General features: G+C 61.6%; 1 protein-coding gene across 1 annotated transcript; it reads left to right on the top strand.

Moving 5' to 3' along the window:
- Positions 1-24,399: 24,399 nt before the first annotated feature.
- Positions 24,400-68,090, top strand: NOTCH1 (notch receptor 1). The gene is made up of 34 exons (XM_041724634.1): positions 24,400-24,686; positions 26,290-26,371; positions 43,271-43,533; positions 43,980-44,318; positions 45,957-46,079; positions 46,501-46,734; positions 46,995-47,150; positions 47,344-47,529; positions 47,722-47,835; positions 48,587-48,700; positions 48,880-49,113; positions 49,201-49,311; positions 49,726-49,918; positions 50,938-51,083; positions 51,261-51,374; positions 52,838-52,957; positions 53,209-53,361; positions 53,914-54,142; positions 54,771-54,972; positions 55,858-56,011; positions 56,115-56,299; positions 56,811-56,943; positions 57,248-57,505; positions 57,581-57,693; positions 58,231-58,802; positions 59,135-59,560; positions 60,032-60,180; positions 60,890-61,106; positions 61,275-61,362; positions 61,453-61,618; positions 62,128-62,423; positions 63,589-63,736; positions 63,824-63,921; positions 64,839-68,090. The coding sequence occupies exons 1-34, from the start codon at positions 24,626-24,628 to the stop codon at positions 66,384-66,386; spliced, it is 7,725 nt and encodes a 2,574-aa protein (XP_041580568.1). The 5' UTR covers positions 24,400-24,625; the 3' UTR covers positions 66,387-68,090.
- Positions 68,091-68,406: the final 316 nt, after the last annotated feature.

Below are 68,406 nucleotides of genomic sequence, written 5' to 3'. Positions count from 1 at the left end.
GGGAGCATCTCGGGTAGGTTTGTGCCTTTGGGTCTGCAGGACGTGGGGCCCCCTTCCCTGCATCCCTGTCCCTCTTACACAGAGTGATTCAGGGGAACGAGTGAGCTGCAGGGGGGCTGCCAGCCAAGGCACAGGGTGCTCCCCGCTGGAAGCCCTCTCCTGGGGCCCAGAGACTGCCAGCCCTCTGGAAGGTGAGAGGAGTGCCCGGAGGAACAGGGAGGGTAGGGGGTGAGGGTGCCTGGGGGAAGCAGGGCCCCGCATGCTGAGCTCCACGCTGTGATGGGCTTCCGTTGCAGCACCGTCCTGAGAAGGACCAGACTTTGTGCCACAGGGAGCAGCCTCAGTAGAGCTCTGGCCACCAGCCTGTCCATTGTCTGCACCCCCCATGTGGAGCAGATGGAGGATGAGGATTGAGGATGGAGGATTGAGGAGGGGTCCGGCCTCTGAGCAAATGGCCCCTTGCGCCTGTGACCCTGGCCCTTCTGTTTTCCTTCCAACCTCCTCCCCGCCTCCCCCTGACTTTCCCACAAGCATTTTCAGGCATAAAAATACCTTCTCTGGGAATGACATCGGGCTCCTCGTGCCCTGGGCGCCCCCAGCCACGCGGGCCCAGCACAGGGGCTCCTGGCAGTGGTCCCTGGAGACTGTCTCTCTACCCAAAATACCCAGCCTGTCTTTATTTGTAGGCAGCCCATGTCTGGGGGTGTGAACGTGGGGCGACCCCGGGTGCAGCCAGTGGCATTGTAAGCCTTGGCGACGGTTGTCTTCCACCAGAGGACGTTACTCCATCATTTAGAACATTCACCAGATCATTTAGGATCTTCGTTTTATTTATCATGAAAACCGTCTCTGCACAGAACTCAGCGCCTAAGTCCTGGGAATCGACAACTGTCGCATGGGGCCAAGGTGGTTCAGCCTCCGAGGGGGTGGCTCCGGGGTCATTGTGCTGTTTCGTGGCCTTTCAGGGACGGTCCTTGCTGCACCTGAGGACAGAATCAGCCGGCCCTGGGGCAGGAGGGCCGAGAGTCCCGCGGCCCATGTGAGCAGCTCCTGCCATGGGAGGGTGACATGTGGGTGCGTGGGAGGCTGCCATGGTGCTGGTATGGCTGTTCACGGAGGTGAAGACATCTTGCCCCCCAGCCAGCTTCTGCCGGCCTTCCCAAAACCCCTCACACGGACTCTGCTTGCACGCAGGGGTCCCCTTGGCAGTGTTCAGGATCCTTTCTTAAGGGCATGGTGAACAGTGCAGCAGTGTTCTGGAAGACTGGGGGGCATCAAGGGCCTGGAAGCCCCTCGAGCCCTTTGCGGATGATCCCCTGTCCTCCAGCCTCACTGGCTTGATTGTTGGCCTCCAGCCCAGGGGTTGCCCTGTTTTAGTCTCAGCCCTTTGTGGGTCCCCCACTGAGCAAATACCTAGAAGGAAAGAGCCTATGGGTTGTCAGGCACCATCTTGGACACTGGGGAGATCACACAGGCAGATCAGCCCTTCCAGTGGGGCGAGTGCCCTCAGTGCAGCCAGGGCATGAGGGGACCAGGGGCTGAGCTGCAGAGAGAGGTGCTGAGGGGCCCAACCAACCAGGAAGGAGTATAGGGAAGAGTGTCCTAGTCAGAGGGAACAGCCAGTGCAAAGTGCAAAGTGCAGAGGTAGGTTTGGAGTGAGGGAGGGAGGGGACAGTGGGGTCCAGCAGGCCATGGAGTCAGGGAGGGCAGGGAGGGGGCTCAGTGGGAGGGGCTGAAAGGGGTATGTCCTGAAGTCAGCATTGGGGGGGTCAGCCAGCACTTCTGGGGGTTGGAGGAGGGTGTCAACAATGCCACAGGTTATAGGGCGGAGGCCAGGGTCCTGGTGGCTCAGGGGAAACCCACATACGTGCAGGGTCTGGGGGCTGGGGCTCAGAAGCTCAGGGAGCCGCAGGAACGCCTACTCTGCACTCAGCACCGGGTCAGGGAATTACGTGGGGAGACATCCCGACTGAGATGTGCTTGCAGAGTCGAGCCCTGATATGGGCTCAGAGCCTGAGGCCCCTGGAGACAAGGGGTAGCCCCAGGCAGAGGCCCGGAGAAGAGAAGGCCCTGCTGCAGAGGCGGAGAGGAGTGGCGAGGCTTGGCACCGGGGAGGACAGGGGCCCAGGACAGACGGCTGCCCGAGCCTCAGACAACAGAGGTGCAGTCCCCCCAAGACCAGAAGTGAGAAGCTGAGGTGGGGCAGGGCCTCCCTCTGTCCTGAGGCTCCAGGTTGTGGCCACAGCCCCCAGTCTCCCTGTGTCTGTGTCTCTGTCCTTGCTGTGAAGACAGCAGTCATTGGATTTAGGGCCCCCTAACCCAGGAGGAGCCTCACCTTGATCACATCACAAAGCTCCTTTTCCACATAAGGTCACACTTGTGAGGCTGGGGGCGGTTGTGTCTTCCCAGTTCCTTGGGAGGGGAGTGAGCCCCCCCGGAGCTTTGTCACAAGAGGGCAGGAAGGTGGGAAGGTGGGATCGCCATGTCCCCCAGAGTGGACTACAGACTACCAAGGAACAGACAAGGACGTCGGCCTGACTTGAGGACCTGAGTGCAGGCTCCAGTTGCCCAGTCCCACAGCGTCAGGCCAACGTGGTCTTGCCTTGAGGCTCCTTGGCCCCAGGCTTGCCTCACACTGCCTAGAGCTGATGTCCCCCATCCGGAGCACTGAGTGGGGCCTTGGGTCCAGGTGTGCAGGCCCGAGGTTGGAGAGCTGCTAGGGCGGAGGCCCGAGGCCCGAAGAGGCCCCGTCCTGTGGGGAATAGACCCTGTCCTCAGACTCTGTGCACCCACCAACCCATCCACTGCACTCACAGAATAACCCAAAAAAAGAAACCCAGGAGGAGAGGGAGCAGGGACTGTTCCCTGGGCCACCAGCTAGTGCTCTGGGCCAATGGGAATTTGTCTCTGGTGGGGCCCCTCCCGGGAATGGCCCCAGTGGCCCTGGCAGGCAGAGGGGCATCAGCTTGTGCAGCCCTCCCACCATGAAGCTGGCTAGTCAGGCTAGGGGGGTGCTGCAGACACCTGATGGGTGACCCTGCCCTACAGGGACAGTGGCAGAAGGATGCCGGGGATGAGGAGGGCTGCCAGGGGGGTCCCCCTTGTGGCTCACACGCTGCACCCGATGGCCAGACCTTGTGTGCTCTGGGGCTGCATCACCCTTGACCTCCTGCAGCCCCCAGCTCCAGCCCTGGGACCCCCATGTCACCCCACATTGCTCTGTGCTTAGCTGTTTGGGGCCTCGCTTACCCCCCTAGAATCCACAGCCTCTTCTCTGAGGGCCCAGGCCACCCGTGACCTCCCTCCGCCCCATCTGGGGAGCGATCCCCAGGGCTTAGCAGGCGGAGACCATTCCTGAGCTGAGAGACCCACGTCAACCACCATGTCCTCAAAACCCAGAGGAGCCAGGGCCTTGGCTCTGCCGCCGTCCCTCCTGTGGGCAGCCCCTCCCGTGACCCAGAGCCCCCTCAGCCCCTGGGGGAGCCTGGCTGGGGGGGCGGCCTTTCTGCAGGTTCCCATGCTCACTTGTCCTGCCCTCAGGCCTGGGGCCCTGGGGCTGCCCTGTCCCTGCTATGTCCCTAATCCCTGCCCACACCCCTGTAAAGAGTGCTTTCACTACATCTCCTCAAATTACCTCATTTGAGCACCCCATCTGTTTACCCCTTGCACTCTTTGTAGGACACCTCAGCTTTGAAAGACTCAAATATACCTCTCCATCCGATGCCCAGAAGGCATTCGACAAAATGCAAAGAATTTTTTTATTTTAAGATTTTATTTATTTATTCATGAGAGACACAGAGAGAGGCAGAGACACAGGCAGAGGGAGAAGCAAGCTCCTGTGGGGAGCCCCATGCGGGACTTGAGACTCCATCCTGGATCCCAGGGTCACGCCCTGAGCTGAAACTAATACTCAGCCGTTTAACCAACTTCGCCTCCCTGGACATCCCACCCCAGATTCGTATTAAGAGAGCTTTCAAATGCACCCGAGGGTTGTACAGGAAGATCCCAGCACATGGGAAGGCCCAACATCTTTTTTTTTTTTTTTTTTTTTTAATTTTTAAGATTTTATTTTTTCATGAGAGACAGAGAGAGAGAGAGGCAGAGACACAGGCAGAGGGAGAAGCAGGCTCCATGCAGGGAGCCTGACGTGGGACTCGATTCTGGGTCTCCAGGATCATGCCCTGGGCTGAAGGCAGGCGCTAAACCACTGAGCCACCCAAGGATCCCCGAAGGCCCAACATCTTAATAACACTTAATAACACACATCAGTTCTCCTTAATCAATCCTTGATCATGATGACATTTTGCTTTTTTTTTAAGATTTTATTTATTTATTGACATTTTGCTTATAAAAGCTAACAAGGGGCATCTGGGTGACTCAGCGGTTGAGTGTCTGCTTTTGGCTCAGGGCATGATCCCAGAGTCGTGGGATCAAGTCCCACATCGGGCCCCCTGCATGGAGCCTGCTTCTCCCTCTGCCTGTGTCTCTGCCTCTCTCTCTCCGTGTCTCTCGTGAATAAATAAGTAAAATCTTAAAAAAAAAAAAAAAAAAGAAAAAAACTAATATGACTTATTTTTAAGTTAAACAGACTGATTCTAAGGCTCGTGTGGAAAAACCACACAAAAGCCAACACAACTGAGGAAACTGCAGAGAAAAAAGAAGTATCAGGTGTAGTTGCACAACACAGAACCCACCAGGTGAGTGCCTCTGACTCTGTCTTGTGAAGGAAGCTCTGAGCCAGGCCACAGCCAGGGCCAGGCAGGGGGTGCTCTGTGGATTATCCCAGACTCCTCACACTTCACACCAAAATAAATTCCAAACGGATCAGGTTTCAAGGTAAAAAACAGAACCACAAAGGCTAGAGAAAAAAAAAGGGGGGGAAGAAGTTTCTTTATAAACTTCAGGTAAGACCTTTGTTCACATGACAAAAAATACAGAAAGCACAGACACACACACAGAAATTCTTTTTTGAGTTCAAATACAGAAAATAAAATTTCTGCACAAGAACAACCACCTGAAACTATCGGGGTCTGCCGCTTAGCAATCCGGGGAAGTGGTTCGCAAACTATCTCAGAGAAAAAGGGCTCATTTCTCTCATATATAAAAAGCTCTGAAAAAAAGAAAAAGTTTAACAATCCAGGAGGGGAAAAGTGAAAGAGCAGAACATGTGAGCAGAGAGTCTGCATGGATGGACAAGCAGAGGGCCTCAAGATCGCCAGGATCCCGGGTTTGCGGCGTCCCCCCCCCCCCACCCAGTGGCAACACCTTTGTTACCCGTGGCCAGTGGCGCTGTGAGGACCCAGGCTGGCATGCTGTGTGAGTGGGTACGCCCTGGCAGTGGCAGTTAGGCCTAGGCCCTCAGAGTTATAGCCGTTGGTCCTGCTCCCCGAGAGCCACCTGCCCGCCCCCCCCTTGGCCAGAAAAAAAACCAAAATGCCCACCAGGGGATTGGACAGACCACATGTGGAACATTCCGCAGGGAAAGGGAGGCGCAAGGAAGGAGCCTTCATGTTTCAGGATGGGGCGGTCGCTACCGCCTGGCCAGTGGTCAGAGCAGAGAGGGGTGTGCACTGGGTGGGCACACAGGACACAGGCGCTGTGAGCTCTGTATAGGCCTTGGGGGAGCTGCCCTCAGTGCAGCATCAGGGGCATGTCCACTGAGGCAGAGGGGCCAGGTGATGGCATGGGAGCATGAGTGGGGGGGTGGGGTATCCCAAGGCCGGCCACCTACTGCAGGTCTGGGTCCAGCTCCATGGGGCAGGGGGTCAGAGTCGGGCCCTGAGTATGTGGGCCCCACCCCCTCCGACCTTGACCCCGTAGGGCCCCCATGTAGGGATATGAGGAGGCAGTCACCCCTCCCTGGACCCCTTCAGGGGAGTCCTGGCCGGTTCTTGGGGTCTTGTTTGGATGGCCATTCATCCTCTCCCACCTCTTCTAGCCACCCCCAGATGGTGGCCTGGTCCTCCTGAGGGTCCCTGTCCCTGCCACTGCATCTCCCCAGAGGGGGGGACAATGGCAGCAAGGAGGAGTGGTGAAGGGTCTGGCGGGCTGGCGGGAACCATTGTGTGTGAGGCCCCCAGTGTTTGCATTGCCAGTGCCTTGGCTGCTGAACAGGGCACAAGCATCCCAGGAATGCTGTGGGCGCCTGCACAGGGCCACGCTGGGAGTGCTCTCCAGCCAGCCCAGCACATCCCGCCAAGCTTCTGTGTCTTTCTGCTGCTCACACCTGTCAGGGCAGGAGGTGGAGAGGGACGAGACGAGCTAGGTTGCTAAGTTTAGGTGCCCAATAGGAGTGACCAAGGGCTGTGAAGCCTGGTGGTATGGATTGTGCACTGCACAACACCAGGGTGGGCCACTCACCTGGGCAGCCACAGCTACCAGTGACCCTGCAGCCTCCCAGTTGACTTCGGTGGTCTCCGGAGTAAAACGGGACAAGAGATCCCTGCCCTGGAAGGGTATCTCTGAGCCCAAAGCAGAAGGGTCTTAGAGGAAGTGGCAGGGGAGATGAGGCAGAGGGAGAAGGGGGAAGAAGGAAAGCCGGTAAGGCTGTGAGAGGGACTGGCCTGCAGGATGTAAGGACCCAGACCAAGGGGTGCCTGCTGCCTCCCAGATGGGGAGGTGAAGGTGGTACCCATGCCACAGGTCGGGAGCTGGGAAATTTGGGAGGGAGCCCCCCAGAAGCTGCAGCCAGTCTGACTGGTCTTGCTCCTGGGCTGCACTATTCAGAGCCAGGAGGGGCCAGGGAGGGCGCACCTGGCAGAGGGAAGCTCAGGGCAAAGGTCAGGGGGCATGCAGGGGGGTGGGGCACAATGACCAAGGCGGGGGGCTGCCTGAGGTTAGGATCAGGCAGGGACCCCAGAAAGGCCTGAGAGTGGGAACGTGGCCCCCCTTCCTTCCTGTGGAGCCAGTGGCTGGGCCCAGGTGGCTCTCCTAAGGGCCAGCGCAGAAGGACGGACATCCTGCCGACCCCAGCTCCGAGGGAACACGCTCGCCCTGTTTCAGGGTCAGTGGCCCCTGCCTCAGTGCCCACCTATGACACAGTGGGGGGGCCACCATCCTGGCAGGGCTGGGGCTGGACTCCCTGTGGCGTCACCATCAGGCTCCCTGGTGGGAACATGGCCAAAGGGAAGTGGGTCAGGGGAACCGGGGCAAGGGGCGCAGCGGGGCTGCTGAGGACATAGACCAAGGGGGGCACAGTGGGCAGAGGGCAACAGGCGATGGTGGAACCAGGAAGGGCATGCAGGGGCTGACCCGGGAGCCATTAAGGCAATAGTCTGGGCAGGCTGGGGGCCTGGGGGTCTGAGGGTCTGAGGGTCTGGGGGTCTAGGGGTCTCGGGGGTCTGAGGCGAGGCAGTCTGGGGGGTCTTGGGGGCTGGGGGTCTCAGGCACACAGCCTGGGCAGCAGCCGGGGCTAGGGGACCCTGGCCCACATAGTGTTTTTAGCAAGAGCCTCCCCCTGACCACTGACCCAGTGTGACCCTGGCCGAGGGCCAGCTCAGCCCACAGCTGCATGTCCAACAGGGCCTGCGCCTACCGACGCCCAGGAAGCCACACATCACCTGGGGAGGAAGCCTTGCTCTCCTCTCACCAAAGCCAGAGCTGCCCCAGCAGCCCCTGCGGGTGGGCACCTGGTGGGCACCAGGGCTCCCCCTCATTCCAGGCCCCCCTGCCTCCTATCTGTGAAGTGAGGTCAAGGAGCCGAGGGGTCAGAGGAGTGAGCCCTGACCATCTAGGGGGAGGCCCCCCAAAGAGGACACTGAGGCCAACATCACAGACATGGCGAGATAGCAGGGCTGTGGGGACTGGATCCAAGACCACGGGTACCCGGCAAGGTCTCCAGTGGTGCAGGGTCAGGCACAGGCCCCGGATTTCCCCAGCCTCCAGCCAGTGATCAAGACCCATGGAGGCATGGACATCGCACCCTCCGGGGGATGAGGCCATGGTCCCAGGCCAGGCCCCGGGGCCAGGTGGGCCAACAGGAAGCAAGTCTCAGCCCAGCTCCGGCTGCTGGTGTGGGGCCCTGGCTCAGTTCATGGGCTCCAGATGACCCTGGGCCAACAGGATAAAGGGAGGCCTGGCCTGGGGTCAGGGGCCAGAGGGGCCAGAGGGGCCGGAGGGGCTGGAGGGCCAGAGGGGTGGGGTCAGCCACCCCAGATGTGGGCACGGCCTCGCCCCAGGGCCTGCACCCTCTGTGTCCCCCCAAGCCTGGCCTAACCTTTGCCTGACCCCCAGATGCTCTGGGGGAACAAAGGTCAGTGGCTTTTCCAACTGGACCTCACCACCCTCCACCCCCCCGGGCCTGCATCTCGGAAAAGGGAGCCTAATCAGGGGTCTCTGCACGTTCAAACCAGGTCACCTCCTTCCTGGGGTCGAGCTTGCTAGCCTGGGGAGGGGGCAGTGCCAGGCTCACCTCCGGGGTTGCCAGGGCAGCACCAGGGGGGACAGCTACCTGGGGAGGGCGCCCCGACCCCTTCTTTTTGTTTCCAACATCGAGGCGAAACTCATGTAACATAAAAGCAGCCACTTGAGGTGTGTGTGTGTTTATTTATTTTTAAAAGTAATTTAATAAATAAATAAATAAATAAATAAATAAATAAATAAATAAATTTTAAAAAGTAATTTCCTCCCCCGACATGGGGCTCGAACTCACGACCTGAGATCCAGAGTCACACGCTCCACCTGCGGAGCCAGCCAGGCGCTCCACTGGTGGCCACTCAGAAGTGAATACGTCGGAGGCGCCTGGCGCACTGTGTCCACGTGCCACCGGCATCTGGTTCTGGTCCTTGGCAGCAGAGCCCGTGCCCTGCATGCAGGGCGGCCCACCCTTAGGCCCTGGCTGCCACCTGCCTCGTCCCCACCATCTCTGCGGATTCCCTCCCAGGCACACGTCATATCCAAGGAGTCCTACCGCTGACTGTCCCTTACCACGGGCCTCGGTTTCCCCATCTTTAAATGGATCTACCTCACAGGCTGGTTATGACAACAAATTAAAAGACACTGGAATGGGGGCGCTGGGCGGGCTCAGTTGGTGGAGCGCGTGACTCCTGATAGCAGGGTCGTGAGTTTGAGCCCCACTTTGGGTGTAGACTGTACTTGAAAAAGAAAATGTTTTTTTTTTTTTTTTTTTTTTTTTAATTTTTATTTATTTATGATAGAGAGAGAGAGAGAGAGAGGCAGAGACACAGGCAGAGGGAGAAGCAGGCTCCATGCACCGGGAGCCCGACGTGGGATTCGATCCCGGGTCTCCAGGATCGCGCCCTGGGCCAAAGGCAGGTGCCAAACCGCTGCGCCACCCAGGGATCCCAAAGAAAATTTTTTTAAACGACAAATCCGGGTGGTGTCGATGGGGATGAGTGCAGGGTGGGGACTCGCCATCGCCTCCCGCCTGCCCTGGGCTCACACCTCAGGGCTGGAGCGCCCCCACCTGAGCCCATCCCACCTCAGAGGGAAGGCCCATCCATGGCCACTGTGGGAACGGGTCAGGAGGATGGCAGTGGGCTCACCATGTGAAGCCAGGGTCGCAGAGGCCACAGAGGCGCTGCTCACATGGGACGGGCGCCCCCCACCCCACCCCAAGGCCCTGTGCTCCCTGGTGTTTGTAGACCCACCCAGGATGAGGCCGGCGGCCGAGTGCACAATGGGCATGAAGTGTTGAGGGGTGTTCAACTGCCCCTGTAGGACCGACAACCCCCTGCCTCCCCAACACGGGGCGTGGAAGGCTGGAGCTCCCTGCCTGCCAGAGCTCAATGGCAATACCAGAGGGCTCCAACCCCCTGGCCTGGAATCTGAGCTTCTCCCAGGAGTCCAGCTGCACCCCCGCCCATCCCCTCCGCTCAGTGCAGCCGTCCTGGTGGGGGGCTCTCTGGCTCCCCAGGCATAGAAGCCAGTCCTCCTCCCTGGATATTGTGCTTCAGCTCCAGGCCTTTCTTGGGGGCAGAGACACTAAATCTACATCCCCATTAGGGCCCCACAGGCTCCAGGGGCGAGGGAAGGGGTAGCTGGTGGCAGGGGGGCCACAGTGGAGACCCCACGGTGGGCCAGCATCCCACAGGAAGAGGTGGGGGGGCCAAGCCCCAGGAAGGGTTCTTCCAGCCTGGCTCTCCTCCTGAGCCCCTTGGGCAGCTGACTACTCAGGGACAGACCCCAGGGCCTGGGCACAGGGCCTCCGCTTGTGGGGTGAAGGTCTAGCCCATAAACCATATGATTCTGTAAGGTGTCCCCACTATGCACCATGGATGGAGCAGAATGTGGTGGGATCCACTGCACCTGGGATCCCTTCCTTCCCACTTGTGCATCGTGCGTGCGAGGCTCGCCACGCTGTCCTGAGGGAGCACCGGGCCCAGGCCTCACCTTGCTCCCCCCTCTCCACCCACCGCTCAATGCAGGACGAGCATCTCTGATGCTGTTGGAACCTTCCACAGACCTGACTTAACAGCTGCCCTTCCTCAGCCAGGTGGACGAGTGACAGTCTCCTCACTGGCTCCCTGGCTGGGCGGCTTCCAGTGTCTCCCAGTTATAAATGCTGTGGCCCCGGAGGCTGAGGGGCAGGTCCCCGGGGCTGCATCAAGGCTCTGCGGGACAAACCCCAGACGTAGAATCACTGGCTCCAGACTACAGATGTTTTTATACTTGTTGCTGCCCCTGGTGGTGGTGGGGAGGTGTCAGGATGAGCCCAGCTACCATCGGGGACAGGGCAGGCCCTCTGCCTAGCCACTACCTTCTACTCATGGCCCCCAGATGCAGGAGAGGCTTCCTTGGCCACATTACAGGGCTGACACCACGTGGCTCACCCAACGTCAACTGATTGTCATGCCACAGATGCCCGGGTCACATTTCATCTGCGCAGCAGAGACTCAGGTCCCCGGAACCCCCCAGGGCCTGGCGTGTGCTGCTGAGAAGGCACTGGGGCTGCTTCGTGGGGCCTCCACAGATGGAGACACTCTTGGTGGAGGCGTGGGGTCCAGTCGGGCCACCAGACTTGGAAGCAGAGACCTGCCCCTGTCCCCCGAGGTGACTCCAGGCCAGCCCCTTCCCCGCTGGGCCCGTATCCCACTCATGGCTCCAGGTGGTGAGCGGGAGTGGGCCTGGCCAAGTCACGATGCTTGAGGAGGGGCCAGGCTGTGGCAGGCAGGCAGCAGACGGGTCCACCGCCCGGGGCCAGGCCACAGAGAGGCCCCAACGGCTGGTGGGAGCTTGGGCTTTACAGGCGTCAAGGAGGCATATCCAGCCTGTGCCGCTGGCCCCTCAGCTGGAGAGCTGGCTCAGCAGTGCAGGGGGGGGGGGGGGGGCTCGGGGCAGAGACATGAATAAGTCCTCGTTTCCTGCTCATTTTAAACATTTTGTGAGACCCTTTGACCCAGCCCTTTCCTCTCCCTGGGCGTCCAGCCCCCCGTCGATTTTCCTGTTTACTGCACCCCAGACACTGGCCTTGACCTGGCTCTGCTGGGGCTGGTTTCGGAAAGGGCTGTGGGATGCCATTTTCAGGTCCCCGAGTGAGCAAGCGGCTGAGCCAGCTGGGGCAGGGTCCACACCCCACAGTCAGCTGTGACTCCAGGCCACACTGTCCCCTTCTTGGGGGTCCCTCCTGGCTTCTCTAAGCCCCACAGTCAAGCCTCCTGCAAGAAGCTGTTCCGTGGACCCCAGCAGAGGAGGAGCCCCGCTGGACTGGGGGCTCAACACCCATCCCTCCTCCCCTTACTCTTCCCCCAACAGCTGAGCTACAACAGGCTACTACCTGCCCACAGCCTTCAAGACCCTGGCTCCTGAAAGCTAAAACCCAGCTCCCAGAGCAAGGGCCAGGTTTGTCCAGGGGTGTGTTCAGTGAATGTTCTCCAAGTCTGCCCCACCCCCATCCTAATAAACACATGTTCAAGGGTCAGTTTGGTTGGGGAGCGAGGTGGTGGTGACCCCCACCTTCCAAACTCCCAGAACCCCTTCTGGGGGTCAGTGTTGAAGGGGCCACTCCGTGTCTCAAGGATTGGTGTTTGGGGGGAAGGGCTCTGTGCCATCATACACAGAAACTGTAAAGTGTCTGCCTTATTCTGTGAATTACCATATGTCCAATGTGGCCTCAGGGCGAAGCTTCCCAGGCTGGCCTGCAGTCAGGCAGTGTGGACACTTGGGCCACAAAAGTCTAAAGTCTTCATAACATCCAGCATTTTCAGCACAGGATGCCCCTTTCTTTCTTTCTTTCTTTCTTTCTTTCTTTCTTTCTTTCTTTCTTTCTTTCCTTTCTTTCTTTCTTTCTTTCTTTCTTTCTTTCTTCTTTCTTTCTTTCTTTTCTTCCTTTCTTCCTTTCTTTCTTTCTTTTTCTTTCTTTTTTAAAGATTTTATTTATTTATTCATGAGAGACAGAGAGAGAGGCAGAGACATAGACAGAGGGAGAAGCAGACTCCCTGTGGGGAGCCCGATGTGGGACTCCATCCCGGGACCCTGGGATCACACTCTGAGCCAGACAGACGCTCAACCGCTGAGCCACCCAGGTACCTTTTTCAATCTTCAACCAAACCTGTAGGATGAGTGGGGTAGAAGAAACATTCCCATTTTCCAGAGGAGAAAAGAAAGGCTCTGAAAGGTGAGGTGACTTCTCTGTCGTCACAAAGCTGGTGAGTGACAGAATGAAGCCTGGAACTTGGGCCTTCTCCTGTCAGGGCTGGAGAGGACAGTCCCAGAGGGTCATTTCCTGTCCTGGGAGGTCTAGCAGGAAGTGGGGGACAGGGGGCCGGAAGAGCCCCCTGCGGCTGGCTGGCTGATGAGCCCCAAGCCAGGTGAGGCTGTCACCTACGAGTGGGGGACCCCTTCCAGGCGAGGCCCCCTTACTACAGCCCAGCCCCTCTGCCTAGTGTGGGCAGCAGAGCCTCTGCGGCAACTGGTCTGCTCCCTTTAGGGACAACATCTAAACCTGCCAGGGGTCCCACCCGAGGGCAGGATTTGGGCCACCACCTGCCATTGCCTGCCCCCACTCTCTTGGGGGTGTTGCCTGCCCGACAGAGGAACAGTGAGGGTGCATGGAGTCAGGGAGCAGCTCTGCAGTCTCGAGGCCCAGGCCGGTGTGTCTGGCTCCCAGCCAGCTCTGGGGCTGGGTGCAGGGCTGGGCAGCGTCCAGGGGGCCCCAGGAGGACGCGCCGCAGCCTGGCTGCCAAGGTGGGAACTTTCTTCTAGGCATAAACAGAACCTGGCGAAGGGCCTCGGGGAGCCTCTGATTCCTGCTGTGGGCTCTGAGGTCTCCAAGCCCCTGCATGAGGAAACACCTGCTCAGCCCCAGACTGCAGTGGCGGCATGGCTCAGCGTGTGGGAGTGCTGGGGACCGGCCGCTTCCCAAGTGAAGCCCACACCCTCCCCTTGCCCGGCTGCCTGGCCAGATGCCACCGCCCCCCCACCAAGTCCCTGCTGGAGGAAGTGAGCCCAGGGCGGGTGGGGCAAGGGTGTCCAGTGCTGGGCCTGTGCGGGGAGGACCCGTGGTGCCGACACTGGCTACCTAGGAACACAGTGGATGGTATTGGTGCCTGCGTGACAGTCTCTGGCCAGGGGTCTGTCCTGAGGCTGCAAGCTGCAGGGGCTAATTCGGGCTGGCCTGGCTGTGCACAGAAACCAGTGGGGGCAGTGCTGGGCCTCCTGGAGGAGTCGCTAGCATCAGTTTGACAGGTTAGCCAGGTCAGCTCAGGAAGCCCTCAGGACTGTGTCCTGGCCAGCCTGGGCTACCTGCCACTCCCTGGACCCAGAAGTGCAAACACATGGGCCCACAAGTGGGGCAGTGGTCTGCAAACTGCAACTATCCCCCGAAAGTGCTGACCACGAGCTAGACCCAGACACACTGAGCATCCGTAGGGCCCTTGCTCTCCCCTCCTGGGTCCCTGCAGTGAGTCTGTTCTACAGAGGAGAGCCTGAGGTTCAGAGCAGGAAAGTCACCTCCCCCCCTCCCCGCCCCCTTGCCCGACAGGAGACAAGGATCAGGGGCTCTGATCCCAGAGCCTGACAGACAACCTGCATCTTCAAAGGGCATTAGGAGTGATTCTGGAAACTGCCAGACAGGATGCCCTTCTCATGCTGTTCCAAGGGCCTGCCTGCCCGCGGCCCCTCCTGTTTGGGGTCAACATTTGAGGTGAAGCTTCTCGACCTGGAGTGCTTGTGGGGTCATAAGAGGGAATGAAACCCGTGGGACAGAATAGAGCCTGTTTGTTCTGGGGGTGGGTCTTACCTGGGGGCAAATGTCAACTCTGTTTAAAATATGAACATGCACACTCAACATGGTAGGAGCAATTAAGCAGATGTGTGGTTGGATATAGCTTCTAGGCGCTCCCTGGCAGGGCCCCCAGGGCCCCACAGCCAAGGCTCCTGGTAGGCGTCTCTGTCCACACTGGGGTGCCAGGCTGGGAGACCACGGAGCGGAGGACCTGAGGCCAAGGGAAGGGCACAAGGAGCGCAGGCCCTGGGCCCCCTTCGCTCACTCTAGCCCTGCCCAGGAGGCCCCGCGCCTGCCCCGACGGCTCAGAAGCTAGCAGTGCCCCCCACCACATGCCCTCCCTTGCCCTGGCCACAGTGATGGATCATGGCCGCTGCCAGGCCACAGCAGTTTCTTCTGTTGGGAAGTTGAGGCTGCCCCACCCCCCCTCCCAGCTAGCTGTGACCAGGAGGCGGATGCCCCTCTCTGCCCATCGGGTCCCTGGCCTTGGCCTGCATGGCTCAAGGGTCACACGGCCCTCCTGCACAGGCCCAAGCATAGTATGTCCCATGGGGCGGGAGTCCACAGTCCCATGTTCTAGTCCACAGCACTAGAACCATGTGCTAGGTTCTGGGCTCCAAGGAGATGGGGCCTCCTGCTGCAGGGGGCAGCCAGACTGCCCCCCCTGGAGGCAACGCTGGCCCAGACTGGATGCCCCACACGTCATGGCACCTCCCCTCCTCAGGGCCTCTTGGGATGTAGGCCAGGGCCACTGTCCCCACAGGGCCCAGCTCAGGCTGGCCACGTGGGCAGGGGGGTGGGGGGGGGGAAGCAGTCAGCAGAGGGGAGGATAAGTGCCTCTGGGAGGTGAGCGCCAGCTCCAACCCTTGGATCCAGAGGGAAGCTGGCTGCAGCCTCGGCCATCCATCAGGCTCCTGGGTCCCCGCTACGTGTCCATGGGAGCTAGTGGCCTCTTGGCTGTGCAAGGCAGGGAAGGGGGTTGGGGGGAGCACCCACAGCACAGCCCACGCCCCCAAGTCCCACCTGCTCTGTTCCAGAGCCACCCCAGACTTGGTCCCACTGCTGCTGCCCCGAGGGCTGGCCAGTTCAGATCCTTTGGAGAAAACGGTGACCACTGGAGCCAGGCTAGTGGCTGTGAGCAGGATTTAGACGTCACCCTGGGGCCAGGCCTCTCCACCAGGAGCCCATTCCCCCTGCCATCCACTGTCCCCTTGGGATCCGCCCTCCATGCCTTTGCAGGAAGAGGAGGAGGAGGAGGAGGAGGAGGAGGAGGAGGAGGAGGAAGCAAGCCCAGGAAGAGGAGGCCAGGCCCAGGTTTTAGACTAGGGGACTGGGTGGCAGCAGAGCCAGGTGAACCCTGCTCCCTGGCTCCCCACCGCTCCTTAAATCAGAGTCAGGAGCCAGTGTGGACACCGGCCTCCAGAGACACTGGGCATGGACACCGGGCATGGCCCAGGCGCAGGTTCCCAGAAGCCAGTTCACACACATTTGGGAGAACCAACGCTTTCCTCTTCCTGGGGAAGTGGAAAGCATGGCTCCTTTGCCGGCTGCCTCCTTGAGAAGATGAGTCCTTTCCTGGGGAGGGTCGCCTGGCTTGGACTGAGCAGGTGGAAAGCCTGGGAAGCCTGGCATGCCGCCTCCGGTGTGGGGTTAGCCCTGCCAGAGTCTGAGGTCAGGACAGCTGGTTCAAGTCCAACAGAATGTTCACCCTGGCGGCGGTGGGTGGGTGGGTGGGGCACCAGGCCATCATCTGTCGGCCCTCCCTGTGGCCTGAAGCTGGGTGATGGGGCACCGTGAGCTGGGCCGTGGGCACAGAACAGAGGGGTCAGGACCAGACTGCATTCGCTCTTCTTGCTCTCGGTGGCCCTGAGCAAAGCCCTATATACCATCATTTCTCCAACACCAGGCATCTGGGCACCTGTTTCACCTAAAGAGGGCCTGGCTGTGTCCAGGTGCCCACGGTGGGCAGGCAGGCAGCACACCAAGGACCTCGCCTTCTCCATCCTCCTGGGACACCCGCACCCCCACAGCCCTGGACCAAGGACCGAGGACAGCATGCAAACACTGTCTCCCCCCAGTTGTGTTGCCATCAGCCCTCGTGTTTGTCTCCTGGGGCCACAGTAACAAGTGACCATGAACTTAGAGTCTTCCAGACAGCAGAATTTTATTCTCTCCCAGTTCTGGGGTTGAAAGTCTGAAATGGAGGCGTCACAGAGTGTACTCCCTCCTGAGGCCCTGGGGTGCCTCCAGCCACAGCTGGCAGTCCTCCGAGGTTCTCTGCTTCTCTGGTCATGCGGTCCTTCTCTGGCCTTGGGTCCAAGTGTCTGTCCCCTCAGGACTTTCCCTGCTCCAGTCCTACCTTATCTCAACTACATGACATCTACAGGGACCTCAGGGGCAGAACCAAGCCCAGAGGGGATCCCTGGGTGGCTCAGTGGTTTAACGCCTGCCTTTGGCCCAGGGCACGATCCTGGAGTCCCTGGATCGAGTCCTGCTTCGGGCTCCCGGTGTGGAGCCTGCTTCTCCCTCTGCCTGTGTCTCTGACTCTCCTCTCTCTGTGACTATCATGAATAAATAAATAAAAAATCTTAAAAAAAAAAAAAAAAAAGAACCAAGCCCAGCGAGGGAATCGTGGCCGCAGACAGTGGTGGATTGCCCCAGGATTATCCAAGGACCCACCTCGGGCCTGTGGCTCTCCAGGGAGCATGGGTGGTCACCAATTCCTTGTGGCATCCATGGTGGGCCCCAAGGAAGCAGGGAGGTGGGTGAGGACAGTAAAGTATGGAGGGGAGGGAGCTGCTCTGCCAGAATGTTTCCCCCCAGGAACCTGCACCACCTGCCCCTTGCTTCCCTGGGTCTCTGCTCCTGGGTCACCTTCTGGGTCACCTCTGGTACTGACCCCCCTACCCGAATGGCTCCCCCAGCACTCTGCCTCCCTGCTGTCCTCTCTCCCTGCCCCCTGGAGCATGTCCTGCTGCACAAACGGCCGGACCTCAGCACCAATGTTCCTGGTTCCAATCTGTCTGATAGCTTCCCCCAGCCCCACATGCCGAGTGTGTACCTCTGCCCAGGCTGGGGTCAGCTCAGGTGGCCATTCAGCACGGGACTGACCAGCTGTGGGGCTGCCGGCCTGGGTGAGGCGCCCAGCTCCACAGACATTGCATCAGGTTCCCTGGGACCAGCAGGCCCTCCGAAGGGGTGTGGGACAGACAGACGGAGGGGAGCTCATGGAGCCCCTACCAGCCCAGGCTGTGGGCTGGAGGGTGGAGGGGTGGAGGGGCAGGGACAGCCTGCCTGTTCTCTCACATTGACTCCAAGGCTCACCATTCTAAGTGGGAAGTTGACATTAGGACAGCCATGCTAGGGACCCTGCTCTGGGGAAGGAAGCCATATAGCCTCATAAGCAAGGGCCTCCAGGGACGGGGAGCGGGGGGGGGGGGGGGCTCTGTCACCTGCATGGCAGCAGTCTGCTTCTCCTGGCGCCCAAATGTCCCCTGGTGCAGAGGGACTTCCCAGCTTGCTGCCAGGTGGGCAGCACAAAGGCAGCCACCGCCCCATGCACCCTCTCACCCTACACCAGCAGAGCCTAGGTCACGCTCCCCAGCCCTGCCCTCGGGGCACCAGCTCTCCCTTTCTGTAAGGGAACCAGTAAGCGACAAAACCAGCTCGTCCCTCCCTGCCCAGCCTCACAGGGCAGCCACAGTGCAGTGTGCCCACAGGGTGAGTGCTCTGCCCACACACCGCCCCCACCCCAGCAGGGTGCTGGCCTGAAAGCAGGTCCCCAGTGTCCTGGACCAGGCAGGACAGTGGGCCCCCAGGGGACACACAATCTAACCCCATTTCAGCCTGCTGGCTGGCACATCCTCCCTCTGCCCCGGTGATGGCCGCACTGATTTAAGCTGTGCAAAGACCCCCAGGTGGCTGAAGCAACCAGAGAGACAGCTCGGGGCTGGGGAGGGCTCGGAGCCCTCTCCTCCAGCTGGGCCAACGCACTCCAGACCACATGAAAGACTTGACTTTCCTTGCTGATTTTTTAAAATTATTGCACCAAATGTTTGCCAGTGAAACGCTGATTGTGATGATAAAGAGGCTGGAGAAGCAAGAGAAAGAGCCCAGGGTAGGAGGGAGGGAGGTCACAAAACCCCCTTTCTGGGTGCAGAGCTCCAGTCCCAGGCACGTCCCCCTGGAATTTGCCACCAAAGTGCCTGTTTTTATTTAAATGGCCCAGAGCAAGTCTGACTAAACTAACATTCCCACGCCAACACTCAGCAGCGCCTCTGGTTTTTGGCAAATTTTTTCCTTAGCTGTCAAGGCAAAAATATAGAAGAATTCTGGTCTCACTTAAGGACGGTCAGGGTTTTTTCCCCTTTCCCCTTGGAGACATGGAAATAACTCACAGATGTGCCGTACCTGCTAATGTTTGTGCTCCGTGTTACTTCAGAAACACAAGTCCCTGGGCGCCCTGTAACCCAAATCACCATTTCCAGCCCCACTTGCCTCTAATGGGGTGGGGGGTGGGGGAGGACGGAAGTTCTCAACATGTTTAAATGTGTCCGGAGCAAACGGGAGGGAGCCAGGCAGCCCTGAGAAACAGGCCAAGCCAAGGATGGCGGAGCCCCACCTGGGCCAGGAGGCGGGGGCAGTGGGGGGAGGCATGGGGCGGAGCTGGGGGTGTGGGCGGCGCAGGGCCAGTTGGTTGTCAGTGGTCTGGTCTGCAGGGGCTCTTGGCCCCTCTCGAGCATTTCTTCTCTTGAAAAATTAAAGTGCACTTACTTTTAAAGGGAAATTTGCAGCTATTTTTAACCCCAGAAAGGAAGAAAGGGAGGGAGGAGGAGGCAAGGACAGAGGGAGGGAGGAGGGAGGTGGGGGAGAGGGAGGAGGGACTCCAGTGGTTGGCTTTTCCTTGAGTGACTCAGGCCCGTGCAAGCTCCGTTTCTACCCAGAGCCTGAGGGGTGGGGCCAAGCAGTTTCGTCCCCTGGGGCCCTTTCTTTTTGGAGAAAGTTCTGGGCTGCAGCCAACAGGGCTGGGCAGGGGGAAGGTCCTCAGAGCTGTCCTCCTTGGAGCCCCCGCTTATCTCCTGCAGGTTCTGTGGGGCCCTGGGTCCCACGGGATGAGGCCTCATGTGGGCAGACCCCAGGGCCAGGCTGGACTCTGCAAGCACACTCAGAACATTGGTGCCCTGTTCATCAGATGGGCATGGTGACAGTTTCCCCATTGGGGGGCCTACGCCCCTCCGCCCCTCCCGTCAGCCCCTGCCTGCAGGGCTCACCTCTGAGCGCTGGAGCCTTCTCGGAGCCTGCCCCCACCATGTCCCTCCTCTGCCAAGCTCCTCTGATTCTCTCAGCCCCCAAACAAGGCCCCGGAGTCCCTGCAGGGCCTCCTCCTTGGAGTCTTGGCCTCTGAGGAGCACCAGATGTGAGCCACCAAACCCTGAGTGACCCCAACCCGAGGCCCGGCTGGGCTCAGTCCCAGGTCTGTGAACCGCTGAGGGGATCTGGGGGCCTGATCCTTCTGGGGCTGGGGCTCCTCCTTCTCAGGGCTTGGGATACTATGCCCAGGGCCACCTGCAGTTGGGGTTTCCTCTCGGAGCAGTCTGGGGGCTGCTGAGAGTGGCAGGTGGTCTCTGTTGGGTCAGTACTGCTTTGGCCGCCCTGCAGCCTATTTCTCAAATGACAAGTCCTGTGGCCCTCAGAGGCCACACCAGCCTGTTCTCACGAGCACACCTGCTCAGGGAGGCAAGCTACCTGTTGGGGGACTTGCCCGGGCATAACATGCTCCCCAGGCTCTGGGGCCTGCCTCCAAGATGCCAGCTCTCCTCCCTGGACCTCACAGGCAGGAGGGAGCTGACACCCGGCCTGTGCTGACAAAAGGCAGTGGGGCTCCCAAGCCATGGCCCCAGGGGAGCTAGGCATACTAGCCCCCCACCAACAGGCAGGGCCCCCAGCATTGCCCCCACAGTCCTGGGAGTCATGGCTGCATCTGTGGTGGACCGGGAGCTATAGGGATGGGTCCAGGACTGCACACTCCCTAGATGATCTAGTGCAGGGATCATCCCAAGTGCCCCTGGATGGCTTCCTGGAGGAGGCTAAGGAGGGAGGAGTCATTTCTGCAGAGGACAAGATGTGCAGAGAGCAGGGTGGGGAACTGACCCATGCAGACTGGCCCTGGGCAGATGCCCAGCACCTGTAGGTAAGCCTGGCTGGTCCGTTCCTCCTGCAGATGGCTGGGTGCACACCTGGGCCTGGGGACCCCTGCATGAAGTGCCAGGGGCAAGCTCTAGGCCCTCACCTATGCCCTACCTCCTCAGAACAAGGGGGGCCCTCCAAGGTCCGCCCGAAGGAAAGCACTGCAAGAAGCCAGTAGAGCCCCCCACGCATACCCCCCACGTGGCGATGTGCTGCCGGAGCCCAGCGTCCTGCTCAGGACCGGGTAGCTAGCCCTGGCCTGTCCACCTGAAGCCACATCATGGAGCCGCTACATCCACACTTTGGGAAAACACTCAAACTTCTGGGAAATGCTCCTGGTTGGTCTTCAGTAGAAAAAAGTAGATAGGACTTTATTATTTATTAAAGATTTCATTTATTTATTCATGAGAGACACACAGAGAGAGAAAGGCACAGACACAGGCAGAAGGAGAAGCAGGCTCCATCCATGCAGGGAGCCTGACGTGGGACTCAATCCTGGGTCTCCAGGATCACACCCTGGGCTGAGTAGATAGAGAACTTTATCTTTTTATTATTCATTTTTTTAAAGATTTTATTTGTTTATTCATAGAGACAGAGAGAGAGAGACAGAGGCACAGGCAGAGGGAGAAGCAGGCTCCATGCAGGGAACCTGACGTAGGCCTCGATCCAGGGTCCCCAGGATCACAACCCAGGTTGCAGGCGGCACTAAACCACTGCACCACCAGGGCTGCCCTAGATAGGACTTTAGAAAAGACTTGGCAAAGGAGGGACTGAGGCCCAGGGGGGCACGGGGGGAGCATCTGTCAGGGCCCAGGGCTTGTAATGGGTGGGGAACAGGCTGGACGCTCCTCAGGCCCCTGGGCTCTCATCACAAGCAGGTCAGGTATGTTTTACAATGAACTTCAAAGGTGGTGAGTGAGGACCTTCTCCTGTGTTCTGGAATCTTCCCACAGTCACTCTGGAGGGCACCCTTGTGCCAGGTCAGGCCAATGGCTCAACTTGTGAGCTCTTGCTCCTCCCCCCAGCACCCTCCCCTCTGCTTTAGGATGCCTGCAACCCATACCCTCCCTGGTGGGCTGCCCCCCACCCGCAAACCATACAGGACAGCAGGGAGTGTGCACACACTGCCCTCCGCAGCCGTCAGGCGCTCAGACCTGGGCGGACCGGGAGGGAGCCAGTCCTGGCCCAGCTTTTCTGAAATATCAGGAGCATATGCTTACCTTCCCCCAACCCCCTTGGGCTGCGAGGGGTCCAAAGACACCAGAAGCACCACACCAATCGCTGCCAGAAGGAACAAGCGCAGCCCTCCATGACCAGGACACTCAGCCCTTGCTATAGCTTACAGTCCTTGGGAGCTTGAAGCACACCCCCCAAGCAGACCCAGCCACTGCGCACTACCCCCTCAAAGTGCGGCTGGGGGCAGGAATAGGCCAAATGTCAGCATGGCCTCCTCAGCCCACCCCGACCAAGGCACCCCAGTATTCATGGAGGCAGCAGGCAGAACGCGTCAGTCAGTCTGCCTAAGGTGAGAGCGTGGGGGCCTTAGCTCCAACAGGGCCTGGCAAGCTGACCCGGGAGACACCAAGAACTGAGGTCCCCTGGACACTCCCAGTAACCCCTCTGGAAGCCAGCCCTGCAGCCTCACTCCTACTGGCTCCCAGATTCCCCATCCCCACCACGGCCCTGTCTCAGCCCCCATCCTGAGCCAGGTAGGTGCCCCATCCAGCTCCACGCCGCCCCTGCCCTCCATCCGGTTCTGGGGTGGCCTGCACCTTTCATCTACCTCTATTTCCTTGTTTCTCCCAGTGGCAGGCACCAAACATCCACAGGTCCTAGGTCCGAAACCCCTCCCTTCCCTTCCCCTCCCCTTCCTCGAATCCCCTGGCCTGGGAAGCTTGAATCAGGACAGACAAGAAGGCAAGGCCAGAAAAAGCTGAAGCCTAACGTGTGAATGAAAAAGTTTCGCATCCACATGCCAGGGCCCTGCCCACCCACTTCCCATCCATCTCAGGCCAACCCCCTGCCTAGGCCACGCACGAGCCCTTCCCTGCTCCAGCCACTCTGGTTTGCCTGGGGTTTCCCTGGCCCCTGTTGCCTCTGGGGTGCCCAAGGCAGCAGATGGCCCAGGGGTCAGAAGCCTGGGAAGCCTGACAAGCCCGGCTGTCCTGTCCACCATGGGCTAATGAGAGCACCCAGCTCCCGGGTGAGGCCCAGAGCAGAGCTGGCACAGCTGGGCAGACCCAGGTAAGGCTCCCCTCCCCCAGGGCTCCCCCTCCCCTCCTCCCTCCAGCACTCCCTCCTCCCCTCTCTCCAGAGCTGTTCCAATGCAGGAAGGTGAAAACCTGCTCCCAAGCCAGGGCTGAACCTTTGGCCTGGAGCCTGTTGGCAGAATGCAGGGCCCCAGTGGAGGGCACTTGAGCAGCCTGGAGGAGCACCCCCCAGCCTGAGGCCTTCAGTCCTTCCCCAAGAGTAGACAGGGATGTAGTGGGTAGAGCCCTGAGTCTATGAGCTGGGACGGGAAGATAGGGATGGACTGCAGCCATCCTCTTCCTTGTAGGGATAATGTGCTCCTCCAGGCTGCCAGGCTGCTGTTACATAAACATCTCTGCAGCCTCCAGGCGCCTCAGGTCATGGGCACTGGTCGAGAGAGAAGTCACCCCAGGCTCTGCACTGTGCAGCCAGCTTCTGGAAGGAGGCAGGCAGCTGTCTTGGCCTGGCCTGGCTGGCCCTCTGGCACTCACAGCATCCCAGCCACCACCAGTGCTCCAGGACAGGTGTGCCAAGAAGAGTGGGCAGGAGTCAGGTGTGAAATCTGCCCACCACTGGGCATCCCACTGTACCTACATTGCAAGTCTCCCTGCAAGGCGACTGTGCTACCAGCCTCTAGGCTCCGCAGTCCTGCAGGTGCTCTGGCCTGCCGCCCTTCACACAGCCAGGTCCCTCTCAGCCTGGCATCACCCACTCCAGAGGGCCGTGGGCATGAGCGGCTGGGTGGTTGGTACCTCCTCCCACGGTGCTGACCAACCTTTGTTGGGATGGGGGTGTCTGTCCCTAGGGCCAGGCCATGAACTTTGGTTTCAGCAGGGGCCGTGGCAGGCATCTGGAATGTCCAGAGCTTAACCCCACTTGGCACAGGATGCCCAAATCTGGCATCGTGGCGGAGAAATAAATCATCCGGAAGGAGCACGTGGGAGGGGCCCAGGGCTGCCCTGGGGCTCGCAGAGGGTCTGCTGGACTCGTGTGCGTGCCGGGCATCTGAAAGGGAGGCGCCCGGAGAAGGGGCTGGTCGGCGAGCAAGAGCGTCTGGAGGCGGGTCCCTCCTGGGGGAGTAGTAGCGCAGTCCGTTGGGCAGCCGTTGGCCCCAGGTGGTTTCACTGGGGCACCCAGACCACTCTTTCCAGAAACAGAGGCCCCGGCGCCGCCATCCCTGGGGGTCAAGTGCCCGGCCTGTCTCCTGGAGGCTCGCCACGGGGACCTCAGAGCCCCTGGGTCGGGGGCTTCCCTACGGCCGCGGGCGGCACGAGTGCTCCCCGAGCTCCAGTCCCGGCCCCGGGTCCCCCACAGGCCTTGGCCGCTCCTCCCAGCTCCTCAGCCGCGCACGGTACCCCTAGGCCCCGCTCGCCCCACTCCGCTCGCACCTCCTCCGCTATTGAGATGCAAATCTTTGTCAATTGTCGCCGAGCGCGGCCAAAGTCAGAGGCGGATCCTTCCGCAGTCCTGAACCAAACTTTTTGCCGCTGAAAACTTTCGAACAAGAAGTAGTCCCTAGGTCCGACCTCCGGCGCCCCTTCGCCCCGCCGCGGCCCGCAGCCCCCGAGGGCCCGGGCGTCCGAGGCGCGCCCAGCTGCGGGGAGACGCGGGGAGGTCGCGGTGCACGCAGGGGCGCAGCCGGCGAGGGCGCGGGCGCGGGCGCGGGGTGCGGAGGGATCGGCAGGGCGGGCCCGAGGGGCGGGGCCGGAGGGGGGGCGGAGCGCACCGCGGCCTGCGCCTCACTAGTGCCTCGGCCGCGGGAGGGAGCGCAGGGGCGCGGGGCGCGGGCTCGGGCGCGAGCGCAGCGGAGGAACGAGCCGGGGCGCGAGCCGGGCCCGAGGCCGTGAGGGCCCCGCGTCGCCCGCCCGCCGGGAAGCCGGGAGCCGCCGCCGCCGCCGCCGCCGCCGCCGCCCGTGGGACCGTCCGGCGCGCCCCGTGCGCGGCAGCCCCTGTCCCGGCTCGGGAGGCCGCCGCGGGCAGCGGGCAGCGGGCAGCGGGCGGGCAGGCATGCCGCCGCTCCTGCCTCCCCTGCTCTGCCTGGCGCTGCTGCCCGCGCTCGCCGCACGAGGTAGGCGCCCGCCCGCGAGCCCGCAACTTTCTGCGCCCTTCGGAAACTTTGGCGGCGCCCTGCGCGCGCGCCCCGGCCGGCCCGGAGCCGGCGGCAGGGGTGGGAGAGGGGCGCGGGGCGACCCCGGGCGCAGGAGAAGGACCGGCGGGAAGGGCTCGCGCCGCCCGCGCGCGGAGCCGGTGTGAAGGGAGCCGGGCGCGGGCGCTCGGAGCGCCTGGGACCCCGGCGGGCCCAGCCCTGGGCTCGCCCTCCGTCAGCCACGCGTGGGGCTTGCCGCCGGGGCAGGCGGGCTGGCTGCCTACTCCTTTTCGATTTGAATCGAGTCGGTTTTGGTTTCCTGTTGCTTTGGGGACCATTTATCTTTTTCGTCGCCTCTGGCCCGCGCCGGGGGCGGATGCCGGGCGCGGAGCGTGGGGTCCAGGCGCCGCGCTGCCCTTACGGAGCAGTGCGGGGCGGGTGCGGCCGGGCGGCCTCAGCGCTCAGGAGGGCTGGCGAGGGGGGCGGACGCAGCACCCCCTTCCCGCGCCCGACCGCCACCCCCGTCCCCGCTCCCACGCAGCTTGCCGGTGGGGGGGCGGTGCGGGGTGCGGAACACCCAGCCCCTACCGGCCTGACTTTCACTTTGCGGAGTTCAAGTTTAGAAATGTAGCGAGGGCTGAGAGGCCGTGGAGAAGGAACGCTTCTCTCTCCACTTCACATCAGGGACCCAGTGGTGACCGAGTCCTCTCTTCCCCTGAAAGTTCGTGGGGAGAATTAGCTCCCTGCTTCCGGAAGGTGGGGTTCCAAGTCACATCCCTACCTGCACCCCCCCCCCAGGGGCTTAATTCACAGGTCGCTGGTACCACGGGGAGGTAACAACTGGATTAATCCCTTCTTGGGAATGGGGTCAAATTCTTTCCAAATAGGGCATCTCCATCCTCCTCCCCTGGGTGTATCTGGGGGTGCCCGACGCAGAGCAGGTATTGGGTGTCCTGGAGGCGGCTCCGGGTCCCCGAGGTGCAGCCCCACTGCCCCAGGAGGCGGCCCTGTTGACAATGGGCTGCTCTGATTCCGAGGCTGGCGCTTTTTCCGCGGGCGGGGCGTTGAGCTTTGCAGCTGTCGCCTTTTCCCACGAGCTGGGGTGGGGGGCAGTGTGGCCACCCCACCCCTCAGCACCGCCCTCTCCCAGAACATGTTTGAACTGCAAGACAATCTTGGTGGCTGGATGGGGCCCCAGCCCAGTTGGGCTCCCCGTTGAAGATGGGTTGGGGGTGCAGAGTTTGGAAGAGTGGCCCAGGGACATCTCAGATTCCCTTCATTGTTGTCCAGATGGCATTTCAGGCCTCCTTGGCCCATATGGAGCATGACCTGTCCACCTGCCACCCTGCCAACCTGTTGCCCTCCCCACCCCCTGCCCCGTTTCTGACTACAGAACTCTGGGCAGAGTGTGGAAGCCCTTTGGGGTCCCCATTTGGGAGGGTTCCTGAGGTCCCCTGCCCCCAGCAACCCCGTGATGAGGCAGAGCTGTCTAGGTGAGGGGCTGCTGTACCCCTTGGGGTGGGCCTTTCCCTGGGCTGAGGGCCCTTGTGCCACCCAGGCTGATCTCTTGCCTCGCCCCTCCCAGGTCTGCGATGTTCCCAGCCCAGTGAGAGCTGCTTGAATGGCGGGAAGTGTGAAGTGTTCCTCAACGGCACAGAAGCCTGTGTGTGAGTACGCACCCCTGCGCCCCTGTGGGGACCTGTTGCTTTTGTCGGGAGCAGAGCCCCTGCCTTCTGAAGCAGGGGCCAGCAGGGACAGAACACTAGGCCATTGTCTTCTGGAGATGGCCCAGAAGGCTGGGCGCGGTCACGTGCTACTTTTATTGGACAAAGTCTGGCAATTACTTAATCACCAGCAATTATGCTGCGTGTGGAGCTGGTCTGGCCGCTGGAGGTTCGAGCACGCCTTGTGCACCACCTTGGACTCCTGGGGTGCTAGGTGGGGATTCCCGGTACCCCGTTTCTTCCTAAAGTCTCTGAGAAACGACTGCCCTGCTAGGGGAGGCTGTGGACCTTTAGAGAAGCCGGGTCCCCACCGCCCTGCCCATGGGGGTGCCTCCCGAAGATCAGCCAGTGCTGACCCTCACAGAAATGGGCTGTTTCAGCCCCACTCCTCTGGGCCCTCTGCGGCCTCTAGCACCCCCTCTCCAACCTCAGGTGAGGTTGGGGAACTCTTCGGGAGCCCATGTCATAGGTTAGGGGTGGGTGGGAGTGTACCTGCCAGAGCTTGGTCTTTGTCTTGGCATCTGTAGCTTCAGCCCTGCTGCCATCCGGCCCATCACCCGCTGGGCTGGTCCGCAGCTGGAGTGGGAATGTGTGTGTCCTGCAGGGGCGCCCCTGCCTCGGTCGGAGAGTCCTGTTAGAGTCCGCACCCTGCCTGCCCATGCACCCTCGCCTGTGTGCCCTGCCTGCCCCTGCGCAGCGGCCTCACCAAAGTTTTTCTGTTGCGGCTGGTGCCCTTCAGCTTGACTTCTTCCTTGATGGGAATACAAGGAGGTGTTTGGTGGCTGGAAAAAGGTCCCCTCCTCCCGCCGGGGTGCAGGGCGGGGGGGCGGGGGGGTTGCACAAAGGAAGCAAGGGCTCCCCAGCCGGTCCTGGGTCCTCCTCAGCGTGCTGCATTCCCACTGCCGAGGGCCCCTTCCCCTGACAACCCTTGGCCCGTGGGCAGGCAGCCCCTCCTTCGCTGCCCCCACCCTCCCCAAACTGAAGCCAATTAAACAGGTCTGTGAGCAGTTTAATAGACAAAGAGGATTGTGTCTTTGTCAGACGCTAATGAATGCACACTACTTTTTTTTTTTTTTTTTTTTTTTTGCTTTTTTGGGGCCTTTTTCTTTTCCTCCAGAAGCCTCACCGACGCTTGATGCCCTAAATCTTGTTTCCTTTCATTCAGAGACCGACAGCTGGGATTCAGGGGAAGCGCAGTGGCTATTGTTGGGAGGCGGATTAATGCCGTGTGATTAATTATGCGTGGCTTCCCAGAATGCACGACTCCCTTCCCGCCGGCCCTGTGCCTGCTCTGACTGCCCGCTCACCCATGGGGCGTGGGGGGGGGGTGTCTCTGTACTTCTGCCGAGCGCTTTGGGAAGGCAGGAGGGGTGCTGTGCTGGGGAGGGTGGGAGTGGTCTCCTATCTCTGCCACCGAGGAGCAGGGACAGCCCAGCCCCAGGGGACACTGGGGTGTCTGGGGGCTGAGCCTGGGCCACAAGGGGATGCCTTGGGGTGCAGGATATTGCAGCCCCCTCCTTGGCATTGGAGTGAGACACTTCAAGGGGACAGGGCAATAGTGCAGCATGTTCTCCTGCCCCTCAATCCTAGAGCCTGCCTGCCCAAGCCTGGCCACTGCTCAGGGCTTGGGTGCTGGCCTTGTCTCTTCCCCGGGGCCTGGTGCTCCCCCCCTCTCCTTGGCGGGAAGCCTGCCTCAGTCCCGCCTGGCACTCAGCCAGACTCGGCCCACAGAGACCCCATTGTGCATACCCCACAGATCCACTTAGAAGGCGGAACGGAAGCACCATCCTCAGAGGCCCTACCTCTGGGTGGCACTGTGTTGGAGGCCAGGGACCAGAGCCGGGACAGGGTTCCAGCCAGGCCCCGCCATGGAGAGGCCACTTGTGGCCACTGCTGTGAGGGGCCGTGGTTCCCTCTACCCCGTGGCCTGTGCCCTCTGCTGGGACCTTCTGTTCCCTTGAGACCCCAGAACATCTGCCAGTGTGGGAGGCCCCACTCTCCTGGCTGAGCAGCAAAGCACCTTCTTTTCTCAAAGGTGTTAGGGTGCCAACCTGAGAGTATGAGTTGCAATTCTGTAGTGCTCATCCTGGACTCTCAGGAAGCTCTTTGACTTTCTGTGTTGGTTTGCTGGCTCCCTGTGGATCAGATATGGGAAACGGTGGTGTCACAGGGCCAAGCATGTTAGTACCTGGTGAATCATGTTTCCACCCCAAAAAGAAGGAACCTTCTCCCAGAAGCCACCAGTTAGGTGGCTGCAGGGCTCAGGATTAGTGTGAACACCTTCCCAGGATGTCACCAGGTGGCTGAGGCATGGCGGACCAAGGGCTGCCTGTCCCTATGGGCAGAATGCTGTTTCTGGACAGCTGCCATATGCGGTGGCCCTGCAGGTGGGCCCCAGGTGATCATCACAGCCCTTGCCAGGCCTGTCAGTGCACAGGGCGGATGCTCAAGTGGGCCCCCCTCTTTTGTTTGAGGGAGGGAGAGGCCTGAAGGGACTGTTGTCCGGGTGAGCATGCATTCTCGGTGTGAAAGGCTCAGAGGAGCTGCCCGGACCTGCGTTGGGGCCCCAGAGTGGCTAAGAGAGTCCCCCTACCTGCAGGGAAGTCTTCTCCCCTGGGGCATCTTCCAGGCAATCGCAGAAGCAGGGTGAGCACCTGGGAGGGATGACCAGCTGGGTGGCCGGTGGTGACCATTAGCTTGGGACCATCCCATCCTTGAGGTCTGGCCCCACCACCCACTAGGTCTGTGACCCCGGGTCATCAGGTCACCTGAACTCTGACTCCCCATCTGTAATGTGCGGCTGACCCACGTTTGATCTCTGCCATGGTGCGGGGATTGCATAAGAGCGGCGAGCTTCAGGCCCCCGCCACCAGGGTCCGCGCCCCTCTGGCCTCCCTGCCTTCTCCTTTTGAGCTGACGCGGCTGGTTTCAGGATCCTCATTCTCGAATGTTTAGTTGGTAGATGAGTTAATTCAGAGAACCCAGGAGGTGCTGCCTGGGGAGGGCTCCTTGACTCTGAGGCGTTCATCACCATGGCCTTGGCTCTGCCCCGTGCTTCTCTTTGCTTTTTTCCAAAGAGGCTGTTGAGTGCCACCACGTGCTGGGCTGTGCCCTGGGCGTCGGCTCAGGGGCTCAGGTCAGACAGCCCCGGCCCTCGTGGAGGTGACTTTGTGGGGCAGCAGACGACAGCACGTGGGTGTGACGAGTCAGGCAGAGGTAAGCGCCGTGGGCGGGGCAGCCCGACCCAGGCCTGACATGGCCCCTAGCAAGCCTGTGGCACCACATGGGTGTCCTACCAAGGTTGTGGAGTGCAGAGTGGTACCTGGCGCTGCCTCTCCCTGTCCCCGACACCTGCGATCCTAACCGCGGCCCCAAGCTGTCCCTGGCCACTGTTCAAGGAAGCTAATGGACGACTTCCCTTTCCAAGAGGAGGTTCAGAGGCTGGGGGGGCGGGGTGGGGGAAGTGACTTGGCCATCGGCCCTGGGCTCCTGTCACCTGGGTCCTGGGTCGGCAGTTTCCACTGAGTCACCTGGGAGTCTTGGGGGAGGAACAGGCCAACGCTCACAGTTGCTGTGGGGTTTCCTTTGCGTCTGCTGTGCTGGGGCCTCCGGGCCCCGGGTAGAAACACATGTGCTAGACACCTAACCCAGTGTGAGCCAGACCCGCTCCTCTACCCACCCCAGATGTCAAGGACATACCTCCTTGGAAGGAGGACGCCTCCTGGGGCCAGGCCCAGCCTCTGAACAGCAGCTAACAGTTTTCCCACTGAAAATAAGTATCTGTTTTGTAAAAGAGAAAGGAAACTATGCCCTTAGCAGGAAGAGGGTGGAGCCAGGCCAGCAGTTGACAGAGGAGCAGTCCTTCAGTGGTATGCGGGAGGCACGGTCTGGGTGTGGGGACCCCCAGCAGCTGGCGGCAGGAGAGGGGCCCGCGGAATGACCCTGCTCCACCTCCCCAGCACCAGGGCATAGAGCCAGGACCCCCCGGGAGCCAGCACTGGCCCCTCTTAACTGTGCCATTGGCGGGTAGGGGAGCCTGGCTGGCCGGTGGGGCCCCCCAGGCAGTGCTGGGCCCAGGGCTTGCACCCTTCTGGGGTGGGGAGGGCACCTTTCCTGTTTCATGTCTTGTCTATAAATAGTGAAAGGATGTGGCTTTGCAGAGCTGATTGAGCATCTAGATTGCTTTCCTCAACAACGTAACAGTAATAACTCCACACACAGACAGCTGCTTTTATCCGGCCTCATAAAACCCCTGGCAGACATTACTCAACTGGCCCACACCCCCTCCAGGGGGTGGCCAGCTCTGCTTGTCTCTTCCTTTAAAGCCAGTTTACAGGTGGGAAAAACTGAGGCCGACAAGGGGAGAGGCCGGGGTGGGGGTGGGGATCTGAAGCCAGCTTACATCAGCCCTCACCTTTGTGTTCAGGCACATCCATAACTTCCCAGAGGCTTCAGGGGGCGGCCAGCTTTAGGGTATCATGACTGTAGGTCCGGATGTGTCTGCTGGTCCTGAAGTGCCCTGAGACAGCCGAAGCTTGACAGGGCTGATGGGAGACGTGGGCCCAGCCTGGCTCTGCTCGGCTGTGCCCCCTCAGACACATATCTCCTCCGTGGGCCTCAGTTTCTCCCTCTGTGTGTGAGGGAGCTGGGTTTGGCGGCCCCTGGAGATCGCCCCCCAGCAGTGTCCCAGCAGGACCTGGGGATGGGCCTGTAAAGCCCAGGATGCAGAGGGCACCCCTTGGGGAGTCAGGCCTGGCCAAGCGGCAGGGCAGTTTCCAGGGCAGGTTCTACCAGTCTGGGGCCAAGCTCTGGGTTCCCTGCAGGGAAAGGAGTGCCTTTTGGGGAGGGGCTAGAGATCCCCAGGTGTCCTGGAGGAGTGCAGGCAGGCCCAGGAAGGCCCTCCCTGAACAGGCTTCTGGGTCTCCTCAGGACCTTGCCCCCCTGCCCTGCTCCGAGGACATGGGGGTTGACAGGTAGATTTGGGGGTGCCAGGATCAGTCACATGCATCATAAATGTTGCTGTTTCAGCCACTGCAAGTGTGCAATTCAGGGGCATTTAATACGTTTACAAGGCTGTGCCACCACCAGCGTGGTCTGCTTCCAGAGCTTTGCCCCCTGCCCTCCACCCTCCACCCCGGCCCCTGCTCTCCCCTCAGGGCTGCTCTCTGGCTCTGAAACATGGAGTCTGCATTGGCCTTGCCTGCCCCCAGCACCTACTAAGTGCTCCAAAATGGCCCTCCTCCTGCCACACCCCTGCAGTGCCAGCTCTGCAGCCTTGCGTGCTCCTCCCCTGGGCTGGCCCCGCAAAGTGCATCCCGTCCTTGCGGCTCAGCCCTAGCAGGGCCTGCTCTGCTCCCTGTCTCTGGAGGTACCCGTCCTGGATGTTTCCTGTCCCGCCCTGGCGGCTGCTATGTGTCTGTGTGAGCTCACCTGGCCTGGACGTCACGTCAGGGCTTCTGCCCTCTTAGCAAGGGCACAGCCTGCCCGGGACTGTCACGGGTGGCTTGGCACAGGGCACCAGCACCCAGGTCCTTTACGGTCTGGGGTTGACATTCACAGGAGGTGGGGGCAGTGGGTGTTGGATGGCTTCCTGAAGAACTGGCATTCTTTTCTGGACCTGTGTGACCAGCCAGCAGTGCTAGTGCCCCTGGCGTGTCCCCGAGGGAGTCGCCCAGGAAAGCTGGACACGCCCGCGGTCCCAGCCGGCTCAGGGTCCACGTTTACTTGCAGCCTCTGCTCCCACGGGCCACCAGGCACATGGGGTTGCGGAGCTGGCATTGCAGGGACGTGGTGGAGGAAGGCTTTGACAGAACATTTAGTAGGTGCTGGGAGGGTCAAGGCCGCTGCAGGCCCCACCATGTGGGAGCGGAGACACAGTGTTTCAAAGCCAGACTCCCGGGCAGACAGCAGGCCTGCGAAGAGTGTGTGTGTTCATCACCCACTGCCTGAAAGACTTGGTGCTATGGGGAGGGCTCCCTGCCTGCATGTGCCAGGCCTGCTGCAGCCCTGGGCTGCATCCATGGGGGGGTGGGGTGGGGAGGGGGTGGGTGTCGAGCACAGGGGCGGGATAGGTCAGCAGGCAGCACAGCCCCAAGCAGAGGGTGGAGGGCAGGAGTGCAGTTGGGGCCCTTGGTCCCCAGCCGCACCCCCTGCCTGCTTCCCAGTCTCTTCCTGGATTCTCAGGGTCAGCTCAGAGGTACCAGATGTGGCTCTACTGAGGGCACTGAGCCCCACACAAGGTGAGAGGGGCTAGGTGCCTGGTCCCTTGCTCGGCGACACAGGTGGGGACCCTCCAGTTGCCTTCTGGGCTGAGGGAGGCCCCATGTCTCCTGTAGGGCAGCAGAGTGGGCTGGGGGCCCTTGGCTGAGAGGTTCCTGGTTGGGCCTACTTGCAAGTGTTAGCATCCTGACTCATCCCCTTGGGGGGGGGTCCTTTCTGTGCATTTCCGAGACCCGTGGAATTCTGGGGCAGAAACTTGCCCCTGTTGTTTCCCCACTGAGTGGTTCTTCTGATCCTGCACCCACTGCTCCTAGGAGGGCAGCGTTCTGGCAAAGGTGGCCCCCAAACTTTCCCCCCAAGCCCAGGCAGGGCTCAGCAGGGATCAGGATGGCAAGTGATTAGCACTTTAGAGTGAATTAGGATAAGCAAAGTCCTCTCCCTGCTTCCTCCCTGATGCAGAGGGGAAGGTGGAGCCTCCCTCAGCAGGCAGCCTGCCCCCTCCAGCCCCCACAGCCATTTGTTGTACTATGGGTCCTGAGCTCTCCTGGGCTGCGGGCTGGGGGCTTTCTATGGAGGTCAGACCCAGGTCCTCCTTCCCCCAGCAATGGAGGCAGCTCTCTGTGGGACTCACAGCTTCCAGGAAGAAGCACCTGGGGTCCTGGTTTCCAGTGGGCCTTGCTGGGGGGGCAGCCCAGCTTGCACACTTGCAGTCCCCAAACCCCAGCGTCCCTCAGACACAGCTGCCAGCCCCCAGCCCGGCCTCCATGTGGGAGGCCCCATACAGCACTGGCCCAAATGCTGCTTTGGACCCTTCACCCAGAGAGCTCACCTTGCCAAGATGGGGTCCCTCGACCATCCACGGGATACCTGCCAGCTCGCCTGGCAATGCATACACAGGTGGCTCAGAGATGGCTGGGCGCCGGGTGGGTGCCACTATGATCGGCTGGAGGTCACAGAGATGCTCACCAGGGAAGTGGCCGTGTTATAGCCTGTGCCATGTGGGCCTGGGGCTGGACACGTCCTGGCCACATTCTCACGAGTGGGTGAGAGACCTTGTGCCCAGTGGTCCCTGCTTACCTGGGGAGGGGGTGTGTGGCCATCAGCGGTGGGTCCCCAGTGCTGCACTTAGTTGGGGTTTTAAGCCGCTAAACGGTCCTCTTGTTGCTCTGTTGACACTGCTGATTTCCTGAGCAAACTACTCCCCCACGGGCAGAGCCAAGCAGAGGTCATGTCCGTCTCCCTGTGACAGCAGCAGGCCTGGAAGGGCTGGGGTTTGAGTGGCCACAGAACCTGTGAGACACCCACACCCACCCACCCACTCACCCTGAGAATTCTGGGAGCCACATGGGGGTCATGCGGCAGGATGGCAGGAAGTGACGGCGGGGGCCCTCCGGCCCTCGGCTGCTCCATCCCCTGGAGACCTGTCCTGGCCTGGGCAGTAACTCAGCTGCTGGCTTCCTGCTGCCTTCACCCCTCGGTTGGTCATGGCCCGGTCTGTGTCACAGCTGAGCCATAGGCGTCTGCCCAGGAGCCAGAACCCAGTGCCTGGCTAGACCCGCTGTGAGCTGTGAACCGTCTGGCTTCCAGAGCCTGCTGGGGGGTGGGGTGGGGCAGGGTCCTGTTTGCCCCCAATTGTGCCAAGCTGGGGACCCAGGACAGAAAGTTGCTGGGAGGGAGCAGCACAGGCCCCCCACCAGTCGGGCCAGGCTGCAGAGGAGCAGCAGGGCAGGGGCAAGGGGGGTGGGGGCAAGGGGGTTAGGAGGAGTCCCCGAAGGACAGGGGCAGGGGGAGCAGCAGCTGGTGGCCTCTGGAAAGGTCTGTCCAGGCCTGCACAGCAGGCCCGTCCTGGGGCTGGGGACCTGCCTCCCACCATTTCCTCTGCGTCGTTTGCTGGTGAGCGGAAACTGCAGTTACTGGAAATGAGAGGTTTGGGGAAGAAGCCAGCGTTTTGAGTATGTGTTTTTCCCTGATGGCTTTTCAGTAAGAGAGCAGAGCTCAGGCCCTGTGGTGGGGATGGTCCTGCCGCCCATCACCCCTCCCCTGGGGCCTCGTGTTCCCTCCCTCTGGGTGAGCTGACTACCTCTGCACCTTCTGCCTTCCGGGTCAGCTGGAGGGCGCCTCCACCTGTCTGACAGGGCCTTGGCTCTCACAGGGCGGGGCTTCCCCCCCTTACTTCCCCTCCCTTTGTCTGGTGGTCAGAATGAGGGCAGGGAGGGCAAGGCGGGCCTCAGCCCCTCTGCTGGGAGCCAGGTGGGGAGGCCAGGCTGGGCCACACGTCAAGACATTTGCCTGTGGCCTGGGGCTCAGCGAGGCAGTGTCCTCCCTGGAGGCCCAGGGCCCGGGCTTGGCTCTGGCTCCACACGGGTGTTCGACAAGGACTGAGAGGTGCACACCTGAGCCTGGGCTGGCAGTGGGGGTGGGCACAGAGCCGGACGTGGGGGCGGTGGAGGCTGGAGGCAGGTGCGTGCTGTGGAGTGGGTGACCCCCTCACCTCCCCGAGCTCCTCTTCATCAGGGAGGGTGGGGACCTGGCACCTTGAGCCCTCTGAAGTGCCCCACAGAGCCCTGGCAGGTGAAGGTGTGACCCTCACCACCTGTCTGGGGTTCTCCTAAGTCAGCATCTGTGTGGGTTCACACGTGGCTCTAATGTGGATTGGTCCCACGTGCCCCCCACCCCATTCCCCCGATGGAACCCATCGGTTCCTCACACTCCAAGGCCTTATCCCAGAGACTGACTCTGCCCCAGCATTTGGGCAAGGTCATTCTAGGGCAGGTCAGGCCCTGCCCCTCCCACTTTGCCTCCAGAGGGCCCTCGACCTGTGCCAGCTGTCCCAGGACACCTGGGTGTCCCCAGATGGTGATTGTGAAGGTCCCACCCTCGCCTCCTCAAGGCCAGCCCGGGTCCTGTCTTCTGGCATTTGCTGTGTCCTAGGGCACCACAGCCAGTGCGCAAACCTGGGGGGTGTGGGGCCTGGTCTGTGGGGGCCTGGTCTGTGGGGGCCTGAGTGGGGAGAGGAGGCCAGTGGGAAAGGGGCTGGTGAACAGTGCAGGGTGGGAGTGACCCCTGGAGCCATACTGAGCATGTTCCTGTGGTCCGGCTTAGCCAGAGGCAGCCACCGCTGGCCCTGCCAGGATCCCTGTGGTGTCCTGGGAGCCTCAGCAGCGTGCAGTGGGGGGCAGGCTGGGTGTGAGCTTGCCTTGGTGCACGCATACAGGTGGGACATGAACACGTGGGGGCGGGAGCCCCGGGGGTCCAGTGCCCGCATGACCAACCTTCCTGCTGACAGGGCTTGCAGAGGAGCCAGGGCCCAGCAGCGTCCCACCTGCCGGCTGGCTGGGAGGCTTCCTGATTCCCAGACCTCTCACCCAGAACCCCAGCCCCCACCCCGGGGTTTTGTGTTTCGAGCTGAGCTTGTGGGATATAAGAATGCATTGTCTGCTCCAGTCCTCTGGGCCCTAGATCAGATGGTCAGGTGAGAAGCCCAGGCTCCTGGGCAGGGCATCTGGGGTGCAAAGGACACACTCCTTCCTCCTCTACCCATGGAGCTCCTGCTGGACCCTTGGCTGCCCCTAGGGGGGTGGCCCTGCTCTGGCAGCCTCGAGGTGACCAGCTCCTGGCCACCATTGGCGGCAGGAGAGGTTAAGAGCCACATTCTAATCCAGGTCATCCGTGGGAAAATGTGCCTGAACCCTGGTTTTCTTGTCTGTGAATCGGACCCTGTGTGTACCTGCAGGGCCATCCTGGGAATCCAGCAGGGTGAGGCTACTGGGGCCATCATCCTGGAACCTATGTGAGGGGTCCTTGGTGTCCTCCCCAGACGATGGGCAGGAGCTAAGGTACCCCTGAGTGTCTGCCCTGCCCAGCCAGGGGGTCAGGCCATCACCATGCGGCCTTCTCTCCCCACATCCCCTGAAATGGCATCTGCTCCCGGGAGCAGAGGTGGGAAGTTGCCAGAATTGGTTCTGGCTTTGGTGGGGAGCTCAGTCTGCAATCACTGACTTAATTAATCGAGTTTTGGATTAAGCCCTCCCGGTAGCCCCGTGAGTCTGTCGATTCCTTCGTTGCATCTGAGCGATTGGGGGTGTGGGTCTGAGCTCTGCCCCGCTTGACAGCAGAGGGGCTGGGGTAGCGGCAGGCCTTGGGGAGAGCCCAGGAGAGGACACATGTTTCAGCCCTGCCTCTAGTTTGGGGCTGAATTTTGAGGGGACCATGGGTGCGATCTCTGAGTGGGGGGTGGACAGCAGACATTTCTCACATGCCTCACTACCACAGAGCTTTCTTATGACCCTGGAGGACCCTGTTCTTCCTGGCTGTGCCAACCAGGGTTACCCCGTGCCCTGCTGCTGGGCCATCGCAGGCAGCTGCTGACCTCCACGCTGGCCCCTCCCTCCCTTCAGACAGCTAGCTGCTTGCTTCCCACGTCCAGGGTGGGGTGGCTCTGAGTGACATGGGGACAATGAGCCATCGGGGGCATTGTGTTCTCTGTGGTGGGAAAGGTGGCTTCCCAGGAGGGCAGATTCATCCCCCACACAAAGGGCTTCCCCCAGGGCCAGGGAAGGAAGCCGGTGCTTTTCCTGCACTTCCTCTTCCCAGCATATTTTAGACCTTCCAAAGATGCAGCTCAGGGAAAAGATTCCAGACAAAGTGCCGGCAGGACCGTCAGCAGCTGTTGGGGCCGGAAAGCCTGGGCCCTGGGTCGCGGTGGGCAGGCTGCACACCCTCAGCTGCCCTGCACTGCTTGCCTGGGAGGGGGGTGTTGCCCCCTGGCCTCTCCTGAGGCCCTAGAAGCCAGGGGCCCTGCTTCACCCACCTCCACCTGTGCTGTCGAGGTGGGGGTGGGGAGGGGATTGCAGAGGGCTATCTTTGGGGCCTGGAGCAGGCAGAGGTGCTGGCCAGGCCCTACAGGAGGAGCTGAGGACTTTTCATGCTCTGGCTCTTGGTCTGGGGACTTTGGGGTGAGGGCAGGGGACCAGGGCTCCCTTGTCCTGGTTCTCACATCTCTCCCCAGAGCTGAGCTGTCCCACTTGTTCCCACTTGGAAAGGACCCCAGGTCCCCAGGCCAGGCACAGCTGGGAGAAGCCCACAGAGGTCACCCAGCTCCCCACCTGCAATGAGCACATGATCACTTAGCCAATGCCTCCTGAAGACGGATGGCCCCCCTGGGGTGGAGGTGGACTGGCCTCTGCCCAAGGGAGGGGCTGAGGTCCCAGGAACCATCCCCCCCAGCCTTGACCAGAGAAAGACTTGGGCTCACTGACCCCACCATTCATGGCCGTATGTCTGGGGACCTGGGGTCTGATGCCTCTCTGTCCCCAGTCTGCCCATGTGGCCAAGAGCCACCCCCCCCCAATCCCCGCCAGTCCACAGGTGACCCCATTTAGGTTGGTGGGGACATGGGAGGTTATTTTCTCCCCAGGCCAGGAGGCTCGCAAACTCCTGGCCAAGCTGCCCGGGGTGGGTGGGCCCTAGCTTTGTGACCCGTGTCCATGGTTTGGGTGGAAAGTGATGGGCCTTGGTGGGCCTTTGCTGAGCATCACAGGATGGGGCTCTGGGAGGGGCAGGAGCCAGCTGACCCGTTGTCACCAGTAGACTCCAGGATCAGATCGTTGAGTTGGCCCCCACACAGCAGGGCCCCAGACCCCTTCCTGGGCAGAAGGCTCAGGCGGCAGCAGGGGGATGTGGGGAGGGGGCTTCTAGGCAGGCACACTGCTGCCAGCAGAGCCAGGGCCCTGTGGGGAGTAGGGAGTGCCTAGGGTGGCAGGCAGGACCCCCCAGGCCCTGCCCAGGCCTCCCTGAGGGCAGGCAGCTTGGGGGCAAGGGTCTGGTGAGGAATTAACCCCCTTGTGCTGCTCTGGGGTAACCATTCTGCTGCCAGGATGCAGCTGTGGTGGCCATGGTGGCAGGAAGACTGGTGGGGAGCAGGGCTTCCCTGCTATACCAGGGGTCGTTCTGCTGGGGACAGGTCGACTTGGTGAAGGCGGGGAGGTCTGATTACATACAGATGGGTCCTTACAGCAAGGAGACCAGGCAGCCTGAACCCCGGTGGGATGGGGAAGGCTGTCCCTCACTGCATCAGGAGGCACCTTTGGAGGCCTCCCACCCCCCGCCTGGCCCTGCACACGAGTACTGCTGCCATGTTCCTGTCCTGGCAGGGTGGGTCCTCCTGTGCAGGGTCGTCCTGTGTCTCCACAGTTTTCCTTAAACATGTAACTGAGCAGCTTCAGTAAACACATTCCCAGGGATGCGGTAAATCACGCACGAAACAAATCCAGCGCTGGCAACAGTGAATCTCCTCTGCCCAAATGGTCGGGTCGCCGGGTGACATGCACTAGGGCCCTCTGAGGGGCCAGCCTGCTACCATCAGGGGAAACTGAGGCCCAGGAGGGCAGAGTGGGATAGGGAATCCCTCCTCTGATGGGACTGCATTTCAGCTGTGCCCCAGAAAGGCCTCTGCTGGGGGCTCTCTGGCTCCTCTCGCAGACAGGGTGCCATGTAATTCCGCCCCCCCACCCAGCTGGCCAAGGCACAGGCCCTGTGCTCACCCCGTGTTCACCCTGGGGCCACAGACTCCTTGAGGGCAGAGCCCACTCAGCACCCCTGGCTCCTCCCACCCCTTCTCTCTCCTAGTTTGGGGCTGGGAAGCTGTTGTGTCCTGTCCCAGGCCCAGTCCGTCCCCCAGGGCTGGCAGATGGCCGCTTGGCTTAGGAAAACAGCACAATTTAGAATTAGTCCCGGGTGAAAGGTCACAGCAACATCTGCCTCCGGATGCTTTCTGGAGTTGCATTTCTATGGAGTGGCGCTGGGGGGGGAGGGGAGGGCGCTGGGCGGGGAGAGGAGGGCGCTGGGCGGGGAGAGGACGCTGGGGGGCGGAGCCCTGAGCCCCACTGTGGAAATACTGAGGAACAAATTGCACCCGCTCAGGCCGGTGACAACAGGCCCCATCAACCATTTGGGGCTTGTCAGCTGGGCAGGGTGGGGTGTCTGCCAGAAGCTGCCCCCCTCCCGGAGCCCCCACCCGACCTGTCACTCACCTGTTGAGGCCAGCATGGGCCAACCCGATGGATGGATGGGAGGGAGAGAGGGCAGGTCTTGAGGGGCAGGTGCTGGCTGGCTTCTGGGAGGAACCCTGAGTGCTGTAGGGGGCTCTCCACACCCCGGCCAGGAGGGGGGTGCAGGTCAGCGGAAAGTATTGTTCGGGTCAGTGGGGGCCCCTCTGGGAAGTCTCTGACCTCCACGGCAGGCATTGGGTTCAGTGTCCTCTGCCAGGCCTGGTGCCCATCCCCACCAGTGCTACACTGCCCCCTGGGGCAGGCCTGGAGGCCCGACTGGCCAGGTCCAAGAAGGGGCCTCCCTGACCTATCAGTCCTCCCCGGGAAGTCTGCTGCCCTGGGCAGAGGGGGCTGCAGGAGTCCATCGTTCTGGAAAGTGCTAATGCTACAGGTGGGGATGGAGGTGTGCAAGGTGTGCATGGCTGCAGAGGAGAGAGGTGGTTGGGCTGGAAGCTTCCCGGAGCTGGGGGGGGGGGGTCCATGTGGGGTAAGGATAAGGATGGTCTCCAGGAGCTGGCAGGGTACCCACAGTGGGGGAAGTATGGCCTCCAGGAGCTGGAGGGTGGGTAAGAGGACAGCCTCCAGGATCTGGGGGGAGTCCCTTGATTGGGGAGGGACGGCCTCCAGGAGCTGGGGAAGATGGCCTCCAGGACCTGGGGGGACCCCACTGTGGGGGAAGGACAGCCTCCAGAACTGGCCCAGAGGTGCTCCACTGGCCTCCAGTCCCAGACCCCGTGCCTGGCTCAGTGCTTCCTCTTGGCTCAGGCTCCCGGCCGAGTCCTGGTTGTACCTCGCACCCTACGCTGTCTCCACACAGCATCTGCCTCCACTGTCCTGCCTCCGGGGGCTGCTCCTCCCCTCGTGGCCCTGCCTGGCCTGGAGCTGGGGTGCCAGTGGTGGATGGAGCCAGCCCGGGCTGGGCAGCATGCCTTCACGCTGGTGTCTGCCCGGCTTGGGCAGGAGTGGGGAAGACAATGGGCCTTCTCAGAGGCCGCTTCCCCCCACGGAGGAGCCTCCTGGCTCCTGCCCCACCCGCCCTGGTTGGCGGCCCGCCGCGCCCGGCTGGGAGCAGCTGCCGCCCGCGTCCCCGGCCACAGGCGCACCTGCTCCCTGGGCAGCCTTTGTCCACACTACCAACGACGCCTGATTTATTGGCATGTTTTCCCTCGCTGGCCGGCCTAACCCAGCCCCATTGGCTAGGATGTGACCCGTCCAGGTGGGTTGTCCCGCAGTCTTCCTGCGGGAGCCCTGCCTGGGAGCAGGGGTGACCAGAGAGCAGGGGCCCATTCACCAGGACACCGCCCCATGGCTGGAGGCCTTGGGGTATGCATCCAGGCTGAGCTTTCCGGCCCATCGGGGGATACCCAACACCCTGACAAGGATCAGTCTAGGGTCGAGGGGACCCAGGGACACCCCCCAGGGACCACGGAGGCTTCCCTCCCCCAAAGCCAGCAGGGCTGAGAGTCGGGGTGCGGAGTAGACAAGGCAGGCTGCCGCCCTGTTTGATGACCAAGCGCCCCCTATCCAGCACCCACCTCCAGGCCACTCGTTTAGTGGCTGGGAAAGAAAAAAGAGCCTTTTCTCCAAGTGGGAGCGGTGGCCAGCTCCCGCCTGACAATGGGTGGCATTGATGGGTTGGGGGAGGTGCTGCCTGGTGTCCTCCCCATCCCCCTGCCGCTTCTCCCTGGCTCCCTGTGCTGCTCAGGCCGGGACCAGACTGTCTGTAACTGGAGCCCAGGGCCACCCTCCCTGAGTCATGCAGTGTGGGAGACCCTCACCCCTGCCAGAGCCCATGCCCCGCGGCCCGCTTCCCCAGGGCAGCTGCCTCCCTGGGGCCCCATCTGCCCCAGGCATCGGGTTTTCCTTCAGCCATTTGGTCTGGGGCTGTGGACTCCTGGCAGCAGGCAGTGGATCAGAGTGGCCACTTTGTGTCATCCTCGTCTGCCTTCCCCAAGTGTTGCCGCCACCTCTGAAAACCTGCAGGGAGACAGATGCGTCCCAGGCCTTGGGGGCAGGCGGGGGGGGGGGGGGGGGGGGGGGGGGGGGGACGGTGCACAGCCCAGTTGCTGAGACCCCGAGACCCCACCCCTGCAGGTGTGGTTCTAGCCCCTGGGGCAGGCGGGAGGGGAGGCTGTGAGGACGTGAGGACCGGCAGGCTGCCCTCTGCTGAGGGTGGGGGTCCCCAGCACCCCTGGGCAGCCCCTTCTTGCCTGGGCTGTAGAAGGTGGGATGCTTCCATGCTCAGGAGAGCCCTTCCCTCCTCATCTGGGGCCCTGAGGCTCCCTCCCAGCCCCCGCCTCCCTGGTGCGCAGAGCTGTGGGTGTAGCGTCAGGGCTGCCTTCCCAGGCCATGGAGGCGGGGGCGGGCTGGGGGCACGTTATGCCTCAGAGGCTTCGCCCCTGGGAAGAACAATGCCTGGCTGGTCCCAGAGCCTTCAATGAGCTTCGCCTTCCAGGCAATGCCACCGGGTGACCTTGGTGGGCACGTTTTGGCCTGGGCTCCAGAAGTGGGGCCAACAGGTGGCTGGGGGAGGGCAGGGTGGGGGGTGGCATGCCTGAGTCCCGTCACTGCAAGGAAGCCATGAGATGCCCACCCCTCCTGGTTCATCTGCTTCTGTTGGAGCCTGGGCAGTGTGTTTGGGGCAGGGCACAGACCTGGTGGCCTTCATCTTCCCTTGCCACCCCCCCCCCACCCCCCCCCGCCCGGGCCAGCTCACCAAGAATTCCGGAAGGATGCTCTTCCCCACATCTTGATTCTCTTGCTGTGAAATGGATGTCTGCTCTGGGCTGACGTCGCCTGGGCCTTGTGAAGACTTGATCCTAAGGGTGGCTGACCCTGTCTGGGCACAGAGTGTGGGGGGAGGGGGCACCAACTGTGTCCCGGGCGGTATTCCCGTGGGATCACACACACACACACACACACACACACACACACACACACACGCACACACGCACACACACCCAGCAGAAAGAATTCCACATCAGAAAGGAAGCGGCACTGGTCAGCTCTGTCTGCAGCCCTCTGTGTGTTTGCGGTAGCATCCATGCTGAAAGCAGAAAAGCTGGAAGCTCTTTTATTACCCAAATAAGGCATGTTGGTTATAGAAGCGAGAGCAGGGAGGGAAAGCAGACAAGCCCCCCAGACAAAAGAGCCTCGAGCTCTTCTTCCCTGGGAATGGCGGGAACGGCCTGTGTGGCCCCTTCTTGGTGGCTCGCCGAGGTGCTCACACACGCTCACCAGGGCTTTGAAGGCCAGCCCATTGCCCCAATTAACATCATTTTTTTTTTTATTATTGAGGTGAAATTCATTGAAGGTAAAATTAACCACTTTAAAGCATTATAGCGCAGTGGCATTTGGCACTGTCATGGTGTTGTGCAACCACCACATCCGTCTGGCTCCTGTCACAGCTCCCCGAGGACCCCCCAGCCCAGGCCAGCTGTGCTCAGGGTGGGGTGGGGCCCGATGGCTGCAAGCACTCCCCAGGGAGCTATGACCCTGGCCTAGGCCTGTGCTGGGTGAGGGGGGTGGTTGGTGGGGGAACCGGTGTGAGTAACCACCCTGGCTTCTGTCACAGCTGCAGCGGGGCCTTTGTGGGCCAGCGATGCCAGGCACCCAATCCCTGCCTCAGCGCCCCCTGCAAGAACGCTGGGACGTGCCACACGGTGGACCGCGGTGGCCTGGTAGACTATGCCTGCACCTGCCGCCTGGGCTTCTCTGGGCCGCTCTGCCTGACGCCCCGGGACAACGCCTGCCTCTCCACCCCCTGCCGCAACGGTGGCACCTGTGACCTGCTCACACTCACTGAGTACAAGTGCCGCTGCCCCCCGGGCTGGTCAGGTGAGGGTGGCAGCGGGCACTCACAGACCCTGGTCTGTCTATGCATCTGGGTGAGGCTGTGGGGGTGGGTGATCACTACCCTAGGGTCCCCATGCCCCTCTCCAGCCCCAGAAGTTGCCCGATGTTGGCTGCCCTGCTCCAGGGCCCCCACTCCTCCCTGTCCCTCCATCAGGAGCTCTGACATGGGGGGCTGGGCTCTGGAGGGGTCAAGTCTTGAGGCCACCTCCCCCCTACCAGCCATGTATCCTGGGAGCCTTGGTCCTGGCCCACAGAGAGATGGCCACGTCCTGCCATGGGGTCCTGGGAACTAAAGGGATGGTGCTGTTAGGTCCGAGCCAGGCTGGCACCTCCATGGTGCCTGGAAGCTGCCCCTGGGTGCTGGAGGAGGCCTGGCCACGGGGATCTAGATGGCCTGTGTGACCTTCTCACTGCCCCTCGCCCACCAGGGAAGACATGCCAGCAGGCTGACCCATGCGCCTCCAACCCCTGTGCCAACGGCGGCCAGTGCCTGCCCTTTGAAGCCTCATACATCTGCGGCTGCCCACCCGGCTTCCATGGCCCCACCTGCCGGCAGGATGTGAACGAGTGCAGCCAGAGCCCCGGGCTCTGCCAGAATGGGGGCACCTGTCACAACGAGGTGGGCTCCTACCGCTGCACCTGCCGTGCCACCCACACCGGCCCGCACTGTGAGCTGCCCTATGTGCCCTGCAGCCCCTCCCCCTGCCAGAATGGGGGCACCTGCCGCCCCACGGGGGACACCACCCATGAGTGCGCCTGCCTGCCAGGTATGGTCCCGTTGTGCCTCCAGCTGCCAGTGGCAGGCCGCAAGGGAGACCCCAGGGCACAGGGAGGGGGGTGCATTCCAGCAGGCAGCCCCGGGTGTGGAGCAGGGGCAGGTCTGGTGGGGTTAGGAGGAAGCTTGCATAGGGTCCAGATGTCACCCCCGTCGCTGGTCATCCCACATCTGCCAGGAGGCAGGATCTCCCTTATGCCCAGGACCTGGGGTCCCTGCAGCCCTCCCTGGGGCTCCCTCCACCCCCAGGCACCCCTGCCCTCTTTGAGCCTCCTGGGGAAGCGGGGAAGAGCTCCCTCATCTTGAATTCCCCGGAAACCATTTGCTGGTTGTGAGACTCACCACAGCTGCCTGGATGCTTGTTGTGTCGCCTTGGGCCTTTGGTCTTGCTGGGGCCGGAGCTGGCACATCCCTGTACCCCCACCCCTATGGCTTGGCTCTCAGGGATGTGAGATGGGAGGCTTGAAAACCTCATAGTCTGTCTGCTGCATGCCCTGGTGGTTAGGGGGGCCTGGGGCAGGGGAGGAGCAGGATCTGGGGGTGCTGGGGTTTGGGTACTGGGTGTACAGGGCCCAGCTGACCCTGGAGGGACTGCCCCAGCTGCCTATGCCCTGGCCCCTGCAAAGGGGAAGTGTCCTATGTGCCTGCTGGCCACAGAGCTTGGGGCCTTGTCACCACATCAGCTGCCTCTGTATGCAGATGCCGGGTACGTGCATTTCCTGGGGGGCACTGGGTGTTCCCCTTGCCACCCGACTCCCCCAGTGCTGCTGGCTGAGAGCTAATGAGCCTGCTTGCCAGGCCCAGCCCTGGGTTCTGGGTTCACGTGCCTTTTTTGCCAGCCCGGTGACCTCAGACCTGGAACCTCCCATCTAGCCATGTTGCTCAAGAGGGCTCAGGACATGGGGTGTGGGGCACCCTCCAAAGGATACCCCATGCGTGGAGCTCGTGTGCCCCCCCCCCCCCCCCCCGCAGGAGAGCCTCTCGAGGCAGGGGGAGTGCGGAGAAGCAGCACTTCAGGCCCACCACAGTATACATGGGAGTCAGAACTCAGACCTCGGGTCCTGGGCTTCTGTTTGGGGTGCTCCCCGCAAAACCCTGTCCACTTTGCACTTTGGCGCTTCCGGGCCTCCTGTTTTGGCCCTGGGGTACTGGTGAGGTGGGGAGCCCAAGGGAGAGGATTGGTTTTCCCAGGGCAAGAAAGGGGTTCAAAGGCACCGCAGGAGGGGTGTTAATTAGTAGGCAGCTACGGGTTTGGGCTCTTGCCCAACTCACCTTCCTTGGTTGATGATTGAACCAGCAGGAGTTGAGCAGGTTAATAGCTGACTGGCATGGAGGTGATATGAAGAGGTCGGCCCCAGCTGGGAGGAAAGTGGGACGCCACACCTCTGTCCCCAGGAATCTGGGGGCCACATGTCTGCTGCCACCTGCCATCCTCTGCCTGGAGTCCCCCCCACCAACCCCAGGGCAGTTGCCAAGAAGGGGAATAGGGCCTGGCCCCCCAGCCAGTGGGCCTCCCGGGGCAGGCCACGGAGGGGCAGCACCCTGCCCAGAGCAGGGTGCTGTGGTCCAGCCAGTGCGATGGCAGAGTGGACCCACCTGTTGACCAGGCCCTGGGCTCCTCCCGCCGCAGGCTTTACCGGCCAGAACTGTGAGGAGAACATTGACGACTGTCCTGGAAACAACTGCAAGAATGGAGGTGCCTGTGTGGATGGCGTGAACACTTACAACTGCCGCTGCCCTCCAGAGTGGACAGGTGCATGTGCTGGGGCACCAGCCGGGGGCACCCCCAACTAGTCCCACCACCCGCATGTGGACAGGGGCCCATGAGCCTGGTCTAGGCAGGAAGGATGGCGTGACCTGGGGTAGTCCCTGGCCAGAGCCAGGGTCTGAGGCCCCCACCCCAGTGGCCACACCGACATGGCACCAGCTCTTCATTGTGGGCCATCTGTAGCCTGGCCCTGGGTGGCCCTGTGGTTGGGTCTCCTGGGTTAGGGCCAAGCTGGGGGCTCACATCCAGGGATAGCAGACAAGCGTGCCCACAGCAGAGCAGTGACTCAGGCTGGTGGCAGGTGGAAGAGTCCACCTGGGAAGGCTTCCTGGTGGAGGTGGGCCCTGCACATTGTGGTCAAGGGCCTGGCGGCATTCGCCCAGCCTGATGGTCTCAGTGCCCGTAGGTCAGTACTGTACTGAGGACGTGGACGAGTGTCAGCTGATGCCCAACGCCTGCCAAAACGGTGGGACCTGCCACAACACGCATGGCGGCTACAACTGCGTGTGCGTCAATGGCTGGACTGGTGAGGACTGCAGTGAGAACATCGACGATTGTGCCAGCGCCGCCTGCTTCCACGGTGCCACATGTCACGACCGCGTGGCCTCCTTCTACTGCGAGTGTCCCCATGGCCGCACGGGTGAGTGCCAGGCTGGAGGGGGCAGGGCTGTTCCGGGGGGCAGGGCTGTTCCGGGCGTCAGGGAGTAGGGCCCCCTGAGAGGGGCCCTTCTGGAGGGACGAAGGCCAGGGGTATGCCCAGGGCAGGTCCGCTGGTTATACCCTCTTGGAACGACCTGGGTGTTGTGGGCCTGATTGGGGCCGCTCAGCAGTGTGGCTGTGGGAGGCCTGTCCTGCCCAGGCCGGGGAGGGGGCCTTGCTGACTGCTGCCACCCCGCCCAGGTCTGCTCTGCCACTTGAACGACGCCTGCATCAGCAACCCTTGCAACGAGGGCTCTAACTGTGACACTAACCCTGTCAATGGCAAAGCCATCTGCACCTGCCCCTCGGGCTACACGGGGCCAGCCTGCAGCCAGGATGTGGATGAGTGCTCTCTGGGTGCGTCGGGCTGGGATGTGCGGCGGGGGGACAGCTGCTGGACAGGCGTTCCTGGCCCAAGGGGTGGAGGCTGCTGGAAGGGTGTTCCCGGCCCAATTCAGGGCAGGGTAGGCTGCATGCCCCAGAATGGTCTGGAGCTCAGGGCATCTGAAGCAGCCTCTCACTGGAGCTGTGTACTTCTGTCCCCCGCCAGGTGCCAACCCCTGTGAGCACGCAGGCAAGTGCATTAACACGCTGGGCTCTTTTGAATGCCAGTGTCTGCAGGGCTACACTGGCCCCCGCTGTGAAATTGATGTCAATGAGTGCATCTCAAACCCATGTCAGAATGATGCCACCTGCTTGGACCAGATCGGGGAGTTCCAGTGTATCTGCATGCCTGGTGAGTGGAGCTTGCCTGAGGCCCTGCAGTGCCCGGCCTCCACAGAGGCCCGGAGAGCAGCCCGGGGCCTGCCCAGCCACCAAGCCCCATGCTGCCGGGTACACAGCAGAAGAACACATGTGGGGATGTTGGCTCCGCGGCTCCCTGAGGCCATTCATGAACCACTGTGCCCCTTCACCCCTCCCCCCCCAGGCTACGAGGGCGTACACTGTGAAGTCAACACGGATGAGTGTGCCAGCAGCCCTTGTCTCCAGAATGGCCGCTGCCTGGACAAAATCAATGAATTTCTGTGCGAGTGCCCCACGGGTGAGGCCCATCCCCTGCATGACTGCCACTGAGTCCCTGCCATCCCTCAGGGGAGGTAGACCAGGAGCTCTGATGCCCTGCTTCCGGGGGGGTCTCCACTCAGGCGGGGCCTTGTCCTGTAGGAGCCCCTCCCTACTGTCCTGGGGCGGGGGTGCCAGGCCACTGTCCCGAGGCTGGGCTGCAAGGACTTCACTTCGGGAATGAAAGGGCTGGGCCAGGCTGGGCAGGGTGTACCAGCCTCCATCTCTCTGGGGGCAAGGGGACCCCAGAAATCCTCCTTGCTGTGGGTTCCCCTGAGGGTGAGTACACTCTGGGAGCAGCCCTGTCCTCCCTGAGGGGCTTTGAGGGGAGGTGCCAGCCTGGCTCTCGGAGGCGGTGCTGGGAAGGAGTCAGCTGGCCTGCACTCCCCACCTTCACTGGCCCTCAGTGAACCTGATGGTCATGGGGGCTTGAGGAGCTCAGGGCAGGAGGGGTATAGGTCCGGGGGCACTGAGCCCCAGGAGAGTTTGCAGGTCAGAGGCTGAGTCTGCAAGGTGTCAGTCGGCCATCCCAGGACACTGAGGGGGAGTTCATTGCAGCCTGACATGGTTGTGCCCACAGCAGCCGGGGTCCCCTCAGAGGAGGCAGGAAGGGGCCAAGAGGAGAGATCAGAATGTCTTCTGAGCCCTGGCCAGGGAAGGCTCTGGGGAACCCCTCCCAGGAACCCCCTGGCACCCACTGCATCTGACTGCCACCCCTTTCCTGGCCACAGGCTTCACTGGGCATCTGTGTCAGTATGACGTGGATGAGTGTGCGAGCACGCCCTGTAAGAACGGCGCCAAGTGCCTGGATGGGCCCAACACCTACAGCTGCATGTGCACGGAAGGTATGTGGCCTGTGGGAGGAGGGTGGGCGGGCTTGCAGAGCCTGAGCACGGAGCGTGGGGGGCAGCATCCCTGAGGAAAGGCACCCGCCAGTCCTCCCCTTTGGGGGAGGACGAGAACGCCAGGTCTGGCAGGTGGCATTCTGGGAACTGCACTGATGCCCTGGGCCCCTACCCTGTAGGCTACACGGGCCCCCACTGCGAGGTGGACATTGATGAATGTGACCCCGACCCCTGCCACTACGGGGTGTGCAAGGATGGGGTGGCCACCTTCACCTGCTTGTGCCAGCCGGGCTACACGGGCCACCACTGTGAGAGCAACATTAATGAGTGCCACAGCCAGCCCTGCCGCCACGGTGGCACCTGCCAGGACCGTGACAATGCCTACCTCTGCTCCTGCCTCAAGGGGACCACAGGTGCCCAGAGGGGGCCTGGGCTGGGGGTAGGGGGGTGTCGGGGCATGGGGTCGGGGCACCAGAGCTGACCAGTGCTGCCCCTGCCAGGACCCAACTGTGAGACAAACCTGGACGACTGTGCTAGCAGCCCTTGTGAGTCAGGCACATGCCTGGACAGGATCGACGGTTACGAGTGTGCGTGCGAGCCGGGCTACACGGGTGAGCGGCCAGGGCCCCGCAGACCAGGGGCAGCCTCTTGCAGCAGAGGGCACGGGAGCCCTGGGGCTCTGACCAGCACCAGGATGGGCGTCCTCGAGCCCCTAGGCACACATTCCCTGTCTGCCAACCACCGCTGTCCGCCCCAGAGGCCCAGCTGGGCAGCCGGATGACATGGGCCCTGTTCCTGGAGCTGCCGGATTAGGCAGGGTGGTGCTGTGTTCACGGCTGAAGTCCATGCTGACCGGGTTTATGCCCCAGGAGGACCCAGGGAGGGGTGGGTGGTCATCCCCAGTTCCACAGAGGGGACACCGAGGCTCACAGGGGCCAGGACTTGCTCAGTGCAGCTCTAGTTCTGGGGGCATCCCCAGGACGCGGGTATCTGAGCTCTGCCCTACCTCCCGCCCCTGGCCACAGGGAGCATGTGCAATGTGAACATCGACGAATGCGCAGGCAACCCCTGTCACCATGGGGGCACGTGCGAGGATGGCATCAATAGCTTCATGTGCCGCTGCCCTGAGGGCTACCATGGCCCCACATGCCTGTCCGAGGTCAACGAGTGCAGCAGCAACCCCTGCATCCATGGGGCCTGCCGGGACAGCCTCAACGGGTAGGCGCTGGGGCTGTGGGGGGGTAGCCGGGGGGGCAGGCCCAGGAGATGCCGCAGTGGGTGCCCGCTCGTGGGCCGATGACCATGCGGGCCCTCATCAAGGCCTGGCATGTGCACGGTGCAGCTCCGGGCTGCATGCCATCATGGGCTCAGGCCGCAGGTCCTAGGTGAGCCTAGGCACCTCTGTGATGCACTCATCGGCCTGTTCCTTGGCCCGGCTGCTAAGCCAGCTCCCAAATGCAAAGATGAAAGGGGCATGTGTTGCAGTGCCCGCAGCCAGGTTAATGAGGTGGCTGAGGTTGCCTTAAGGCAGGAGCCTGGAGGTCCAGCAGTGTGACCTCCCGGCCAGGCACAGGCATTGGGACAGCTTCGGGGTGGAGGGTGGCGCTCAGAGCGTGCGTCTCCCATGCGGCTTCTCCTGAGGCTCCTCTTGGGTGATAAACCGCTTGCCCCGCAAGTTCTTCCTCTGAGCTCTGTGACTCACTCTGGCAAGCCCTCAGCCCCGAGGATGAAGTACAGGGGCCCCCAGCTTATGGGGGGTTGGTCAGAGCTATAGGTGACAGCCTGGCCCACATGGTCGGCATCTGACATGGGCACCGCCGTGGGCCCGAGCCTGTCTCCCATGGTGCCTATGTTGACAGCCAGCATGGGAGGACCTCACACATGGGGTGTCAGGCAGCGGTGAGGACCCGGGGCAGCCAAGGCTGGCTTCGTCCCTGACACCTGCTGGGTGCCCAACACTGCCCTGGGGACAGAGGTGTCCACTTGAGCAGGGCCCTCGCTCTCGGTTCAAGGCCATGTGGTGGGTGAGCGGCAGATGGCTTGCTGACCGCTTGCCCTGGACTAGGCGCTGCCCCGGGGGTAGTATAACCAAACCCTGCTGCTGTCTTGAGCATGGTGGGTGCTCTTACTCCTACTTTGAGGGTCAACGTGGATCTGCTCTGTGCTGCGGGGATGCAGGACAGGAGCAGAGCCGGGAGTGTGGGCACCTGTGGATGGTTCTGTGGTCACCTCTGCAGGTACAAATGTGACTGTGACCCTGGGTGGAGCGGGGCAAACTGTGACGTGAACAACAACGAATGTGAGTCCAACCCCTGTGCCAATGGGGGCGCTTGCAGAGACATGACCAGCGGCTATGTGTGCACATGCCGGGAAGGCTTCAGTGGTGAGTGGGGCTGGCGGGGGCTCTGGTGGGGGTACGGAGTGACCCATGGTGTCACCTGCTGCCGCTGGGGTGGGTGTAGGGCTCCTCCTCCACCCCAGGGCATGAGGAGGGCCCCACTGCAGGACCTGTCCACGGCCCCGTGGTGATGGGCACACTAACTGCTGGTCCTCCCTCCAGGTCCCAACTGTCAAACCAACATCAACGAGTGTGCGTCCAACCCGTGCCTGAACCAGGGCTCGTGCATTGATGACGTGGCTGGGTACAAGTGCAACTGCCCGCTGCCCTACACAGGTGAGGGCAGGGCCTGCAGGTCCTAGGGCTCAGGCCTGGCCACCTTCAGGCCTCACCCCACTGGTGTCACTGCCAGATTCACCAGGAACATACGGGATGCCGGGGAGACACTCTAATAGCCCGTCCCAAATAATTGATTTGGTCAGCCCACCCGGCAGGTGGGGTCTCCCACACTAGGGCCAGGAGCTGGGCCTGGACTGTTGACCTCCACAACCTGGTGTCCACACTGCATGGGTCCCTGGGGCCAGGCTGCCCCCGCCCTTGCTGGCCAGGCCTGAGGGATCCCTTTGATGGCGGGACGTTCTCTGTGTCGGGGAACAAGGAGTCCTCTGTGAGTGCTGAGCAAAGGTGGGAGGCATTTCCCTGGGCGTCCCAGCACCCACCGTTGGCCTGGCTGACAGGATTGCAGGAAACGGTCCCCTCTGTAGAGAGAGCTGAAAGACAGACGTCCACGACCACTGCTGCCCCTGGGTCCCACTGGGAGTGGGCAGAGGGTACTACCTCTGGGGACAGCTTCAGACCACACCACTCACCAGCTGGAGGTCCAGAGGCCGCCCTCTCTGGCCAGGCGGAGGGGGCTGGGAGCGGGGGGCGTGTGCCTGTGCTGCTGACCCCGCAACATGGGACAGGCTGTGGCCAGCATCGTATTTTCTTTGACGGGAGTTGGGGGCCTAGATTTTGTCCTGTGTCAGCGAGGAAGCTCTAGGCTGGTGGCCGCCCAGGGGCCCTCTCGCTGGGGGCACACGGGTCCCTTTCGGACACAGTATCAGAGGTTGGAGGGCCTGGTGGGGAGGAGCCGGCCTGTGCTGATCCACTTCCCGTCTGCCCACTTCCTGCTTCCCTCTGCACAATTGTCGGAAACTCTGGCGAATTTCCTGCCTGCCTAGGTCACCGTGGAAACAGACAGAAAGAAAGGCTCTGGAAAATCACCCCAGCAGGCCTGGGAGATAATGGGCCTCGGGGAAGATAGCACTTCCTTTCTTCTCCGGGAGTCGGCCCCCACAGCCGTAAACAGGAAGGCTGTCTACTGGGCTCTCAGGGAGGAAAGTCACCCCAGTGTGACATGCTTCTAGCGAGACCCCCTTCCCCGTGCCGAGGTCCTGTGCCGCCGGAGCTTGTCCTCTGCTTGGTGGCTCCCGTGGCCTCTGACCAGGCGCTGGCTGTACAAGGCCCTTGGGAGGAGAGGGTGTGAGGCTGGGAGCAGGGGGGGGCCCTGTGATGTGGTAGGCAGCCTCCAGTCTGGGGTCTGGTGCTCCCGAGGGGTCAAGGCCCAGGCTGTATCCTGTGGGGACTGCTTTGGAGCCGACTGTCCCTCTGGTTTGTCTTCAGCTCCCCATTTTGGGTCGTGACACAGCCAGGAGCTTGCCTAGGGTTCATCCCCAGCCCAAGGGTCTCCTTCAGGAGATGCCATGGGGCGCAGACCCTCTGCTCTGGGTCTCAGCACTTGTCCCCCTTCCACTTAGGGGCTACATGTGAGGTGGTGCTGGCCCCGTGTGCCCCCAGCCCCTGCAGAAACGGGGGTGCGTGCAAGGAGTCTGAGGACTACGAGAGCTTCTCGTGCATCTGCCCCACGGGTTGGCAAGGTGAGGCCTCCTGGCCCTGCGGCCCTGCCTGGGTTCCTTCCCCTGGGGCAGGGGGCTCTGGAAGCAGGAATGGGCCTGACGGGGCCCTTCCCACCCTGGATTTCTGTAATCTGCAAGGTTGGGGGGTGGGGGTCGCAAGTCAGAGAGCCCTTCCTTCCTGTGGGGTGTCCCCAGTGGACTGTCCCGGGGCAGAGGAGGCCCCATGGCTGGGAGGGTGGGGGCTGACCCTACACACCCCCTCGCTCCCCCAGGACAGACCTGCGAGGTTGACATCAATGAGTGTGTGAAGAGCCCGTGCCGCAATGGCGCGTCCTGCCAGAATACCAACGGCGGCTACCGCTGCCACTGCCGCGCCGGCTACACGGGGCGCAACTGTGAGACGGATGTGGATGACTGCCGGCCCAGTGAGTGACTTCCCGGCTCTGCACCCCCATTGCCTGGCTCCTCCTGCCCTGTACCCCCTCTGGACGGCCCACTGGCTCTGGCCCCTCTGAGTGGTCTCAGACCTGCAGGTTTCCAGGCGGCTGTGGGGCAGGGAGCTGGCTGCTGTCAACTGGGAGCCCTGAGGGGGCCGTGCCTGGGGTGGGTGGCTTCACGTGGCCTGAGGAGAGTGGTTCTGGGTGGCCTAGGAGCCTGAGCCTCTGGAGCCAGACCATGGGTTCTGAGAGCTCCTCCGACAGCGCGGTGCCTGGCCCCACCCAGTGTGGTCTTCTCCATCCTCACCGACCTGCCGGGGAGGAGGGCTATCAACCCCCGACCCCGGGTCATGGTGTACAAGCCACTGAGACCCAGAGAAACCCAGCAAGCAGGGGAGATGGTGACACCAACTCCGTCAGTCCTCAAGCCTGCAGCCTGGGGGCTGGGAGCGCTTGCGGAGAGCACCTGGAGGGGGAGTGCAGGCACCAGTGGTGCCCCCCCTCAGCCCCCCTCAGGCCTGCCCTTTTGTCCCCTCTCAGACCCGTGCCACAATGGCGGCTCCTGCACAGATGGCATCAACACAGCCTTCTGCGACTGCCTGCCTGGCTTCCAGGGGCCCTTCTGTGAGGAGGACATCAATGAGTGTGCCAGCAACCCTTGCCGCCACGGCGCCAACTGCACAGACTGCGTCGACAGCTACACCTGCACCTGTCCCACGGGCTTCAGTGGGATCCACTGTGAAAACAACACACCCGACTGCACAGAGAGGCGAGTGCGCAGGGCTGTCCAGGTGCAGGCTGAGGCATCAGGGCAGCAGGCTGGGGTGGGGGGTAGGTGCACCGCCTGGGGCACCCAGCAGGCATCCAGCTGGTCAGCCCTCGCTGTATAACCAGTTAGATGGCAATCACTGTGTCCTGGAAAGGCCCTTGTCCACTGACCAGCGTGAGAACCAGAGCCCAGGTGGTCTTTCCTGAAGAACTGGTGTGCCCCCTTCTATGCCACGGTATCAACTCTATGACCTGTCTTGTTTCCTTCTGTGCCCGGGGTGCCAGGAGGCTCCGTGCTCAGTGCTCTCCATCTTTTGTTTCCAACATGGTCATCTCCCTCAGTATCTGAGTGTGTTCTGGTTTCTTCCTGGTTCTTACTCTTACCACCACCCATGTGGGTGTCATAAAATTGCTCTTGGCACAACCTGTAAAGAAGGCAGAGGATGTGGTGTCAGGTGGTGGGAGAGCCGGAGGTCCCTGGCGCTGTTAGGGGCCTCCCTGAGTTCAGCCAGGCTACTCCCTGCCCGCTCTAGCTGTTGGGCCCCTTTTATCGTCTGAGTTGAGGGAGGCTGCTTAGGCAGGTCTCATGCTCCGCTCACCCATCTCCCCTGCCGCTTGCTCCTGTCCAGCTCCTGCTTCAATGGTGGCACCTGCGTGGATGGCATCAACTCCTTTACCTGCCTATGTCCACCGGGCTTCACGGGCAGCTACTGCCAGCACGACATCAATGAGTGTGACTCCCGGCCCTGCCTACACGGTGGCACTTGTCAGGACAGCTACGGGACCTACAGATGCACCTGCCCGCAGGGCTACACGGGCCTCAACTGCCAGGTGAGTGGGTGGGCTGCACGGTGCCTGGCAGAAGGTGGCCAGGGTGGGGTGTCGACCCACAGTACATCCTCACAGCCGCCCTGCCAGGCCCCTCTTTTGTTGGCTTCCCCAGGCCGCTGGCAAGTGGGTGAGGCAAGAGCCAGGCTAGCAGGGGCAGGAGTGGCCATGGTCCCGTGGTTCTGGGGATCTTGACTGCCAGCCCCAGTGCCTGGCCCAAGGCCATGTTGATTCCTAAGGAATCTAGTGGGGAGTGGGGCTTTTTTGGGTCAGGAGCAGAGGTTTATGGAGCGAGACCAAGAAGCAGAGGAGGAAGGCAGCTGGTTTTTTCTCAAAAACCACTTTTTTTGAGAAAATATGTAAAAGTAGCAGCTCTGGTGGCTCAGCGGTTTAGCACCGCCTTCAGCCCAGGGTGTGATCCTGGAGACCCCGGATTGAGTCCCACGTTGGGCTCCCGGCATGGAGCCTGTTTCTCTCTCTGCCTGTGTCTCTGCCCCTCTCTCTCTCTCTCTCTCTCTCTCTCTCTGATGGATAAATAAATAAAATCTTAAAAAAAAAAAGAAAATATGTAAAAGTATCAAAGATGTATCTTTATTAAAGATTTTCACATAAGATATCTGTTTATAGATAGTCCCAACAAAATATAGTTCCAGAGAAGAGTCTTCCTTCAAGGGAACACGGGTCTAGATTAGCCGAGGGCCCAGAGAGTGTGAGCCGCTCCGCCCCAGCTGCAAGGGGAGCCCCTGAGCCTCAGCTTCCACTACTGTAGGATGGGCTCACAGCCTGCCCCCCGGGTACACAGGTCTCTGGCAGATGTGCATGGTGCACCTGCCGGGTGGGATGGGCCCGGGTGGGCAGTATGAGTACAGGTGCCCCTGCCGTCCCCAGAACCTCGTGCGCTGGTGTGACTCTTCACCCTGCAAGAACGGCGGCAAATGCTGGCAGAGCAACACCCTGTACCGGTGCGAGTGCCACAGTGGCTGGACTGGCCTCTACTGCGATGTACCCAATGTGTCCTGTGAAGTGGCCGCCCAGCGGCAAGGTAACTGACTGTGTCCCCTGGTGCCCCACTGCCTCCGCCTTGGCTAACCCCCCACCTGCAGCCCAAGGCCTCACACCTACACCCTCCCCCCACATCCCCTCAGACGTCAATGTCACCCACCTCTGCCGGAACGGGGGGCTCTGCATGGATGCAGGCAACACGCACCATTGCCGCTGCCAGGCAGGCTACACAGGCAGCTACTGCGAGGACCAGGTGGATGAGTGCTCACCCAGCCCCTGCCAGAACGGGGCCACCTGCACCGACTATCCTGGTGGCTATTCCTGTGAGGTGGGCACCCATCCTCATGGTGGGGAGGGGGTGTGCGCAGTGCGTGCCAAGCCCTAGGCTGCAAGGGAGACAGCAGTGGAGACTAAACCCAACAGGTGTGGTTCCAGGAAGGGAGGGCTGTGATAATCAGGGAAGACTGCCTGTTGAGGGTGTCCCGTGGGGAAGCCTAGAAGAGGAAGACTACACGGAAATACAGGATATGGTTTTCCTCTGGGTCTCCTTCCCCAGAGCTGTCCCTCTGGGCTCAGCAGATACCTGCCCCAAGGCCCCCACTTCTATTTCACAAGACAAGCTCTAGTCCCTGCTCCGAGCAGTGACTCAGCTTACCAGAGCCCTCCTTAGTGTCAGCTGGGTTGGGTCTCCCTCTGGGTAGACTGGGTGTGAGAACCTCAAGGCTTAGCTGGTCGGGAGGGTGGCTCATGTGGCCCCGCCCACCCACACAGGTGCAGAGGGCCACAGGTCAGCCTCCCACTGATCCACAGCTGCACCCCTTGTCTATTTCCCCACACAGTGTGTGGCCGGGTACCACGGGGTGAACTGCTCCGAGGAAATGAATGAGTGTCTATCCCACCCATGCCAGAATGGGGGTACCTGCATCGACCTCATCAACACCTACAAGTGCTCCTGTCCCCGGGGCACACAGGGTAAGGATCCCCCACACCCTGGGGCTGGGGTCCAGGGGGCAAGTGGGCAAGTCAGGCACTGGTCACAAGCATCCTAGAGCTTCCGCTCGCCCTATGGGGCAGGAGACAGGTGTGGGACTGACTGGGGTTGGAGCCAAGGGAGGGAGCCCAGCCAGGCCACTGGCACAGGGCAACAAGTGTGGGGTGCAGCCCTGTTGCCGCATCCCCTCTCCTGAACATCTGTGAGGTCCCGTCCTCCTGACCGTTTGACAGAGGGAGCTGGGCCAGCACGTGGCTGGTCCTTGATGGTGCCCGGCTTCTGCAGGTGTGCACTGTGAGGTCAATGTGGACGACTGCAGTCCCCCCATCGACCCCGTCTCCCGGGGCCCCAAGTGCTTTAACAACGGCACCTGCGTGGACCAGGTGGGCGGCTACAGCTGCACCTGCCCACCCGGCTTCGTTGGCGAGCGCTGTGAGGGCGACGTCAATGAGTGCCTGTCCAATCCCTGTGACACCCGAGGCACCCAGAACTGCATACAGCGTGTCAATGACTTCTACTGCGAGTGCCGTGCAGGCCACACTGGTGGGTGCTGGGTCAGGGTGGGGCAGGGCAAGGGCCGGGAAAGGACGGGCCCCTCATGCCCACTCTCATCCCCAGGACGCCGCTGTGAGTCCATCATCAATGGCTGTAAAGGCAGGCCCTGCCAGAATGGGGGCACCTGCGCCGTGGCCTCTAACACAGCTCGTGGCTTCATCTGCAAGTGCCCTGCGGTAGGTGTCGCTGCAGGGGCTCTTTGGTCTACAGGGGGCAGGAGAGTGCCCCCTCGCTGCCACTGCATACGGAGGGCGGGTAGGGCTGGCTGGGGCTGGCCTGCGTCCTCCTGGCTCTGAGATCCAGGCTTTCTGGCTGAAGTTTATTTGCAGAGCTGACTCAGGTTTATAGAGAACTGGTGCAGGCACCTGCCATGCCCCTGTGCACCATCCCCATGTGGCTTTTGTACCTCGGGGTCACACTTGGGGGTAACAGTGGGTGAGCACACTGGGGCCAGCTGTATTGGTCGGGGTTGCTCCTGCAGGGTGTGTGCTCTGGGCTCTGATAAAGGCAGCACCACATGCCCTCCAGGGCCACGGCCTGTGAGCATCTCAGTGCCTGGTGTCATCCTCAACCCCCCTCCCAGCCCCCAGCAACCCCTGGGCTTCCGTGTGGGGAGAATGTGCTGTCCAAGGCACCGGCTGCGGGCTGTCCCAGGCACGGGGACAGGTGGCCCTACCTGTCCTCCTGACACCCCGCTATCTCCCATCCCCCAGGGCTTTGAGGGTGCCACGTGTGAGAATGATGCCCGGGCCTGCGGAAGCCGGCGCTGCCTCAATGGTGGCACGTGCATTTCGGGCCCACGCAGCCCCACCTGCCTGTGCCTGGGCCCCTTCACCGGCCCCGAGTGCCAGTTCCCCGCCGGCAGCCCCTGTGTGGGTGGCAACCCCTGCTATAACCAGGGTAGCTGCGAGCCCACCACCGAGAGCCCCTTCTACCGCTGCCTATGCCCCGCCAACTTCAATGGGCTCCTGTGCCACATCCTGGACTACAGCTTTGGGGGTGGCCTCGGCCTCGACATCCCCCCACCACAGATAGAGGAGGCCTGCGAGCTGCCCGAGTGCCACGAAGAGGCGGGCAACAAGGTGTGCAGCCTGGCATGCAACAACCATGCGTGCGGCTGGGACGGCGGCGACTGCTCGCTCAACTTCAACGACCCGTGGCAGAACTGCTCACAGTCATTGCAGTGCTGGAAGTATTTCAGCAACGGCCACTGCGACAGCCAGTGCAACTCTGCTGGCTGCCTGTTCGATGGCTTCGACTGCCAGCGTGCAGAGGGCCAGTGCAAGTGAGGCGTTGGGGGGCGGGGCCTTGGGTGGGGCTTGGGCAGAGCGGGTGGAGTATAGGTGGGGAGGGCAGAGCAAGGTGGGGAGGGGGCAGGGCTTAGGCAGGGGTGGGGTGGGGCACATGTGAGGTAGGGGCTGGGCACAAGTGAGCAACGGGTGGGGCTCTGGGGGCAGGGCTCTGGGAGGGGGCACCAGGGCAGGGCACAGGTGGAGAAGCAGGTGCAGGGAGGGGTCCCAGAAGGGGCACAGGTGAGGAGCCAGGTGCAGGCAGGGCTCTGGGAGGGGCTGGCGGGGGCGCAGGGCCCTGAGCGTGCCTGCATCCATCTGTCCACAGCCCCCTGTACGACCAGTACTGCAAGGACCACTTCGGTGATGGGCACTGTGACCAGGGCTGCAACAGCGCGGAGTGTGAGTGGGATGGGCTGGACTGCGCAGAGCATGTCCCCGAGCGGCTGGCAGCTGGTGCCCTGGTGCTGGTGGTGCTCACGCCACCTGCGCAGCTGCGCAACAACTCGCTGCACTTCCTGCGGGAGCTCAGCCGCCTGCTGCACACCAACGTGGTGTTCAAGCGTGATGCCCATGGCCAGCCCATGATCTTCCCATACTACGGACGAGAGGAGGAGCTGCGCAAACATCCCATCAAACGTGCGGTGGACAGCTGGGCCGTGCCTGGGGCCCTGCTAAATCGGGTGGAGGCTGCATTGCTCCCTGGTGGGGCTGGACGCCGGCGCAGGGAGCTGGACCCCATGGACATCCGCGGGTGAGTGTGCTCCAGCCAGCTCCCCACTCCCCCGGTGGGCCAGGTGCTGCCTCCCAACCTGATGGAGGAACAGACAGAGGGTCCCACAAGACCCAGATTTCCAGGGCCCACCTGCCCAAGCTCCTGATCCACCCCCAGCAGGTGCTCCAGCACCTGGGGTCAGTTCCCAGAGGAGGACCAGACTCCTGAGATGGGAGAAGGGTGCTTGCATCTCCCAGTGGGATACAGGGTGGCAGGGTGGCCGAGGGAGCACTTTGAGGAGTGTCTCAGAAGCACCTGCTGTGTGTGCCCATGTGGGGCTTGCTGGGCTGGAGGGAGCGCTGTCCACCTCCTGGGTGGTTCTGTGCAGTTATGCCCATCCTGGGAGTGCCCCCTCCCCCATGGGGATGATGCCATGGGCCCGAGGGGTAAATGGAGCAGCTGTGGGGGTGCACCTGAGGTCTGAGCCCCCTGACCTAGGTACTCCCCTAGATCTATCGTCTACTTGGAGATCGACAACCGGCAGTGTGTCCAGTCATCCTCGCAGTGTTTCCAGAGTGCCACGGATGTGGCCGCCTTCTTGGGTGCTCTTGCCTCGCTGGGGAGCCTCAACATCCCTTACAAGATTGAGGCCGTGCAGAGTGAGTGGCCCGCCCTAGCCCTACTCCCTGGGGGACAGTTTGCAGGCTTCTAGGAAAGTCTACCTGGGAGGGACTGTGTCTCCCAGCCTTCCCCCCTGCCCCCTGGCAAATGTTCTTGTTTTTTGTGCCATTTGCCGCCCACGCAGTGCGTGTCATGCCGTCCAGAGCGCAGGAAGCACTTCTGTGGGATTTTCTGTCTGGCGCGCCCTCCCTACCCGTAGTGACAGCTGTCGGGGTGGCTGGCCCAGGGGATGGACACATCTGCCAGAAAGTGGGAGCCTTTTTCTCTCCCTCCCTATTCCCCTGATTTTTCTTTGTTGGGTATTATTTCAAAATCATTACAGCTTTTTAAAAAAGAGAGAGAGAGAGAAGAATTGATCGGTGTCATGTGAAGTGTTGAAGTTTGTATCTCGAAAATCCCTGTAAATCCTTTGTCTTAACAGCTCAATGCAAGTGCAGTGATTTGAAGTTGGCTAATCCTTCTCCCTTAAAGGAGAAAAAAGTAAAAGCCGTCTCCAGATAGTCGGCTGGTGCAAGAGAGAATTTAGCGATAGTTTGCAATTCTGATTAATCGCGTAGAAAATGACCTTATTTTGGGGGGCGGGGTGGAGGAGAGCGGGTGAGGAGGCACCCAGCCGCGGAGCCAGTCCGCTGCCCCCCGGCTGCCGGCCTGCCGTGGAGCTGCCGCCTGATATCTGGGCGCCCACAGGTGAGACCGTGGAGCTGCCCCCGCCCCCGCAGCTGCACTTCATGTACGTGGCCGTGGCCGCCTTCGTGCTGCTCTTCTTCGTGGGCTGCGGGGTGCTGCTGTCCCGCAAGCGCCGGCGGCAGCATGGACAGCTCTGGTTCCCCGAAGGCTTCAAGGTGTCAGAGGCCAGCAAGAAGAAGCGGCGGGAGCCCCTTGGCGAGGACTCCGTGGGTCTCAAGTTAGTAGACGCCACCGCAGCCTCTGGGGGGCTTGGGGGAGACGGGTCCCGTCCCCTGCAGACCCACAGGCCTCACCTTGCTTGGTCCAAGGGCACTGGGCGGCTGCCTGAGCCCTGGCCCTGGGGGCAGCCCTGCTCAGTCTCACTCCCCCGCCCTCCTGCTCCCAGGCCCCTGAAGAATGTCTCAGATGGCGCGCTCATGGACGACAACCAGAACGAGTGGGGTGACGAGGACCTGGAGGCTAAGAAGTTCCGGGTGAGTCTGGTGGGATCTTGGACGTCCCTGGGCGGCTCCACCCCTGCCTTGGGCCCCCTGTGATGGGCCCTCTGCTCACCCCTTCCTTAGTTCGAGGAACCGGTGGTTCTTCCCGACCTGGATGACCAGACAGACCACCGGCAGTGGACGCAGCAGCACCTGGATGCTGCCGATCTGCGCGTGTCGGCCATGGCTCCCACGCCACCCCAGGGTGAAGCTGATGCCGACTGCATGGACGTCAATGTCCGAGGGCCAGGTAGGCGCACAGCCAGCCACCCGCCACTGCCCCCCACCCCAGAGGCTCTTGGGACAGGGTTACCCTCATCCGGCAGTTTGCCGGGGTCAGTATGCTGGAGGCCGGGCACTGGGTAGGCAAGGTGCACTCTCAGGACAGGATGTCCCGGGAGACGCTCCTCCCTTACCTTAGCTGGCTCCATCTGGGGAAGGCATTCTGCCCATCAGATTCATTCCTTCTGAAACGTCTGAGGTGCTTACATCACCTTTTCCCAGATGGGTTACCGGTGAAGGTCTCAGGCAGGTCAGGCCATGGGGCTGCCGTCACCCACTAGCCAATTGGCAGCGGGACTGGCTCTGTCCCTTGGGAAGCTCAGGTTGATTTTGGTGGCCCCACCGTGGGTAGAGGGTGCCACAGGCTGGGCTGTGCATCCACATGGCCGCCCACCAAGTCAAGACCATGGACACCCCCGCTACTGCCGCTGCCTGGGGCCTGCCCTCCTGACCGAGCCCTCCCCTGCGTTCACACAGACGGCTTCACGCCCCTCATGATCGCCTCCTGCAGTGGAGGAGGCCTAGAGACGGGCAACAGTGAGGAGGAAGAGGACGCTCCAGCAGTCATCTCCGACTTCATCTACCAGGGCGCCAGCCTGCACAACCAAACAGACCGCACCGGCGAGACCGCCCTGCACCTGGCCGCCCGCTACTCGCGCTCTGATGCGGCCAAGCGCCTGTTGGAAGCTAGCGCAGATGCCAATATCCAGGACAACATGGGCCGCACCCCACTACACGCGGCCGTGTCTGCTGACGCACAGGGCGTCTTCCAGGTGGGCAGCTGCTGCTGGTTCCCTTCCACCATCCCCTGGCCCACCCACCTTGCCCCTGGTCTGGCTGGCAACTGGGCTCACGGGCCCCAGAGCCCTGACATCAAGTGTAGCCTGAGCGGGGATGGTTGGTGGCTTCACATGAACCTGCGGCTCTGAGTCACACAGCTCTAAGGAAGGCTGGAGGCAGGTGTGCAGGAGGCCTGCAGGGCCTGGGGGCATGGGGGTGAGAGGCCTCCTGGCCCCACTGTGGCAGCTCCTCATGGCCCCCTTGCTCAGCCATGGCTGGAGGCGTAGCCCGTGGCAGTGAGGTTTTTGGGGCCCTGTGGACCTGAGGCTTTGGCCTCACTGGGAGCCTAGGGGTAGGGTGGGTTCAGGGAATTGGATGTGTGGGTTTTGGGGGGCTGTCTCTGCACAGACCCCCCCCCCCTTTGCAAACCACCAGCTAGTTCCCAGGCTCTGGGCAGCCCTGCCCTGAACAGACAGGCAAGGCATGGCGCCATTTGGGGGAGAGCCCTCACAAAGCTGCTAATGTAATGATTTTTAACGCGTTACTCGCCTGCGGAGCTAAGGAAGCGAGGCTGGCTGGGGGAGGACCTGTAAACGAGCCCCCGGAGGACGGCTCTGGCTGTATTGGCTCTGACAGCCCTTCTGGCACACAGACATGTGGGATTCCCGGGGGCTCTCAGTGGGAGTGAGGCCAGCCCTTGTCACCCACCTGTGGATGGTGACCGCCCTTCCCATCGGTGACCTGGGGCGCGGCAGCATCTGAAGGACTGCATGCTCTCTCTGAACCTGGGTGAACACAGCACAGCTCAGGAGTTCTGAGTCCATGGTCTAGGCATGGCTCTGCCAACCGTGGTTGGGCAGACACTCAACTCCTCTGTCCTGGGTGGTGGTGGTGGTGGCCAGGCCCACAGCAAGGATGGGATGAGGCCCTGCCTGATGATCAAATGCCTGGTGTGTGTGGGCAGTGCAGCTTGCACCCCAGCCCCTCCAGCTATAGCCAGTGGAGTGCCGCCCTCCCTGCACTCCTTGCATCATCCACACTTCCCAGAACTCCAGTCACAGAGGCTCTGTTGTGCTGCGGGTGGGTTCGCAGGCACTGTGTCCGGGCCGGCAGCCTCGGATGCATCTGCCAAGCCTGAGACCATCTCCTATTGTCTAGATCCTCATCCGGAATCGAGCCACAGACCTGGACGCCCGCATGCATGACGGCACGACGCCACTGATCCTGGCGGCCCGCCTGGCTGTGGAGGGCATGCTGGAGGACCTGATCAACTCACATGCTGATGTCAACGCTGTGGATGATTTGGGTAAGCCAGGCTGCGGCCCCAGGTGTGGAGGATGGGCCCGCTGTCCCTGCCAGCCCACCCTGACTGACCCTTGGCTTCCCCTTGCAGGCAAGTCTGCCCTGCACTGGGCCGCTGCTGTGAACAACGTGGAAGCTGCCGTTGTGCTGCTGAAGAATGGGGCCAACAAAGACATGCAGAACAACAAGGTGGGCTTACGGGCCGGGGCAAGGCTACAAGTCCTTTCATAGCACCTTCTGTTCTCAGCTGTCACAGGCAGGGAGGGTTGACGCAGATGGAGCCCAAGCCTGGTGTGTGTGGGAGCTTGGCACTCGGGGGATGCCCAAGCCATGTTCCTGTGTGTGGAGCTGTCACCATCTTGCTCAGTGTGTCCCCAAAGCCAAGGAAACTTTCCTTCCCAACTCCCAACCTGGGCCCTGGGTGCTTAGCACGGGGTGCTCCTTGGTGGCTGACCCCTGCGCGTGTTGACCCTACCTGGGTCTCCTTGGTGTGGAGTGCCCACAATGTGACCCCCCTTCCTGCTAGGGAGACTGAGCCTCAGAGATGCGGGGATTGCCAGGAAGGCATTGGGCCATGGCCGGTGCTTCGTGTGAGCCAGGAAGGCACCACCAGGCCACCTGCTCCCCACTGCCACCCATGCAGCAACCTCACGGGGACGCGTGGTGTATCCCTTGTGCAGTCAGGGAAATCATAACTCAGGAGAGGTGCTAAGGCATCAGGGTCACTTGGGGACCATCTGGGGACTGGACCCTCTCAGCCAGTGCCCAAGGGTGCCCCCTCAGGGATCCTCCAGTCCCTGAAACGGCTGCACCGTTTGTAGCTGTTATGGAGGTGAGAGAGAGAGGGAGAGAGGCCATGGCTGTAGATTCTGGGGGGTCTGTGCCCCCATACAGGTCAAGCCTAGTCACTTAGAACACAGACCCCACAGACGGCCTCAGCGCAGGTCTCCTGGGATTCCTCTTAAGGGCGTTTGTAAGACTTAATTGGTCAGGTCATGGTGAAGTTGGGGACAGGGCCCACATGAGCTTGCTTCTCCGGTGCGGTCCCTCTGCTGACAGAGCATTGGTGTGGGTGACCCCCTCACCTGCCCCTCGCCTGTTCCCAGGAGGAGACACCCCTGTTCCTGGCCGCTCGGGAGGGCAGCTATGAGACTGCCAAGGTGCTGTTGGACCACTTCGCCAACCGGGATATCACAGACCACATGGACCGCCTACCTCGCGACATTGCGCAGGAGCGCATGCACCATGACATCGTTCGGCTGCTGGATGAGTACAGCCTCGTACGCAGCCCCCAGCTGCACGGCCCCGCCCTGGGTGGCACGCCAACACTGTCCCCCCCGCTCTGCTCCCCCAATGGCTACCTGGGCAACCTGAAGCCGTCTGTGCCGGGCAAGAAGGCCCGCAAGCCCAGCACCAAGGGCCTGGCCTGTGGTGGCAAGGAGACCAAGGACCTCAAGGCACGTAGGAAGAAATCCCAGGATGGCAAGGCCTGCCTACTGGACAGCTCAAGTGTGCTGTCACCCGTGGACTCACTGGAGTCACCCCACGGCTACCTGTCAGATGTGGCCTCACCACCTCTGCTGTCGTCTCCATTCCAGCCATCCCCATCTGTGCCTCTTGGCCACCTGCCTGGCATGCCTGATGCCCACTTAGGTGTCAGCCACCTGAGCGTGGCCGCCAAGCCTGAGATGGCCACGCTGGCTGGGGGTGGCCGGCTGGCCTTCGAGGCGGGACCGCCACGGCTCTCCCACCTGCCCGTGGCCTCCAGCACCGGCACTGTCCTGGGCACCGGCAGCGGCAGCACTAGTGGCAGTGGCGGAGGGGCCGTGAATTTCACCATGGGTGGGGCCACGGCCATGAACGGCCAGTGTGAGTGGCTGTCCCGGCTGCAGAATGGCCTGGTGCCAAACCAGTACAACCCACTGCGAGGGAACGTGGCACCGGGCCCCCTGAGCTCACAGGCCCCTGGCCTCCAGCACAGCCTGATGGGCCCACTGCACGCCGGCCTCCCCACCACCGCTGCCCTGTCCCACATGATGAGCTACCAGGCCCTGCCCAACACTCGCCTGGCCAGCCAGCCTCACCTGGTACAGACCCAGCCACTGCAGCAGGTGCCGCAGCAGCAGCAGAACTTACAGATGCCGCAGCCCGGCCTGCAGCCGCCGCCGAGCCTGCAGCCACCCACTATCCAGCAGCCACAAAACCTGCCGCCACCACCCCAGCCACCCCAGCCGCACCTCGGGGTGAGCTCGGCCGCCAGCGGCCACGTGGGCCGAAGCTTCCTGGGCGGGGAGCCGAGCCAGGCAGATGTGCAGCCGTTGGGCGCCAGTGGCCTGGCGGTGCACACTATCCTGCCGCAGGACAGCCAGGCTCTGCCCACGGCACTGCCTGCTGCACTGGCCCCGGCCATGACCACCGCCCAGTTCCTGACCCCGCCCTCGCAGCACAGCTACTCCTCCTCCCCTGCGGACAACACCCCCAGCCACCAGCTGCAGGTTCCCGAGCACCCCTTCCTCACCCCGTCCCCTGAGTCCCCGGACCAGTGGTCCAGCTCGTCGCCACATTCCCACGTCTCTGACTGGTCGGAGGGCATCTCTAGCCCGCCCACCAGCACGCAGTCCCACATCGCCCACATTCCGGAGACACTCAAGTAAACAGCCAGCGCCCCGGTGGGACCCTGGCTTCCTTTCCCAAGCCCTGCTGGGGCGTTTGCGTGCGCACCGCAGACACCGGGATGGACCGAAGGGGCTTTTTCTTAAGAAACATGTTTTTATACAAAATAAAAGGACAAGGATTTTAATTTTTTTTTTTAGTATTTATTTATGTACTTTTATTTTACGAGGAAACACTGCCTTTTTTATTTATACTTCATGTTTTTTATGGCTCCAGGTAACAATTTTTATCTGTTCCGAGAAAATAAACTAGTGCTCAGCCGAGATTTTACTACTTATGATATTGTTATGTGTTTGTAAAATATGAGCAAAGATTCATGATTTATAAATGCCACTTATTTATTGATTTTGTTTTTCCTTCAAAATCCAAAAGAATGATGTCGGAGAAGGGAGGTTTGAACCCGCATTGTCCAGAAAGGTGCCAGGGTAACCGGGGGCTGCGGCCCTGTCCCCGCGTGCCCCCCTGCAACCCCCCCGACCCCGCGCCTGGTCCTGAGCCTCCTGCCAGCATCACCTGTCACCTACTTTGTGGGAGGAGACGCATCTAGATGCAAATAAGACAGAACCTTCACCTCACCTTTAGCATGTGGATTAATTCGCGTTTAAACTAGGAGTGTGAAATATAAAATGATGTGGTTTCTTTAACGATTTTTCTGAAAACATGCTTTTAAAGATGTGTTCTTGGGGTGTCCCATGAGCACATTTCATGGTACCTATCATGAATCTTTGTTTCAGGTTCAGTATTACATAGTTGTGGATTGGTCTTGTGAGTTCCTGTGTCTTTTAGAAGCTCCTCTGCACCCCACCCTGGCCTTGATATGTAAGCATTGTGTAAGAGTGAGGAGTCAGGTCTCCGTGGGGCACCCACCTTGCCCCCTGACCCCCAGGGATGCCATGTGGGAGAATCCTTTTCTGGGGAAAGACACTGCCTGGACCACTCCGTTGGAGACGCCAGCACCTCACTAGACCCCACGAAAGATCAGCTGCTACCCCCCGGCCTGGGTTCAGCTCGCAGAGCGAACAGCTCTCGGTCTCGTCCTCATGGGAGACTTCCCAGCGCTGTGGCTGTGTCCAGCCTCGGTTTGCAGAGACAGCTCATCCCAGGGCCTGACACAGCTCCAGGGTGCCCCCCAGGGTCACAGGAGCCAGCTCCGGGGCCACCCCTCCTGGTCTGGAGAGGGGTGCATGTGCCCGGGGAAGGAGCAGATTCTTGCAATATCAAGTATAAGCCTGTGGCAAAGTAAACGTCTGTAAATACATTTTTAAAGGTGGATTTTGTTTAAAAAATCTGAATGAACAGGTGTGTCCGGGGTCATGCTGATGAGGGATGTCAGAACATGGCTCTGCTCACCACCAGGTCTGGCGGCCTGACCTGTAGCCGCCGGGACCGTAGCTCCTGAGAGCAAACCCAGGGAAGGCCTCCCTGCTGCCTCCACCAGGCAGCCTCTCCGGCCTTGCCAAGGGGCAGTGTCGTGTGCCATCCCTAGTGGGCATGATCAGACATGCCCTGAGATGTTGATTCTTACTGTGTTTTGTAAAAATAGAGTGTAGTTTACAGGAAAAAGGAAAATTTTAAAAAAGTTATCTAAGTGCAAAACTGTAGGTGATGAAAATGCTGTATTTTTTTTTTCATCTTTTTTTTTGTTAACTGATTTGCAATAAAAGTAATGCTGATGGTCATCCCAATTTTGCTAAATCTGGTTGTGGCATCTGCTCCCTTCCTTGGAGGCCAGGCGGGTGGGCGGGTGGGCAGGCCGCTCTATTCGGAGGGAAACAGCAATTCTTCTGCCCCTTCTGATGGGCAGTGATGGAGACCACCTGGCCCTGGCCCTTGGGGATGCTGGGGACAAGCCATCTCCAGGAGTTCTGCAGGCGTCTCTGCATCTGTGTGGGCCTGGCCCCATCCTGTGCAGGAGGCCGGGGACGTGGCAGCTAAAGCAGCCCCAAGGCACATAGCCCCAAGGCACACACAGCCCCAAGGCAGGGGGCTCCTGTCCGTCAG

Source organism: Vulpes lagopus, chromosome 12 (assembly GCF_018345385.1).
Source record: "Vulpes lagopus strain Blue_001 chromosome 12, ASM1834538v1, whole genome shotgun sequence".
Taxonomy (NCBI): domain Eukaryota; kingdom Metazoa; phylum Chordata; class Mammalia; order Carnivora; family Canidae; genus Vulpes; species Vulpes lagopus.
Note: the sequence above shows the minus strand (reverse complement) of the source record. Positions and strands in the feature narration are given on the sequence as shown.

Coding starts and splice junctions, on each gene's coding strand:
- NOTCH1 (XM_041724634.1), top strand. CDS start 24,626: ATGCCGCCGCTCCTGCCTCCCCTGCTCTGCCTGGCGCTGCTGCCCGCG. Junction 46,080..46,500: donor CTGCCCTCCAGAGTGGACAG/GTGCATGTGCTG, acceptor CAGTGCCCGTAG/GTCAGTACTGTACTGAGGAC. Junction 57,694..58,230: donor TCATCTGCAAGTGCCCTGCG/GTAGGTGTCGCT, acceptor CCCATCCCCCAG/GGCTTTGAGGGTGCCACGTG.